We start from the raw sequence: 71,201 nt of genomic DNA on the forward strand, positions 1-71,201 counted from the left end.
GCTGATCAAAGGTTTGTGTTTCTCCTCTTTAGCCCAGAAGAAACAAATGATACAAACTCCATGTTTGGTTAAAACTGTGAAACTAAAGAACTTCCAGCAGAGTCATCAACAGTAATAATTAATAACATCAGCAGCACCAGCAGATCATTTCCCTACAAATACCCTCACATCCTAAAGAAATCAGTTTGATGATATTAAGCTGCATTAATCCAGACATTTACATTTAAACATGTGGACAGATGAGTCTGCTGTTTGGATTAAATCAGCATTTGAGCTGATTGTTGTTGTTGGTTTATATAAAATCTGTTTACTTGGGCTCACACAATTTAACAGAGCTCTCATAACCATAAACAGCTAATCCAGCATAGAGCGGCTCAGTGAATGTGGTCTGGACTCTGTGGAGGAGCCTCATGGTTTCACTGGTTTCAGAGACGCTGTAGAAGGACAGAATCCCTGCTCTGTGATCCAGATACACTCCGACTCTGGAAGACAGAGGACCTGAGATGGAAGTGCTGATATTGTTGTGAAGGAATTTAGTAGAGTTTATTACAGCCCAAGATCTGTTATTACATCCAAATACACTTTCAGGAAATTTTGTTCTGCTAATATCCTTGTATGTTACTGCTACTGTAAACGAAGTGAACCATGTTTCCTCCTCCTCCACCTCCACCTCCACCTCCACCTCCACCTCCCAGTAGCAGCGTCCAGTCAGACTCTCTCTGCTCAGAACCTGCTGTACTTGGATGAATCTGTCTGGATGATCAGGATATAACTGTTCTTCTCTCATCTCTGTAGCTTTTCTGTTTCCTTCAGATAATAACAGCTGTGTGTGTGCAGTGTTTGGATCCAGTGTGAGTCGGCGTGAATACTGTAAGAATTCAGCTCTGGTTGTGGGTTCAGGTTGTGGCAGTAGAACATCAGCCTCAGTCACTGTCAGTGAGATCTTGGTCCATCGTTCTTTAAGAATATCCTGTAGTTCCTCTCTGACCTCTGACAGAACCACTGTCACATCATCAAAGTACCTCAGAGTGTGAGTATCAGTGCTGAGTGTGTTTGTGGGTTCACTGACAGACGACAGCAGAGGGTAACTCTGCAGGAACTGGATGTGATCTGGTGTGTGTGAGAGCTGACCCAGCTCAGTGTGGTTCCTCCTCAGGTCATTGAGCTCCTGTTGCAGCTTCTCCTGAAGCTCTCTGACTCGACTCACCTCTTTATCCTGCTTAGATCTGATCTGCTGCTTCAAATCAGAGCTTCTCTTCACAATGAGCTGGATGAGATCGGTGACGATCTTCTCACTGTCCTTCACGGCTTCATCAGCAGACTGATTGATGGCCTCCGCCTCCTGCTGAAGCACCTTCATGTCTTTCTCCTTTTCTTTAATTCTCTGCTGGAGGTGTTGCTGACTCACCCCGAGCTCTCTCTGCTTCTCTTTCCTTTCTGCTGCAGCTGAAACTGTGTCGTGGCCTCGATGTTCATCCATGGAGCACAGATAACAGATACACTGCTGATCAGTGCGGCAGAAGATCTTCATCACCTCATCGTGATGAGAGCAGATATTTTCCTTCAGCCTTTTAGAAGAATCAACCAGCTTGTGTTTCTCAAAGGCTGAAGATTCATAGTGAGGCTGGAGGTGCTGCTCACAGTAAGAGACCAGACACTGCAGACAGGACTTGATGGCTTTCAGCTTCCTCCCAGTGCAGAAATCACAGCTCACATCTCCAGGTCCAGCATAGCAGTGATCAGCAGGAGCAGCGTGGAGTCCAGTCTTCTTCATCTCCTCCACCAACTCTGCTAACATGGTGTTTTTCCCCAGAGCAGGCCTCGGTATGAAGGTCTGTCTGCACTGAGGACAGCTGTGGGTGTGCTTCTGATCCTCTCCATCCCAGCAGCCTTTAATACAGTTCATACAGTAGTTGTGTCCACAGGGAAGAGTCACCGGATCCTTCAGCAGATCCAAACAGATCGAACAGCAGAGTTTGTCCTGGTTCATCTGAAATCCTCGCTGCGCCATTTCCCCTCTGAGAATGTGAAAGTTTCACTTTCTCATAGAAGAAACCAAGACTGAGCTCTCCTTCCTCTTTTCCACCTGCTGCTCTGGAATGTCCCGTTTACACCAGAACGAGAGAAAACGGTGTCGTTTTTCCGTTTTCGTAAAGTAACGTGTTCAGACGGAAAGGTTTTAAAAACGATCGCCGTTTACACCGAACTGCGAGAGGTTGAAAACCTTGTAGTTCCCGTCGTAAAGCCACAAGTGGGCGCTGTGGAGTTGCAACCGTAGTGCGCATGTGCGCAGCGAAAACGCTCCGTTCTGCGCTCCTCTTTCAAATAGTTTCGCTTTCAGGGAAACGCTGTTCTGATCTCTAGAAAACAGCATGAAAAAGAGGGAAGGACTCATTTCTGCTTTGTCCCACACAGATCAGTGGCTGTTTGAGCTTAAATAGTGAGTGAGGGTTTGAGAAGAAGAGCACAATAAGGTTAGCAGCTGATCTATGACTGCGATTTACCACCAAAGTTTAACATTACATGACACAATATAATTCTGTCACAGTTCATGATGAAAGTTGGTAAACTCATGAGCCATTAGGTCATTAGGAGAAAATCTGTTCACCAATCCAAATTTTAAATCCAGACACATTTTTCTAATAATGAATACAGAAGTGTGAAAAAATAAATCCCAGCAGTGTGTGTGTGTGTGTGTGTGTGTGTGTGTGTGGTGTGTGTGTGTGTTCATCTGTGTGTGGGGGGAGGGGGTTAACAACGTGCTACAGTTGGCTGAAGATGAAGAGAAGAAGGGGAAGTTGTGTTAGGAGGCGAGGAGAGAGGAGGAAAGGCAGGAGTGTGGATGTGAGAGTGGGGACTTTTATGGCTGGTAAAGGATGGATCTGCCAGGCAGGAGGAAAAGAGGATATCCATAAAGAAGGTTCATGGGTGCAGTGAAGGAGGACCTGCAGAGGGTACGAGTGACAGAGGAGGATGGAGGCAGATGATCCTCTGCAGCAAACCCTGAAAAGAAAGAAGAAAACTGTGCAAAATTCTTGAGCCACCCATCAGTTCTTTATATTTTGTTAAGAAAATGTAAAATAGATGCAATGATTTATTGAAAAATCTGCAAACATGCATGAAAATACATGAGGCAAAAACAGTTTGTAAGATTGTAATGAGCTGTAAAATCAATATTGGTATGACCACCTTTATTCTTCAGTACAGCTGTCCTGTACTTCCTTTAAGTAGTCTTTGGGAATACTTCTTCAGGATTCCTGAAGGACATTCAGAGCTCTTCTTTAGATGTTTCTGTTGTTTTTCTATGCAGATATGCTTTTACTGCATTGGTGGTGTGTTTGGGATCATGGTCATGCTGAAAGATGAAGCTGTCTCCAACAGGATCTCCAACACCACTGACTGAAATGTGGCCCCAGACCATGACAGAGACTCCACTGTGTTTTACAGACGCTCACTGCAAATATACAGACATAGTTCATTGTTACACAGTTGTCAGTCTCTGGGCTCATCCTAGGCGCACTGCTTTACAGTGAGTGGCCCGGCCCCTTTACCCCTGCTGGACTGGCTCCTGTTTGGAGATACTCCCCCTTGTGGTGTAACGGAGGAACAGCCGCTCTTCAACTGCTACGTCTAATCTAAGACTGGAGCTCAGCGTGTTTTGTGACAACTAAAGAAAATAACACATTTTAAACATCTGAACATATATTTTTGGGTGGGTGGCTTATTTTCATCCATGCCACAGTTCTCCCTCACACTTAGCTTAGTGCAATTTCTAATTGCCTGTTAGAAGCAACTTGAGTTACTGTGAATCTCCCTTTTTGCAACTGCTGCACATGTTAGTGAACATTTGTAAACAATATTTTTGTCTCAAAAATCTTTATTGAGAAGAGACATGTTTTGATACATTTTAGCAAAAAAAAAAAAACATTTTTTTCTCCTCCCTCTTTTTCAAACACAACAAAAACAGTGAGGGAGTCTCTTCATTGTTAAAGAAAGTAGTCCTCACTTCACACAACACTGACCCTACACAGAAAGGCAACAATAACTATGTCACACTCCACAAGACAGAAAAATAGCAGAAAACAAAAACACCACATTTATCACACTAGAAAGAATCTCTGAAAGCATTTCATGTAATTTTACCTTTGAGTACTGTAATGTGTGCAGTACCTTAAACTGTGATAAAGGATGTCACACATTAACTCAGCAGGTGTCTGCATATTTAAAGCTTTCTTCTCAGATTTCCTCTGACATGGTCACCTAGTTCAGTTTCCTACTCTGCTTTAATTCTGCCAGTTACAGTCAGTTATATTCTGGAGTGGGCTGGACATGAAGGAGATTATTAGTAGATTAGTAGAATATTTTAAACAGCCATCCACTTTGTCTGGCTCTGCACCCTCAAAGTCAGGGGGGTGTGATCTGACACAGCTCCTGACCTGCAGCTATTTAAAGAAGTCACACTGTGGGAGAGCACATCCACTCCCTCCAGGTACAGATCTCCTACAGTCTGGATTCCCATGGAAAAAAGAGCCTTCTAGGTTATGAAGGGAGAAGTGTCAATAAGCTGCACACTAGACATACCATAAATATAACAATTCAAATAGAAATATAGCATCAAGTAGCATATTGCAGAATTAATCCTCACAACAAGGTGAAGGTGTTGAAATAACTCTGTACAGCAGACAGAAATAAGACTGCATAGTAGAGAGACAACAAATCACATGCTGAAGATTTCCTGGAAAAGAATGTGTGTTTTGGTCTGATTGTTTGTGTCTACAGGACTCAGATGAGGCCGTTAACAGGCGACAGTGAAGGGCACAGAAGAAGGACCTGATAAGCTGCTGCATGCTTGCATATTTCAATAACTGTGTAACTGTGTCAAGTCTGTGTATAAAGGTTGAACTAAGATAGAGAGCGGTGTCAGACTTGTGTGAAGCTGCACTGACTGAATCAGACAGCTCCAACAATTCTGAACCAGATTAATCTGTAAACTGTTTGAAATGGTTTTATTAAATTTAATAATTGGACTCCTTATTCCTGTTGGTGTCATTGCTGTTCAATGAAACGAACATGCAGAAACCTGAAGGCTCAAACAGCAGCAAACACACTTATTATTTAAATTCCTTCAATTGGTGACGCCCGACATGATCGAACAGGAATGTTTTTGATTTTCAGATGTTTTTATTTGTGATTTTTGAGTTTCTTGGGAATAATGAATGAATTTGGCCACCGATAATCGCCGCTTCAAGGTTCCTCGTGACAGTGCTGACTTCCAGACTATCTGTGACCAGAATCTCACCTAAAGGTTGGCTGAGACCTTTTCTAAATCTGCATATTGAACTGTATCAAATTATAATGGTCACTGGTGGTAAGACAGGAGGAAGGTGCAATTTGAGCCATTTCACACAGGTGTAAGAGTTTAAGAGAAAAAAAGAGTTTAAGAGAAAAAGGTTTAAGAGAAAAAAGAGTTTAAGAGAAAAAAAAGAGTTTAAGAGAAAAAAAAAGTTTAAGAGAAAAAAAAGAGTTTAAGAGAAAAGCGTTTTCCGCGCCCCCCCCGCGTTTCCGCGCCCCCCGCGTTTCCGCGCCCCCCCCCGCGTTTCCGCGCCCCCCGCGTTTCCGCGCCCCCCCCCCGCGTTTCCGCGCCCCCGCGTTTCCGCGCCCCCCCCGCGTTTCCGCGCCCCCCGCGTTTCCGCGCCCCCCCCGCGTTCCGCGCCCCCCGCGTTTCCGCGCCCCCCCCGCGTTTCCGCGCCCCTTTCCGCGCCCCCCTCCCGTTCCGCGCCCCCCCCGTTTTCCCCGCCTCCCCGCCCCCTCGCCCCCCCCCCCTCGCCGGTGCTCCGTCTGGGTGGAAACTGGCCAACCCACTGAAAAACCTATTCATGGGGTTTTTTAGGTTTAGAGGGCCTTTGGTTTTTCTGAAGTGAACTGGCCATTTGTCTTTTACCAATGTCCTCCTGGTATAGAGAGGTTGGTCAAACGCACGTAAAGACACAGCACTCCTGGTAGAAGTTGATGAGAGTAATAACATATGGTTATATGGTTCTTTCATAAGAATCTTCACTTCAGGAATCCATAAAAGCAACTAAAGCCCTTTAAAAGCCTCAAGAGACAAAGATTTTTGTATTAAACATAAAAGACAAGAAAAAGAGAGAATACAGAGAAATGAAGAATTAAAGAGACAAAGAGATTTTTGTATTAAAACTTCCTCCAACACTAACTATTGTTCTCTTATAAATTCCCATGAGGCCTCAGGGGGACACGCCCTGATTTCAGTTTAGACGACCAAAGGTGACAAACCTGCAGTGAGCTGCATGTAAGGTCAACAAGCAATGGTGTTGTGACCTCTGACCCTCAGAGGTCCTCAGATTTTCATGCCACAGGAGTCAGAATTGAGCAGTAATTTTACAGGTACAGACAAACTGATCCAAGAGCTGTTTATAACTAGAGAACTTTAAAATGATTCTTTTTAGATATTTTGAGATTCACTTTGTTTTTTGTTTTCTTGTGTTCTTTTTGTTCCACTTTAGCTCACATAGAAGGTGTGTCAAATTTTAATTTAAGGACATAAATTTGTATTTTGAATTTTCTGATGAGTTTGAGACCAAAATGCAAAAGTTAACTTTACAGTTGGATGAAAAATGAGAAGCTGACACTGAGCTTGTTAAAAAAACACAAACACTTGCAATGAAGAAGCAGCTTACACACACACACACACACACACACACACACACACTCACTCATACACTCACACACACACACACACACACACACACACACCCACTCATACACTCACACACCACACACACACACACACACACACACACACACACACACACACACACACACACACACACACACACACACACACTCACTCATACACTCACACACACACACACACCCACTCATAGACAGACAGAAGCTCATATTAGTTTTTGCTTGATCTGATATTTAACTCTAGGTGCATTAAATCAGGTTCACTTTTGGTGGATTGAAATCCACTTACTTAGTAAATTAGTAAATTAGTGGTATATGAAAATTGTAAGCTCATTTTTCTCAGGCTGATTAACAAAATAAAAGATTTATAACTAAAAGCCATTGAATAAATACATCCTTAGAATATTTATGGGCATTTTGATGTCCTGTCTTAGTTTGTGCAAATTTAATCATTGACCCACAGACCTGCAGTTCATGGCATTTTGTTTAATTGACAGGGAAAAATTGGACCTTTCTTCACTGGACTTTTTCCACAGGTACCTGAGATCATACCTGAGACATTATGAGCCTTAACAGGAAACTAACCAGGATGACGGCCAGATGTGAACAGCTGTGTCTAAAGAGGTGCAGGAATGCATCTGAGGGACGAGTGCTGACTGCTGTGGTTTGAACATCATGGCTTTGGTGAATATGAGCAGCTGTGCTGAAGGCTGAAAGAAGGCTGCATATATAACTATTACCTGTGCACTGATCAGTGATCATTTCTTTATGTTTGCAGTAAGATTTTCATCATGGAACTGGATTTGATCCTGAAGGGATGCAATCCACATTTTTAATGAATTTGAGGAAAATTATTAGATAGTGACTGTTTCATGTTACTGTTTGTCATGTGGGCCAATTTATATGCAGGATTTACTTTGGACTGATTAAATTTAAAAGCTAATCCACTTCACTAAACAACACTGACATATGAAAGACTAATGCTGGTTTTCTTTTTGTTTTTCAGGCCATAAGAAAGTATAGAAAGCAGGTCCATCCATTATAAGTATGACATTATTAAACTCTGTCTAATTCTTTGCTAAATTCACAGTCACAATAGTATAAGATTAGAATAGAATAGAATAGAATGCCTTTATTGTCATTATACAGGATGTACAATGAGATTGGAGGGCCACTCCTGTTCAGTGCCATGTAACAGAAAATCAAACTCTCTAAAATGAAAATAAAAATATTATAAAAATATTATAATCTAGTATAATCAATATGATCAAGAGATATACAGAAAATAAACAATGTGTAAAATATACAAAAAATAGAATGTATAAAAATATATACATACATACATACATTGGTGCATCTGTACATTGTAAGAAAAGTAAATATGTGTATACATATAATAATGAAGATGATGAATATTGCACTTGGTGAATGAATATTGCACTTGGTGAATGAATACTGGATATTACACAATATAGGAATGTTAGATATTGTTCAGTATGAATAATATAATATTGCACAGAGATGTGGGTGTTGCACAGTTACAGTGGGTGAGTGTCTGAGTTCAGGGTGGTGATTGCTCTGGCGAAGAAACTGTTCTTGAGTCTGTTTGTTCTGGCTTTGATGCACCTGTAGCGCCTGCCAGAGGGCAGCAGGTCAAACAGGTCAAAGCCAGGGTGTGAGCTGTCCTTGATGATGTTCCTGGCTCTGCTGATGCAGCGGGAGGTGTAGATGTCCATCAGGGAGGGGAGAGGGCAGCCAACGATTCTTTGTGCTGTCTTGACTACCCTCTGAAGCCTGACCCTGTCTGCCTCAGTGCAGCTGCCGTACCATACTGTGATACAGTACGTCAGCAGGCTCTCAATGGATGAGCGGTAGAAGGTCAGCAGCAGGTTTGAGTCCAAGTTGTTCTTCTGAGGACCCTCAGGAAGTGAAGTCGCTGCTGAGCCTTCTTGATAACAGCTGTGATGTTATCTGACCAAGAGAGATCAGCAGAGATGAGGACACCGAGAAACCTGAAGGTGTGGACCCTCTCCACACTGCTCGCCGTTGATGTAGAGGGGAGCTGGGTCAGTCCTGTGCTTCCTGAAGTCGATGATGATCTCTTTGGTTTTCATGGTGTTCAGTACCAGGTTGTTCTCTGAACACCAGGCTGTCAACTTCAGGACCTCCTCTCTGTAAGCTGCCTCATCTCCCTTTGAGATGAGTCTGACCACTGTGGTGTCGTCAGCAAATTTGACGATGAGGTTGTTATTGTGGGCCGGACTGCAGTCATGGGTGTAGAGGCAGTACAGGAGGGGGCTCAGCACACAGCCCTGTGGGGAGCCAGTGCTCAGTGTGCGGGTGGAGGAGAGATGGGGGCCAAGTCTCACAGTCTGGGGCCGGTTGGTTAAGAAGTCCTTGATCCAGGAACATGTGAGAGGGGGGAGGCCCAGGGTGTGCAGTTTGGTGGTGAGAATGTCCGGGATGATTGTGTTGAACGCTAAGCTGTAATCCACAAAGAGCATGCGAGCGTAGCTCTGCTGCTGCTCCAAGTGGCTCAACACAGAGTGGAGAGCTACAGCGATGGCGTCCTCTGTGGATCTGTTTGCACAATATGCAAACTGATGGGTGTCGAAAGTGGGGGGCAGATGGTCTTTGATGTGCTGGAGAACCAGCCTCTCAAAGCACTTCATGATTACCGGTGTGAGGGCCACAGGGCGGTAATCATTTAGGCTGGTGACAGATGACCTTTTGGGCACGGGGATGATTGTGGCTGTTTTTAGGCAGGGGGGGATGACTGCTTGGGCCAGGGAGAGGTTGAAAATCCTGGTGAGAATCAGGGTGAGCTGGTGGGCACACGCTCTGATCACCTTGCCAGGTACTCCGTCTGGTCCGGCAGCCTTCCTGGGGTTCACTGCCAGGAGCACGCGCCGTACCTCATGCTCCTGGACAGTGAGTGGGGTGCAGCCTGGTGGGGGGGGCAGGACTGGAGCAGATGGGTGGTCCTGAGGCATCTCAAAGCGAGCAAAGAAACAGTTAAGTTCCTCTGCTAGTGACACACTCAGGTCTCGTGCAGTCACATCACAGCCTCTGAAGTTTGTGATGCTCTGAATGCCCTGCCACACCTCCCGTGTGTTATTGCTGGACAGATGGGACTCTATTCTCCTCCTGTAGTCCGTTTTGGCTAAGATTAGTTTTCACAAGAATCCTCTTCTGGCTCTTAACATCAATACAGTCCTGGCTGACCACCTGAGGTCAGGCTGGTTTAGTTGACCTCAGAAACTCTAAGGTCAAAAGGGGGAATTGAAGGAATATTCATGATATATGCCACATATATATATATCTTACATACATTTACTTCCCTGAGAAATTTGTTTGGAAAATAACTTAACTGATTAAAAATACAGAAGCTTATAATGTTTCGTGTCATCGTGACCTTTGTGAAGACTACACAATGATAGAAATGGAGACTTCGAGGTCACCCTGTTGTTGAATTTCTCTGTTTTCCACATTCTGTTTTGTAAATGATGTAACAAGACTGATATGCTGTGACTATATGAAACTGTAAGCTGAATTAGAAAGTGCCAGTACTTCATGCCATCTCACAGCATGCAGTCTGACCCAGATATCTGAACTGTTTGAAATGGCTTTATTAAATTTAATAATTGGACTCCTTATTCCTGTTGGTGTCATTCCTGTTTGATGAAACGAACACGCAGAAACCTAAAGGCTCAAACAGCAGCACACACACACTTATTATTTAAATTCCTTCACTACCATAAATTCAGCTGAATGTTTGCAATAAAATGCTGTACCAGATCATACAGTAATTACAGTCCTCAGTGGTAAACGGGCTCCTTCTTATAAAGCGCTTTTCTAGCTGAGCACTCAAAGTGCTTTATACACCATGTTTTTCATTCAGCCATTCATACAAGCTCTTCTTCTACAGCTCAGTGCTTCCTGTCTCACATCCACACATTCATACTCCGACGGCTGCATCAGAGCAACTTGGACTTCAGGATCTTGCACAAGGATAATTTGGCATGCAGACTGAAGCATCCAGGAATCAAACCACCAACCTTAAGATTAGTAGATGACCTGCTCTACCACCTGAGACACAGCCACCCCAACTTTTTTAGAGTTTAGGAATTTAATGATTTTTAATTTCCTCGTGTGCTTGCTGCATATCATTCGTTGTATTTAAAGCAAACAGGTCACTAATGTTTTGGTATATTGGCTTTCTGGGCCAAAGGTAACCACAAGTTTTATGCAACTTTCATATTTGTGTGCTAAACATTTAGGCTAATCTTGCACAGAGACTGTAAGCAAAAAGAAATAAGTGAACATCCACAAACAGAATTATTTTAGATGGCATATGATTGCCTTTTTTTATTATTTTCAAATTGAGAGTATCCAATTAAATCAAATTAAAGAAAATAAAAGGAGAGAGAAGAGAAAAAAAAGAAACCCCCAACAATCCCCTGTGAGCAAGCACTCAGCGACAGTGGGGAGGAAAAACTCCCTTTAAGCAGGAAGAAACCTCCGGCAGAACCAGGCTCAGGGAGGGGCAGCCATCTGCCGAGGCTGGTTGGGGGGGTGAAAGGAAAAGAATAAGGAAGGAGAGAGAAGAAAGGATGGATGGAGGAAAGAAAGGCACAGAGGAGAGGTCAAGGTCCAGGAGATGGATCGAAGGTGGTGGCGGACGAGGCGAGCTGTGTTTGAGCTGAAGCAGCAGAGGTCCTCCGGAGAAACTTGAAGCGCTTTGTCTTGTTGAGGCAGCGCTCGTGCAGCTCTTTGTGCTGCAGGATGATGGTGTGCAGATCACTGAGAGTTTCTGCATTCTCAGCTTCAAGTGTTGTGCACCTCACCTCCAGTTCTTTAATTCTGTCATGCTTTTCTGCATGCTTTGCTTCCAGATGGTTATATTTCTGCAGCTGTAGTTTTTGTGCTTCCTGAGCATGTTTATACAGCTCTTCCAGTTGAGCATTTGGCTTCAGTGTTTCAAAAAGAAGGATTAACCGGTTTCACACCTCATGCTCATTGGTTAAAGAACGGTCAATTACAAGTCAGTGAAAAGTGTCGTGGTTCCTTTTAGCCTTCCTACTATTTTAACATAAAAAATGATGACTGTTAGACTCGACTGTTTCCAGTCCAGCTGGTGAATATCTATTAACTAAGATATTATGCAGTTATTCTCCAGGATGCTGTGTTATCACAAACTATTCCACCATATAAACCATATAAAATTTGGGTGTAAGTTTTACCACACGTTGAGCACAAAACATTCTGGTCGTATCTCGAGTTGTGTGTTAATGAACTTAATGTGCTGTGTGTAGCTGCATCCAGGAGGCTGTGTGAGTTCAGACATTAACACAGATATTTTACTCTGATCAGTAACGGCTCAGAGACAACAAACAAAGGAGTCACTGTGTGTGTGTGTGTGTCTGTGAAGAAACGAGCAGCAGAGATGCTTTCACTGTGTCCTCTAGCACCTTTTGCACACTTGATTGATTCCTCATTTCCTCAATTGATCGACTGATTATTTGGTCAGCTGAAGAAAACTGAAGTCTGCACATTATTTATTTTTATATATGTATTAAAAAATCATTTTGAAGTTTATATTTCAGTTGATCGGGTCAGAAAAGACTCCTTATGTTGCACACTTGTATTAAAATGAACAAAGACCAGTGTGTTTTTGTGAGTCTGCCTTTACTCCACAGTCTGCTGTCCTGCAAATATACACACATGGTACATTGTTACACAGCTGTCAGTCTCTGGGCTCATCATCGCTTTACAGCGAGCGGCCCCTTTCTGCTAAAAAGAAAGTCAAAGCAGCTCTTTGGAGGACGTTTCTATCAGCTATTTTTGTGCAAAGCTAACTGAACCTCGTGCTATATTAATGTAATAAAACAATATTATTACATGAGAATACAAACTTTATTTCAATCTAATTCTAATGAATGCACTCAGCTTTGACACTGTTGTGTAGAACATGAGCAGAAAAAATAAAGAGCATTAATAAACGGCTCTCTTTGCTGTTACCTACATTGTAGAGGGCGACTCTGCCTCAGCTGAACAGGAAAATAAGTACAGTCAGGGGTCACAGTGGGACTCAGCAGATCGGGGAACCCTACGATCGGTTGTAGAGGCTCAGCGTGGGGTAAAGAATCACAGATTAATCATTTCTATTGTGACCTCCAGAAGATTTTTGCGTGCAGGCTGTGATCAGCTGCTGCTGCTCTGTGTGGATTTAAACAGCTGAATTCAATAAGCTGTAACCCAGAATCTGATGAACTATTTTGGCTCATTTCCATCAGTACGCTGACAGCATACAGACTGTATAAAGGTGGAATTCAAGTAATGAATCTAAGCATCATCAGCTTAAATTCAAACTAATCTCTGCTACACTTGATGTAACCATTGCTGAGCATGAACACCACAGCTGCTGAGCACCAGTCCAGCACTGAGCTTTACTCTAAACTCACCACAGTACAGCAAACTGACCTGTTTATCCTGCACTAACCAGTCTTTACCTTTCAGTCTAACCTCTCCTCTTCCTCTCCTGTCCTCTTTCTCCAGCTCTGAGTGAACTTCATCCTTTTCTCTCCCTGAAATACAGCAGCTCTTCTTTTAGCTAGCAGACACACTGCAGACACTTTGTGTGTTTGCTGATATTTGTTGAGCATTTAGAAACGTTGCATTTAAAATTACCTGCAACATGTTATTGCCTTTATTTTCACTCCTCTTCAGTAGCGTTAGCTCAGATGCTGAAGTACCGTGAGCAGAACTTACAGACATCTGTAACTCCTGATTGTAGCGCTATAAATGATACATGAATTATATGGTTTCATCTCTTTGTATGCGATAAGCCCCGGTGATGGAGGATACTCCAGAAGGACTGTCTCTTATGTCTTATTTTTGCTTCATTTAGGCTCAGATCGTTTGATGTTTGAAGGCGCAGTGACCAGAAATATAAACTTCTCTCAGACATTAAACCTAAAGTAACGAGTCTGTTTGAAAATGTAAGAAGTACAAAGTACAGATATTTGTGTAAAAATGTAGGGAGTAAAAGTAAAAAAGGAGTCAGAAAGATAAATACTCAAGTAAAGTACAGATACCTGAAAATTCTCCTTAAGTACAGTAATGAAGTATTTGTACTTTGTTACTTTCCACCCCGGTCACAGCAGGAGGTTCAGAGGTGCTGCTGAAAACATCAGATCAGTTTTCCCAGTATGACACACCAGTGTACACGACCCTCACATTAATTTACTTTATCATTGTGTTGATTTATTGTTTCCTCTCTCCTCTTAGCTTTATTTTCTGTGTCTCAGCCTCAGTCCATCTCTTCCTCTTTACATCCTCACAGCCTTTAATACAGTTCATACAGTAGTTGTGTCCACAGGGAAGAGTCACCGGATCTTCAGCAGATCCAAACAGATTGAACAGCAGAGTTTGTCCTGGTTCATCTGAAATCCTCGCTGCGCCATTTCCCCTCTGAGAATGTGAAAGTTTCACTTTCTCATAGAAGAAACCAAGACTGAGCTCTCCTTCCTCTTTTCCACCTACTGATGTGCACTGACTGGAGTTACAGAGCAGAGCGTGTTGGTCACACGCATCTGTAAACTTGTACATCTGTGAACTGAAGGGGAGTGTCTCCTACAGAACAGGAAGAAGAGGGAGGGGCTGATTTCTCAGTTGCCCCACAAAGATCAGTGTCTGAGCTGAAATAGAGTAAAAGCACAATAAGCTTAGCAGCTTAGCCGCTTATCTATACCATCTCAAGTGTACCATAAGGTAAAGATTATTAACAATTAACCTGAACAGGTGTAGCCGGTTTTGATCCTCTGATGTCTCGTGTTTTGTAAAACTGAAGCAAAAATAATTATCAGCAGCATCATGAGACTTTTCATATTACCTTCACAGGTGGGATAAAATGTTTACATGAGCAACAATACAGTTCAGGCTGAGCGCAAAGGGTAAAAAAAGTATTTTACACTGTCAAACTGTCATCTTTGGCATTTTTCATATTTTCAACTAAAGAAATGGGAACAAATGATGTGTTTTGTACATTTTTTTGTCACTAGTAACAAAGTGTGTAAAGATACAATTTTAAAAAGGTTCTTTGCTAAGTCGTCTCTCATGTGCAGACGCAACACTGGTTCATCCTTTGAGCTTAGTACTGGTTTTATGCTTGAACAGTCAGTGTTAAGTGGCTTGAAAAAGAAAAAAAAAAAAAAAAGCACCCTTCTGAAAATGTCTGATACAAGGACTGGACTAAAATGAGTGAACAGGAGCCAGTGGCTTAGGGGTGAAGCCGGCAACCACATGCATATGCCGCATTGCAGTGCAGGCGGCGTAGGTTTGAGTCCCAGCCTGTTGCCAGTTTTCCCGCATGCCTTTCCCGGTTTCCTGTCTCTCTACTGTGGATAAAAGCTGCTGTGGAAAAAAAAAAATGGAGGAAAAATAAACAAGTGAACAAGCAGCTGATGTCCAGAAAAAAAAAAAGACTTCCAGAAGACCTAGAGAACTGTTGCTTAAGACCACCTTAAGACATCCTTCAATTCATCATTTGAACACAATCAGTGGAAGATGAAGAACGTCTGGAAATGCTACAAAAATGCCAACATTTTGACAACCCAGAGGGAACAGGGAGCAAAACTCACATACTAGACAGGGAACTAAGACCATATTTATCTAAAACATGAGTAATGCCATTACTGTAACATTTAACAGAATTTAAAATAGTAATAAAAATAATTTCATAATTAACTCACACCAAATGGTTTACATGAAATATTTATTACATATTTTATAACTGTAGAAACCTGTAATTTCCCATGACAACATCTGACTGACAGCTATGAGTATGAAGGAGGGGAAACAAACCTCAGCCAAAATCCATTTACAAACCACCAGTTGTCTTTATATCACTTTTACTTGAGCTCACACAATTTAGGAGTTCCCATAACCGTAAGCACTAAGTCACATACATGAGTCTGCTGTTGTAACCCAAGCTGGTTCCTCCACCTGCCAGTAACAACATCCAGTCATACTCTCAGCGGAGGACCGGCTGCCCTTAAGAGAAAATCTCTGGATGTAGATTTTTTTCTTGTCATCACTGCAGTTTGGCTGTTTCCTTCAGATAATACCAGCTGCATGTTTTCAGTGTCTTAAGGCAAAGGCACAACTGTGCTTTAAGGTAACACCCCCCCACTCCCAGCAAGCACTTTGAACAGGAACACTTCCAGCAGAACCAGGTTGGGGTAGGGGGGGTAATCATCTGTTACCAGTTGGGGGATAGAGACTGCACAAAAGAGGAGCACTGAGAGAACAGGAGGCAGACGATACTAAAACTAAAGTAAAGACCCGTTTCAGATTGCTAAATGTGCTTTTATTAACAACCACATGATAAAATACCATCACATGACAAAGACCAAACTGCTGCTGGTGCTTAACAGCAGTCCTGGTCGACTGTTCCATTCACTCAGGAATAAAAAGACATCATCTGCAAACAGTAACACCAGCATGAGAAAGATACAGTAACAGGAACTATCATCAGTTTTGGCTCCTAAATATTCTAAACCTGATTACAGGAAAAAAGATTTCTTTGGGTTGATTGTAAACAATGAAACAAACACATTCACACACAATTCTTATGTTTGGACCTAAAGAACGTGTAACTTAGAATTTACAAAAACAGGAAGTAAAGAACCAACGAGTAAATCAAATGAAGATAAACTGGAACATCCTCGCTCCGTTTCTGTCCCTGTCAGACAGAAATACGTTCTGTATGAAACATGTTCTACAAAATATTGAAGGAAAAAAAAATCTACTAAGGCACAGAAAAGAGGTATTTAAAGAGTTCAAGGATGAAGTCCCTGAAACACCAAGTGCACTTAGTTTAATGCAGCAGAGGAGAAAAGATCACCATTCACAACTCATTTTAAATTAAGACACACTTTATAACATCTGACCACCCTGCACTGCCTAGCATGGTAACATCCCACTATTATGTAGAATAACATATTAAAAAGCTGATATCTTGACTTGTTTAGCTTCAGCCCACTGGCTTAATGTAGATCAACGGATGGAAATCAAACTAAACAGAAGCTGCAGCCTGATTTCATGCAGTACAGATTAATTAACTGGATTATCCTTAAACTTTAACGAAACACTAATATATCGAGAGTTCTGTGGATATCAAAATTACCATATTAATGTTACAGTACAGAAAGACTTAGCAGGGACAAAGTGACTAAAAATAAGGCTCTCATTTTAAAACTCCTGAGTTAAATAACATTATCAGTCACACAGATGCTGCATGACCTCTGACCCCGTAACGGCAGTCGTTTTCGGTGAGCTTTTGCATTTCAACAGTTTGTGCATAGAGATGGACCTGGAGGCGGTGAGTCTAGGTCACAGACTGGAGCAGAGCATCATTGATGAAACTTCAGGAGTGCCCATTTTCTTTTACCCTTCTGAGACGCTCAGAATACCCCAAAGGGAAAGATCTTCTTAAACTTGGACCAAAACTAAAAGAAGAACCAAGCGCTCCTCGCACCCTCAAATGTTTACAACTCCCTCAGCTGTAGCTCCGTCTCACGCTCCGACCCGACCCTTCAGATGTTTTCGGCCTCTCTCCGAGGATGCTCCCTGATGCTCTCCTGGGGTCCAGCACGTCCCGGTGGGCGCCGTCGTATGCTCCGCCCAGACGCAATAAGGTCAGCGTAGCCTTGGGAGTGAGAGAAGGCGTATGCGGATCGCCGGGAACGCCCGCCACGCTGGAAGGGTGACGGCTTTTTCTTAGCCTCCTCTTCCTTCAGCTCCATCTCGTACTTTTTCCTGTTTCTTTGGACCTGAAAGATGATTGAAATAAGCAGGTAATTTATCAGAAGCACAAAGGAACAAGACCACTATCATTTTATTTAAAAAAAATAATGCAGCACACAACTTATAGTGCAATTACAATCCATAATCTCTTAAATATTCTCTAATACAGCCTGCACCCTTAATAATACTGTGTAATTGCAATGTAAGAATAGCAGGTTAGGATGATGTATAATACAGCTCTCCCAATAATGTAAGATAACGCGTTGTGTTATAAAGCTCGATCGATAAAAACGATCAGGAAATGACCAGCAGGATTGTTCCTGCCTCAGGTCTCACCTTGTCTCCCACAGAGGGAGAGACTGTTTTACTGAGGAACTGGATGCAGATGACCGGCAGCAGGCTGATGCCCACAGTAAGGATGATGGTTAACCACAGATACGGCTGACGCAGAGCATTTGGTGCTACCCCTGCAAACACATTATATACATATACAGAGATGTTAACAGAAAAGTGAGGAGGGTGGGGTCTGATGTTTGCATCTTCAATACTTGGACACGATTCTCATTTGGTAAAATTACAGCTACAATAACACATTCACATTAAAATAACCAACTTTGTTACATTTAGTCCATGAACGTTTGAGTTGTGGCCCAAAAATAAATAAAAAAGCAGCACCCATCAGGCCTCTGCCATAAAGACAGTGACTTCCTGGAAACTTGAGGAGCATTTAGCAGCTCGAGAGGCCGTCACTTTCCTCGAGAGATGACAGGCAGAGCTTAAAGGAGTGTCTGTCACAAAACTTCAAATGAATGATAAGATAAAGTTAATGTGATCATTTTTTGATATATCAACAAGTGTTATTACCCGTTATTGCAGCTTCAACTGGCCACAAAAATCCTTCACTCAAGAGCAACTTCAGCCAAAGCAGACTTTTAATTAGAGCCGGCCCCATGCAGGGTTTTTAGAATAATACCAATAGTTTGGGATTTAAAAAGTCGATATATCGGCCGATATTTCTCCCCCCTTTCAGGTACACAGAAACAAATTTCTCCAAAATGTATTATGTGTAGTTATTTATGAGCACTAACAAAGATAATATGACAGTGCAGGTTAAGTCTTGGACTCCTTGTTTACACTGTGACCGACTCAGATCAGCTGGTGTGTTTGTGGAGCTGAGTGTTGCAGGCAGGGAAGTTGCAGAGAGCCCTCTGGTGGACAAACTATGCAATTTCAAAACTCATAACAGTTGAAGCATGTTTCTAATGTCTCATCTTTACTTTTCATTTTCATTTACTGTCTGAAAAATAAAAATTATAATTATTTACTGATGATGAAAATAGCTAATATTGCCCAGCCAACATACTGTATCAGGTGGGGTCTACTTTCAATATAGTACAGAGTCAGATGAAGCCCTTTACTGAGTGAAAAACTGCGGTGAGCTAACCAGTGAAGGTGAAAATGGAGGTGAAGATGACGTGGATCCCTGCACTGTGGATGTCAAACATGACTCCAAAGTAGATGGCTATGCTGCCCAGAACTGCAAAGCAGTTGACGAAGGTCCAGTAGGAGGTGTCCAAAGAGATCTGACAAACACGACAGGAAGGAGACGAGACGGAGCAGGTCATTTACATAAAAGCTACTGCAAAGGTCAAAAAGGGAAAATATCTGCATTTAATCAGAAATGTGTGACCAACCTGCAGGTTCACGATAAAAACCAGCGATGACGCGGTTACGACAGCAAAAGACTGGTAGTCTGAGGGGGCTTCTCCGTCCTGCCCCATGGTTTGCAGGAAGGCCCCGTAGGGGATGAAGAAGATGATGAGTGATACAAAGATGCCGTGGAACAAGCTGATGAAGAAGTTCTTGTAGTTGAACAGCGTCCCCTGCTGGCCGGGAAGGTAGAGTCGCGGGAATTTCAGGCTCAGTCTGTCGTTGACGTCCTATGAGAGAAGAGAAGGAAGCGGTTGACTCCAGGGTGGACTTCGTTTTGTTGTTTATGGAGAACAGAATAGAACTGGTTTTCATATTCAAGGCCGCCAAAAATTTAATATTCATTAGTCAGACTGACAAGTGACTCAACAGAAATCTTTTATTTTGAAATCAGTCTTTATGTCAGCTGTACTGTTTATTTCACCACAAAATTAGACAAAACTTAGAGGATAAAAAGCTGAAATATTGATATTTTTTTACATATTTATGCAGAATGCAATATCACACTCTTCTGTGGTCTATAGCAAAGTTTGCTTTTACCTGGTCGAGAAGTCCAACAAGTAGAACGGGCAAGCTGCTGTAAGCCAGGTTGTAGAGTGTGATAAACCAGTCTTCATAGGCAGTCTGCAGGCAGGAAAACAATCATTCAGCACCTCTGAGTTCAGCATTAACACAGAACCTGTCCGAGACGCTGTCGTCACCGTGAGAGCGTGTATGTTTGAAGCTCGTAAAAATCTGCATCCATTTAATTACAGAAAAGAAAGAAATCCCTGTAGGTCACCCAGCAGAGGTCGGCCCTTTTCTCAACTGGTCTGACAGCTTTTAACAGTAATGCCCCAAAAACCAAGAGTCTAAATTACTGTCTGCCATGGACATGAAGCTGTTCATATCTGTATTTTACATTCAGTGCAGCTCTTTGAAAGACCAATCAGAGAAGGCCGCAGTGGTCAGTTTGCTGAACTCCAGATCCAGTCACACAGCTTCCGTAAACACAGCATTCCCACACTGCAATGCCGAGTTTAACGCATCATCTGCCTGTACTTGAGCCTTCATCCAGACTTAAACTGCACTGTTATCTGAAAAATTTCCAATCTGAGCTGCTGAGTGTGCGTTCAGTAAGTAAAGCCCTTTCCAGCACCGGGATTCACAGCCTAATCCAAAGCCATGATCATTTAGTGAGTTCAGGAACTCAAGCTGCACCATCATAATCATATTGCCTATGGTGCGATGGGCCCATTGGTTGCCATCGTGCCCTGTAACAGGAAAGTGACGAGGTTCACATTTAGACCTTAAACCAAGACGTTCAGATGTTAAATAATGAAAAGGAGCACACGTGTAAAGGTGTAAAGATGGCAGGAGGGGGAAGAAGTAGAAACAACTTTGTCCTTATTGTAAACATATAAAACAAGGTCAGTTCATGGTTATTCACTTCTACACAACAACTACATCATACACATTATACACTCTTCACTGTGGTAATGCACACACAGTCCTGGTACATAACAGCAAAGAAGCTTCTTCTGGTGGTTGAAAAGATGAGCAACAAATTGCTATGAGGCCAAAATTTTAAGCAGTGCACAGAAAGTTAATCTAATGAGTGCCATGAAATTCCCAGCATTCAGTGCAGCTTAACAGGACGACCTTCACAGTGCTGCTGACCTGTGCGGAGTATCCGTTAAAGAAGGAGAACCAGAAGTGGACCAGAGTGAAGGCGAAGTTCTTGAAGAAGAAGAAACGCAGGAACTTGCACATCCGGATGTAAGACCAGCGCCCGTGCACCAGCAGGAGGCGCTGCAGGTAACGGAACTGAGCAAAGGCGTAGTCGCTGGACATGACGGCCTGCATCCCCTCCTGACCGCTGATCCCAACACCGATGTCTGCAGCTGGAGGGACAGGAGGAGGCGTTAAAGCAGATCCACAGACTCTCACAGACTCGGCGTGAGCAGAGGCGGCATGTGTCCTTACTTTTGATCATATTCACGTCGTTGGCTCCGTCTCCGATGGACAGCGTCACGGCCTTCTTGTACTTCTTCACCAAACTCACCACGTTGGCCTTTTGTTTCGGTGTCACGCGACAGCAGATGACCGCCTCGCACTCACAGGCCATATTCACAAAGTCAATCTGCGGGAAAACATTTCGGCGAGTTTAATATCATGAAGCCAATTTGTTTATTTAACTAAAAAAAGTTCTGTGATTGAATTTAAGGATCAAACTTTTTTTTTTTTTAATACCTGTCTCATCTCTTTCTCCCAGTCATCCATCGGCTGTCCATCCTGAGGGGTGCTGGGAGGAGGACGCTTTTTCAGACGCAGACGCCGCAGCCGGCGGCGTTTCTTCTTCTTTTCATAGAGAATCTCGTTCTGAGAAAACAGAATGAAAACCAAGCCGGCAAACTCTAAGTTTAGTTTTAGACTAAGGCATTGGCTGCATATTTAAAGTGTTATCAATTAATCCGTCATTTTAAAACAGTTCTGGTTGTTGAATGAAGCTCACCAGCCATCCTCCGGTGATGATGAGGGCGTTTTTGTTATTCCCGGTAAAGAACGGCTCCGAAGATTTCTTCTTAGCTTGACGGAAAGCTTGAGGGTCACCTCGTCTGCTGGCCTGACGTCTCGTTAGCTTCTCACTGCAGACACACAACACAGATGATAATGACCCCAAAGTCCAACAAAGTTGGGACCATTGTATGAAAAACTTTAAAATGTGAGTGGAACAGTTTCATTTAAAGCATAAAGTTCATTGAAACTAATGTAAAAAGGGGCAAACTACATTTATTTTTTTGAAAAATGTTAACACTTTGAATTTAATGTGAACATGTTTCAAAATGTTGGGAAGAGAACAACAAAAGAACAGGATGGAGATGTGGGGATGGCCATAAAGATTAATATCATTCATACTTTGGATGGTTTTTTGGAAAGTGATGGAAAATTTTGTTTTATGTCACAAAAAGCTGATGCTGAACCAGCAGGGACAGCTGTCGTTACCACCAAATGTTTCCAACTGTGGATGGAATATGATTGGGAATACGGGAACTAAGGAGTTTGTGTCTTTCCTCTATTTGGCTAAAAATCAGCCAGACAAAACCCAACCACATTCTGCACATATTCCAACAGCAGCAGTCCAGACCTGCCCCCCCCTCCAAAAAATCTGACCCCAGCACTTCTGTTCATATGGATGCAGGCACCAGGTTCTAGATTACATTTCATAAAGAGAAAGGAGCGCTCCTCAGTTAAGTATAGTAAACCAGAAAATCATTTTTAAAGCTCTTATTTATTACAGGCTTTTGCTGCTTTCTGATACGCGCTGTCCTATAATTTATTTCCATATTAAAAAGGATTTTTTTTTCTTTAACATTAGTGGTGTTAATCTGCAGGGTACGAGCTGCCTCAGGACCTTTTCCTGAGTTTCTAAGTGTTGTAGTGAACCTACTTGACGTTCTCTCCGTAGTGGATGTCCATGTCATCCGTCAGAAGGGAACAGGAATATCCGATATTCTCTGCCGTTTCTGGGAAAATTTAAGAGATTTTGATGCATTTTATTATGTAGAAACATCCAGCTCAGCATGTAGCTTTACTGATTCCCTGTGAGGTGATGGTACCTTTCTTGTCTCCGGTCAGGACCCAGATCTTGATGTCCGCCTTGGCCAGCTTGGCGATAGTTTCCGGAACTCCATCCTGCAGTTTATCCTCGATAGCCGTGGCTCCAATCAGCTAAACACAAGAAAACTGATCACTAAATGTAACCGGACTTTGTTGTTTTTAAAATTTTATAAGAGCTTTTTTCTGTTCATCATGTTTGTTATTAAAGATGTATAGCTGCATGTATGTGGAAGAGCAGTCATTTCCCACTCACCATCAGGTTGTTCTCGATCTGCTCGTACACGTGGTCGAGGGCAGCGTCTCGGTCACTAAGGGTCACCTGGGCCTCTTTGTGCTTCCTGGACCAGGCTTCATACTCCTCCGCACTGATGTCTTTGTAACACAAGCACAGCGTCCGCAGAGTCTCGTTGGCAAAGACCTGGAAAAAAAAAAAAAAAAAAAAGAAATGTAGACTTTGTTTCCTCCCAAGAGAAAAATGAGAATAAAAGAACGTGAGCTCACATCGAGAGCACTCTGGGTGGTCTCCTTATATCTGGAGTTGGGGGCGAGACGCTCGTAAATGACGGTGTCTGCTCCTTTACAGTAGAGACGAATACGGCCATCGGGAAACTTCACTGCAAGACACAGAGAAGGGTCAGAGGCGGCAAAAGATGAAGCCAGAGGAAGTAAAACTTCATGCAGCAGCTCCAATCTGTCTGAATGGCTGCTGTCATCCATTGCTCCAATTTGTTTGAGCCATTTCCACAGTGATGTCGCCATGTTTGAGTTTGCATTTCAGATTGGCCACCAAAAAAAAAAAAAAAAAAGGCAGATTTAAAGACACAGACTTCCCTTTTCAGGCCCAGAATAAACCTTTTTATACAGTCTATGGACCTTCCACTTTATAGTGTAGTAGTGACAGTTTTAGAAAGATGTGGGTCCGTGGCCGGGTCATGCAGCACGAGTGCCCACATCTTTAATCGAATATTTCTGTCCCTGCTTTGAGCTCTGGGCTGTGTAACCACCTTCAGTAAAAACAGTAAAATTATTCTGCTTAAAGGGATCAAACTCATTAAAACTCTGAATTTTCACATACAGAGGTTACCATATGACTAAAGTATTTATGCATGTTGTGTCGGGCTGTGAGCTCGTACAGATGATAGACATGCGCTTGCGGTCGGAGTTGAAGTCGAGCAGCGCCAGCATTTCGTAGGTCGCCTCCTGGTCCATCTCCCAGATGGTGATGGTGTCCTGCGTGCGAGACAGAAACACGTAGCCGAAGTTCCTGGCAGCCGTGACCAGGGCGCCTTCATCGGGGGACGCCGCCTGGTATATGAGCTCACCTGAGAGAACAGCACAAAGGCCCACGTCAGCACCTGCAGTCACCGAGCTCTAAAGGCCTGTAGCGCCTGACCGTGAGATTACCATCTTTGTCCTCCGCCATGACGGTGTGGCAGAGGGAGAGCAGTTTGAAGAACTCCGTGGCGTCTTTATCCTTCTTGGACCGAACATGAGCGACCAGGGAATGATCCATGAACGGGAACTTCTTATCAGCGTAGCGGTTCCAGCCCCAGTCCACCAGCTGACAGGAAATGGAAAATTTATTTATTTTCATATGTCTGAGATACAATTTTGACTGCTTTTACAACAGATCACTGAAATAAAAAAAAAGGTTCCAGTAAAGCTTTGTTATTTTATTTCTACTTGTGCAAAAGTCATGGTTCAGTCTGATATTCGACCTTTCCTCGTTCCAGTGAAACACCCTCAGCAGTGGTTGGATCACCTGTGGGGAGGAGGGGAAAAAAAAAAAAAAAAAGAAACCTTGTAGTGTCAAAACTGAAGATCTGTAAGACAAGTTTAACAACGCTGATACAGGATGCAGTCTTTTTTTTTTCCCACTTCCTGCTTCAAAGTGCATTTAACTTTACCTTTGAAAGCTCAGATATCCCACAGATCAGGGAGTAAAGTCATTTATACATTCATGCTCACAGTGGGGGAACCGAGGCTTTATCTTATGTTACTGTCAAACAAAAGCATGTTTGCGCTGCTTTTCTTTTCCCAGAATGATTTTCAAATGCAAACTGTGCACCTCAGTGGCTGCAGTCAGTAAAAACCCTTCAGTTCCTGCATACCGGACCGCCACTGCTATAGAAGAGCAGCAGGGGGCACTCTTCTCCCTTCACGCCACCTTTACGATTGCTGCAGCAGCTCGAGAGCTTCATCAGGTTAGACTTAAAAGCTTTAAGAGTCTTAATAATAAATAGTATAATAGGGCATATCAGTAATGCTCAGTAGTATAATGAAAATCCATTAGGAGCACAACATTGAAGTCCCAAGTGACTTCCTATTGTTTGTAATATTTCTATGGCTTCCCAGACACGGCAGTTCATGCTAACATCATTATAGTCCAAGCCATATTTTTAACAGCCTAACGTGGCGACGAACACACAGAATGTCTAAAGTCATGTCAGAGGCACAGCTCAGGTCCAGGAGACCAGATTAAGATGGACATGCAGAGAGGAGGGATAGTGGAAATATTGGACAAAGGATGATGAGGCTGCCAGGCAAAGTCCATATTTATAAGCCAGAAACCAACAGCGCAGCATCACATTTGGCTTCTTGTGCATGCGTGAAAACTGCTGTTCCTCGATATCGTTTTCTGCTGAAATAAAAACTCATCAGTACCGTAATTGCGTCCAGCGATGCTGCACTTCTTGAACTGCATGATGTTCTGCGTCAGCGTTCCCGTCTTGTCGGAGAAGATGTACTGGATCTGCCCGAGCTGCTCGTTCAGGGTGGTGGTCCGAGCCTGCACACATGCTCAGCTCAGTCACATGTTTGGAGGCTCATGTTGTTAATCACATGATCAGAAAAGCTTGGATTGGGGAGATAACTAAAGAGGCCGCTCTGATTTTATATGTTGTCAAAGCAACTTTAGTGCGACTGTGTCCAGGGGAAAAATAGATACATAAATAATAACTTTTGATAATCTTGGCCACTTAACAGGTCATTACATTTGGAATGCTGGAAAATTTAACTGAAAGGAAACATTCACAAAGTGCTTCAATAAAGTAGAGCATACAAATAAAGATGCTGAAAGGTGTGACTGAATCAAATAACATCTGTTCATTTTTCTGTTGCCTAAGAAAATAAAGAAATCCTGCAGTGTGCCGTGAATCACGCATGCACGCGGTAATGGTGCTAATGTACCTTAGCTGGTGTGTCTTTTTCTGGAAAATACATCTGCAGGTCCCAGTTGATGAACTTACTCTGGCCCAGGCGGATCACCTCCACGCTGCACACAAAGCACAGAAACAAGAGCAAAGAGAGAAGACTTTTATTTTGACAACTGCTAAATGTACTGAACACATACACCATCTGTTTCATATCCGACAGTGCATGCAAAACAAATTCACTTGATTTAATTAAGTTTTCATCTCGTTTTACTGACCTGACATAAAGTGAAATGGGCACCATGGTGTTGAGGACGATGATGTATCCCCAGAAGGTGAGAAAGCCCCTGTAGCCGGGGGTCTGATCTTTGCCATCATTCAGATACCCGGCGTTAGCACCGACGTACTGGTACCAGTAGGTGTGACCAATGGCCAGACCGGCCGCCACCAAGATGAGCAGCGCGAAGATCTACGGAAGAAGGAACACGGATACAAGTGCTTATTTAAAACACCTGATCATGTACTGCTTGTGTGGCTTGTTACTGGTGATCAGCAAGGATCCAATTAACATACATGAAAATATGCTCTATAATAAATATTGATTAAAGCTTACTGTGTAAACCATGTAGTTCATCAGCTCATCGATTTTGGTCCTCTTGAACCTCGTTTTGCCGCCATTCTTCATGATTTTAGTATCAGCCCCTACAAGATGTACTCAGTCATTAATATCAGTTTACACAATTTGATGTCATGTCAGATTAAAAAGAGGAAAAAAAAAGTATCCATCCATCCATGTTCTTCCACTGCAGCTGCAGTTTTACTTAAACACACCTGCGAAGATGACCAGCCCGTGGCACCAGTCAGTGTTTCTCATCTTGCAGCCTCGGAGAAGCATGTTGTCCAGTTCCAGAGGGTAGCGCTCCCGGTCCCACTGCATTATCCCTGTGAACTTGTCCAGACGGTTGTTTGGCTCTTCACACTCAATCAGGGCTACGAAAGGAGAGGAGGGCGGAAAGAGGGTTTTAATTACTTTATGGTCCACCCTGACTTCTAATAATGATTTAAATTCACACTGAACAGTTTTTTTTAAGCCTCAATTTTTTAAATTAAATCTAAGGCTTAAGAATTTAATTTTAAAGATATGGACAAATTTTACAGATTTTTAACAACAACAACAACAACAACAACAACAACAACAACAACAAAAGACCAGTTGCAAACCAAATATCCAGAACTCTAACGCTAATGATCTTCAATGTGGCAGCATCAGTTTGCAGGTTCTCTTTTCTTTTCGATATAAAATCATAGATATGTCACAGGAAGTTATGATTACTGTTGCTCTTAAAAATGTAGAATTGCCTAGAATCATGACGCCCCCCCCCCCCCCCCCCCCAAAAATAAAATAAAAAATAAATAAAATAAAACTTTGAGAGAATAAAGTGACATTTTATTTGTAGCTGTGAACCATGCTTACCGTTGAACTCAGCCAGCTGACGCTCCTCCTGAAGCCTCTCGTCAGTCACTCGAAGTCCCAACTTAAACTTGAGGTTAGTTTCTCTGCAAGGGAAACACAATATACACACAAACACCTGAGAAAAGGATTAAAACAAGTAAAACCCCACTGCAAAGAAAAACACAAAGTAATACCAAGAAAGATATTCATGTTTGTTTTTCATTTTATTTCATTTCTGTTGCCATTCACTGTGAACTGTTTCCACTGGAGGATCTCACTGATCCACGTCTGCATGAATGCTCTGTTTGATTTAAAGGTGTTCCCTCTTAAAGTGAAGTGAAGCAAAGACTGTGTGGCTCTTGAAAAGGTTCCTCAAATTTACTCTCCTCTTATCAGTGAGTAATTTGTTGACTGAACGCTTGAGCAAAAGATTGATTAAATAAAAACTTCCTCAAGAAGGAACTCTACTCCAGCGGGCCAATACATTGTTTGTACTCTTAATATACAGTGATTGGGGTGTGTGTGTGTGTGTGTGTGTGTGTGTGTGTGTGTGTGTGCTGTACTCTCTTTTTCTTACCCATCAAGCTCAGCTGTTTCAACATAACACAGGCTGTTTGGGTTGGAGCTGGATAACAGCAGGATGTCAGCCTACAAGGTAAAAAGAATAAAGTAAGTCAGTGCACACCTGACACATTTGCCATTTCTCAAAATGTTCCCCTTTTGTTCAGAATGCGCAACAAAATAGCAATAAATCAGCTAATATTTTAAATCATGGATTATGTGATGCTGAGTAATTTTATTCAACTGATTTTGTACTACCCAGCAGACGAGTCGATTTTAATCCAAATGTATTCGAGTGGAATGCCTCAGGGATTCATCTTTGGTTCTAGCTTGGCTTGATAATGAACATATTTTTACATTTCTATGCAGATGATACTGTAGTTTATCTGACAGTAAACCAAATCTTTTTTGAGCCCCAGCTGGCAGCTGGTCCAGGTGCTTGATCACGTAGCCAGAACGCTGCTGTGGGTGCTGCGGGTTGTCAAGTTCTCTCAGTGACACTTTTCCAGGTCTTTAGATTTGAGGCATTGGTTCTAGCTTGCTCGAGCCGCCAGCCCTTCAAGTCACCGCTGTTGGCCGTTGGTTCCACAGCAATCGATGCCTAAGTCAACTTCCACTCATTCTGCAGGCATTCCCAAACCACTGAAGTCAAAATTGCTGTATTTGATCACTGATGGTTGCTGCTGGCAACAGTCTCCAATGACTTTGTGACTCCAAGAACTTGTCACAAATGGTGCATTTGAAATACCTTGAACTTGTTCACGTCTTGTGTCAGCAAAGTCCAGGTTTTAGAGTTGTAAAGGACTAAATAATGACCTCAGCATGTCTCTCTAAAGTATCTGTGTTTTTTCTTCTATACTTTTTTGCTACAGTTAAATATAAACACCACACAAACTTACTTCTTTCACCCACAAACAGCATAAATGATGGGCTTAGCCACGGTGACTGGCCACTGGTTTGGGAAATCTCATGAAACTTAGAGAGCTGCCTTCATTGTCACTGGTGCTTTTAAACTGAGTATAATGAGCAGTGGGTGGATGCAACTCAAACTGCATGTTTGTCACATGGGTAACATCCCAAATAATCCTTTTTGACTCCAATGAAAACCACAACATAAAAATGCCATAACAGGAACTTCTTGTTGTTGACAGTTATCAAGTTTGTGCTGTTATGGGTGGTGGTGACATTTTCAAGTAGTGCTTACGTGTTAGTAAAAAAATTAACCTGGCTGAATTATCATACCGGGATAAAGTCGTTTTTCTTGATACGAACCACATCTCCAACCTGGATTTCCCTCCACTTGGCCTCTTGAAACCTGAAGAAGAGAACCCATTGGTTTAGATGTTCTCACATAAACAGGGACTGATGTTTCAAGTTGATGTTGCTTAACAAATAACTTTGTCCTGACCTGCCATTTAGCAGGACATCACACTTTCTGTTGTTGATCTCCCGGTCCATCCTGTGGCGTGCCTGAAGGGACAAAAAAAAAAATTAAGAATCAATCCATCAGAGAAAATATAATGCAATTTATATGTAATCACATGCCAAAGCAGCTGTCGCAGCAGCCAGTGAACTTGAACCAACATTTCCTCATACCTCTACAATGGAAACAGAAAATATGTCACAAGTTGATCTTTTTAACTGATAAGATTGATTAAAACTTTACTGCATGTTGCATTTCTAAGAAGAACGATGAGGTTATGTATGTTCATTTACTGCATCATCGCACCAACTCCTGATGTAAGCCAATGCCTTTGAGCCTGCGTGCAGTCACAGAAGAATTGAGCTCGTATGTTTTCCAAAAAAAGTAAGAATCTTACCAGATCATCCACCAGATCTTTGATGGCAGTGATTCCCAGTACGATGACCAGAGGAATCAGAGTGGTATACCAGGGCAGAGTAGAAATCTCTGGAATAATCTTTAATAAAAATAGGTGGTACTTACTGATCCCCATTCTTTGCAAGGCCGCAAGTCAGAAAACAGGCGATATACATGTTTTCTTTTTGTTTAAGACATACCTGTAAGATAAGCAGACCAAGGAAGTAGACATTGGCTGCTCTCTTAAACTGTTCGTACAGGTTCAGGGGAAGGAAGGTGAGGGCGTTGTACTTGTAGGTCTTAATGGCATTTTCCTGCAAAGAGAAACGACAAACAATGATGTGCTTTAGTGTTTTCTTTGCTTCACATTAACTACAGACAGGGGCGGATCTAGAAAAATATTTATGGGGTGGCGAAAGGGGGGCAGGAATTTTTGAGGGGTGGCAACATATGGCAGACGTATATATTCTGAATTATTCAGTTATCCCAGTTTGATGATATGCATTTGAGGTTTCATGTGAAACAGTTCATATTACTGATAAGTGACCATATAATGTGATCTCACTTAATAGGAGATAGAAGCATGGTAACACTACTGTAGGTGGGGCATTATCAAAGGAAAGGCATTAAGGTAAGACACAGGTGATGAGTGGCAGATGTGTGAGAGGGAAAGCAAACAGTTTATCCAAAGAAAAACTTACCCATGAAGCTCTATGGACAGAGATGTACTAAGGTGAGCATTAATACACTGTGTCCGTACTGAAATAAATGGGTCATGGCACTCAAATAAGGTACTGCACATCGCTTTTATTGTTTACTCACAACACATATTCTCACGATTTGTCCCTCAGTAGCTTGAACAGATTTATACTATACATACAAAAGAGACATTAAAAAACAACAACAATAAGAACAACACTATAACAGTTGAATGAGGTGATTTCCATGTTGCTCAGCAAAACGCTTCACAAATTCAGTTAGGCCTAATGCTATTGTGCGTTTTAAGTCAATCCTGAATACAGCCAAACTTGATAGTCTCTTTTCTGTCATATTAGACTGCAAATAAGTCTTTATGAGCCTGAGATGAAAAACTTCGTTCACAGGATGCACTGCTCACAGGTGAAACAACTGCTATTTTAACCAACCTGAACAACTCAAAAAATATCCTGGTATGGGTCCAAAAACTGAGTGAACCGGCATCTCTTTAAGTGCTTCAATAAGTTCAACAGCATTAGTTTAGTCAACAGTTTTAAACAAGAGCATGTCTGATAAAAATTTAGAGTCACTCAGAACCTTTATGAACAGAACAAGAGATCCAGCAAAATTAAAATAAATCTGAGCCAATATCCCTCTTGCTTCAACAGCTCTTTGTGGATGGTTCTCAGATGCGATCTCTTTAAGCACATGTACTATTGCAGGCAACCTATCCATAATATTGTGACATGCTATGTGCATACAGGCCCAACATGTATCACTTAGCTGTTGGAGTTCCCTTGGTACACCAACAAACATCTCCCGCTGCACTTGCAGCCATTTGTTATGTACATTAGACCCCGATGCTATCCAGGGATGAGATCTGTACCAGTCACTGTGGAAGCTTCTCCTGGCTCCTTCCTGGGGGTCTTAGGGAAACTCTCTGGCATTGGCTGCACTGGCACCATGCACCTGGACTTGGATACGTCTAGAAGAATGAGAGGAGGAACGATTCACACCGCATTACATCTAAACTAATTATACCATATAACAACTAGTAAAAACCTAATCAATTTGAAACTATCATTGATTAGTTATAACCATCAGACTGTGTTAACACAAACTAACATTTTAGCCTGGGAGAGTATTTTTTAGGTTCATTTGTTTAATTCTGGAATTTAACCTGAGCAATAAATGTAAAAAACTCTGTCCCACCTCATCACACTTTCACACTTAAGTTTCCCCAAATATTCATATTTAAGCAAACATGAATATTCATTTGAAGAAGTCTAAGCAATGTCTCTTAAATACACCTTATAGCAAAATATGAGTTTTTGTCATTTGCTGTTCTTATTAATATGTAACTTAATATACTAAGCAACAACAGAACTAACGTCAGACCTAGCTAACATTAGATGTATAGTTAGATGTATATAGCGAAATAATGCTCTTCAACCTGATTTTTATCATCTCATAATCAGCATCGCAACTCTACTACCACTGTGCTTTCATTATACTTTAATTTCTTGATAGATAATCAGTTTTTACCTCTTTCATCCTGTCTCCTTTCCTCCCGACTCCAGGCTCCCTGGCTTCGCGCCACTCAGTTTTCCAAACAAGTCAGTCTCTTGCCGCTATGACGCAATCTCGTGCTGCGTTCAATGCAGTAGGACATTGGAGATTCACGCTCGTAAATGTCAAATTGGCCGTAACTTTTAATTTGTTGCTGCTAACTGGGGTGGCAGGTGGGGTGGCAGGGCTTTCTTTTAGGGTGGCATTTGCCACCCTATGCCACCCCAGTAGATCCGCCCCTGACTACAGAAAATCTGCATCTTCAAAAGGAATAATTTTACACAAGATTAGTTTGGCAGCTCACAATGTCAGAGTTCTGCTACAAAAGTAAACTCAGACCAGGCTTGAAGACTAAAAGTTTATGACAAAGCATTAGTTAGAAAGTATGAATCTGGTTAGAAAGACAAAGATGCATGGCAGGAATGATGTGAGGCTGCATTATGGGCAATATAATTTGGGGGGGCTTGTGTTAATTGTGACCACTCATTCAAATTTATACAAATACAGACCTGCATCACTGTGTGATTTCAAGTTATTATTAGTAAATAAAGATATTATCGTCTTAAATATTCTACTTCTTTTTAAAGGCTGAAAAACTGTTTACAGACCATAAAGCTGAAACCATGACAATGCCTGAAATGACCATGAACTCCTCTGTTTACCAAAGTATTCTAGAGTCAAATGAGACCATCCACCATCTAAAGCTTGGCTGAAATTCTGTCATTCAACAGGACAATAACCTACAACAGCAGCAAATCTGCAAGAGAATGGGGGGAAGAAAACAAGACCTCAGGTTGAGCAACCAAAAGGAGTTCAGACTTTCATCAGGAGTAGCAGGATTTGGCATTGACAAACCTGCCAAAATCAGCTCGAGACCAAAAGTATACAGATACGCGTTGGTGTGCAACATTGTGTGTCTTTGAGAATTAAAGTAGCTGTCGGTATCCTGGTGTACCATCCAGGCAGAAGCAAAGTTTGTGAAGACATAATTAATGAGACATGTATAAATAAAAGTGCTCAGAAGACGGTTTGTAGATTTGAGTAATGAGCTTATGGTTTATAGATTTTAATGACATTTAGTTCCACCACAGCTACAGCAGGCATGCCTATATCTGGGCAACTAACACCAAAACAATCAGATGAACAGAGCAGAGGGAAAACAGTATTTCTAACCTTGGGCTGAACTCCCCCCCTTTAAGTTGTTCCTAACATCTCCTGGCATCCGCTCGACTGCCTCCGAGTCTAATGAGCCTGTTGGTGAAAGAAAGGCTAGCCCAGCTGGACGATCAGGTTTCCGCCTTCACAAAGGCCGGCAACACTAAGCTTCAGACATTAAAATCTCTAGTTTGAACCAGCTGTAGGGAGGAGGGTAACACTGCCCGATGAACTAAAACTGTACAAAATCAAAGAACTCGATCGTCTCGATCGATCACTGAGCTACAGTTCCATTCATAACCGAACAGCAGATAACAGCAAAGTGTCAGTTTGTTTTATAAACATGTTCACAGCGGGCTCCCTGATGGAAAATAAAGACCTGCCCTGATATTTCCGCTTACCGAGTATTTGCTCTTCTTGATGCACAGAAAGACTTTTTTCTTAAACTCTGGCAGCTTGTGATAGGCTCGGTCGTTGGCTTTCACCTTCCAGGTGACCTCTGGGGACAGAAAAAAAAGACACCATTAGAAAAATTAAATCAGTGAACCACAGAATAAATCAGACTGCTGTTAATAACTGGAATTTTTTTGGAACATTTCTGGAATAATTTGACATTTAGAATAAGCTAGGGTAAACCATGCTCTGTATATAAAAGATGGCCGACATGTTTTTTTTTGAAGACAGACGTGAGAGCGAAGCTAAGTTATCTGCTAATGCAGCAGTTAGCAGGAGGCACTCAAAAATAAAACTGATATTTGCTAACTGGTTCAAAGTAACATACAAATAAAATACTGGAACTGTACTCAGCAAATCTGCAGCACAGACCAGTAAGATGTGGTTTGTACAATGAACTGCACAGCAGCAAATATTTGCTTTATAAATGGCCTTTAAAAGGCTCCAAAAAGCAGTTCAGCCACTTGAATTAGTGGACGTGGGGCCTAGCAGACAGCTAATGGCTAAAAGTACCCGTTTCAGCACTCGCCTGTCAATCAAAGAGGCCACACCCCAAAATTTAAACCTTAATCAATTCTTATGGGTGAGATATATTTAAACCAGAATGTCACTAATATATATACACATCTTATACATTGACTGTAATGCAACCAATGGCACATCCAAGACAAATTAATCTCATTTCACTAAAATCTGATCAACACTCTTTAACAGCAATTATTATGAAACTGGAAAACTGCCTGTAAAATGACTAATAAATAAATAAATAAATCATTGTACACCTCGAGTGACTCACCCTGGGGTCTTGCCTCCTCTGGGGGTTGTGGGGGTCTTGGCTGAACTTCTTCTTCCTCTTCAGAGCTTTCTTCCGCTAATTCGTCATCCGTCTCGTCGTCACTGTATGGCATGACCTCATCGTTGGGCCCCAGGGAACCCTGGGAGTCAGCGTGCGGCCGACTCATCTCGGCGTGTCAGTTATTGCTGAGAAAGGAAGAAGAGATTAATACAGATTAATACAGACAAAATGTAAATAGCACTGAGTTCACATTGCAATCATTAGATTGTCTCTGAGAAGTCAATCCAACAACTACGATTTCTAAGATGCGCCTGGTGACTCTTTCCGTCTGATGCATCAACTCCAGATGTTTGTGACTTTTAGTGACAATTGTTCTCTTCATTGCCAAGAATGACTGATATCCCAGCTTTGGTGATCATCTGACTTTTGCTCCAAAGATTCAGTTTAACTCCATCAGCCTGTAATTTATTAGTACTAGTAATAACAACCACCTGCATACTCAACATATGTACTCAACACGCCTGATGGGCCTCGTAGATTTGCTCCTAATACTCTGTCTTACGCTCACTCATGCAAACATAAATTCTCTCACAATTTAAAGACAAAAATCTTGCTTTTCTTTATGATGTTTTCTAGCTCTCTTTCTGCTCTGCAGTGGTTGAGGAGATGAACAATGCAGCATCCATCTTTTCCGTGGACTCAATAAGGAGTTCAAAAACCCACAAAGGCAAACAGGGAGCTTAAACAGAGTGCGGCACAAAGACAGAACAGCGCCCAGTTCACCACAGGATGCAGTAACTCTACACAACCAGCAGGAAAATCACTTAAGTGATTAAAGAGTTTGTTTAGAGAAAAGAAAGGTCACATTTTATGAATAACTTTGAAAAAATTTTTTTTTTTGCATAGATGCTGGATAAAAGCTGGTGTAGCTGCCATGCCACGCCACCACTCATCTGTGAAGTTGCATTTTGAAGTGTGGAGCATTTGGAGCGTCGCCACCTTTGAGTTTTTTCAGATGTGACGTCAGGAAACATGAAAGCGCTCCTACGATGGCACAAGCATTATGTGGACTGTAAAAATTTATATAAACTCATCCACTGTAATGAAAACATCCAATTCATGGCTGCTATGATGGGTGGGGGGGTATCCCAGCTGCCACAGGGTATCCGGAGGTGAGCAGCTGAATCTTTAAATATACATCTGGCTCCAACTGGCAGAACAACACAAACTTGTTTCACAGCAGGAAAGCTGGACACCCCGTGTCATTAATACACAACAAAGTGACACAAATGAACAGCCGCACTTCAGGTTTACTTCTCGCTGTCACAAAACACGTAAACATGATGCAGTGTGATGACGCTGCAAGCGCTGTGTAACAAATGGACACGCACACACATCTAAGGAATGCAATCACGCCCTCCTCCTCCTCACCAACCTCTGCGTGCACAAAGCACCAGCTTTTTATAGCAGTGTTTTTTTAAAGCAGCAACCTGACACGACGCATGGGGTGAAAGGTGAATCCAGTGTCCCGTTTCAGATTCACAGATGAAGAGAAACCTGACTCACACACGGTACATTTATCAAGAGAAAAACCAAAACTCTAATCCTGTCATCCAGTTTCTCTGATTTCACAGATTTGGTGCGACTGGAACCTCGAACAGCAGATCTACAAATCTGAAACTAATGTTTTAAAAGCTTCTCTGAAGACCAGCTGTGATTGTGGGACACTTTACAAGAAGCCCAGCCCAGCTCCTCTCCAAGATCATCAGTGAGCCACCCCATTGTTCTGGGCCACATCACAACCCATCTATCCTGAGCTACTGCTGAAAATTACTCCATGGAGCACCAGCTACTGCTAAGAACAGTTCCTCACAAAAGATCTGTTTGTTTTTTTCTTCACAGGTTTCCTAAAAACTTCAGTTTCCGGCTGTTATGAGTTATTGAAGCACATCTTCAGTGATGGGCCAGTGGGCTACAACAACAGGCAGAATGGAAAACAGGATAGCCATAAAGACAAAAACATATTTCAGGAGAATTTTAGTTTCTCTCAGCAGAAAGAAATTTAAGAAGTTATATTAATTTATATCATTTTGCTCACTTTTCATGGTTTCTAATATGGCTCTGTGTGTCTCCTTCACACTGAACAGGACGAGCTACAGGATGAGCCGTCTCAGGAAAATATAGTTAGTTTGGATGAAGTAGCAACCTTCAGGGCTGAAATCATTCTTCAGAGCAGAAATAAACATGTTCACAGCCTGGTACAAAATGATTTCGGTTTCTATAGTGAGTTTACCCTTTGTGACCGCTGTTAACGGGGGATTTAAGAAACAAAACTCATCCATTTACATTACATTAAGAATTAAAATGCTAATATATGGTGGTGAGGGTTTAAAGCTAAAGTTGAGGCTTCAAAATATCCAAAATATTAATATTCTGCGTATCCAAAATATCTGACACGTGACATCCACAGACAGCCTGAAGATGGACTCGGCTGCTGTGACGTCTCCCACTGGTTTGTGAAGTCTCGTCCTGAAGCCTCGATTTCTGCTGTCGCCGGTCTGAACCTAAAACTGCACGCTCACTTGTGACTGATAAGTCATAAGCCAATGAGCTTGTGGTATCAAACCACAGATAACAGTCCATTTTGAAACACGGTTTAACCAAGATTTGCAAAATCTCAGTCCCCCAAAATGAGTGTAGACGCTTTCCTGCTGAGCTCCTGCGCTCAGAGGTCGTCGGAAAGCCGTTTTCCTTTAGACTTCCAGAGGACAGAAACTCTCGGCTCTCACAGCTATCGCCCTCTGGTGGCCCTCAGATAAGCTGTGTCCATGGCTGATATGCGTGACATCATGTGTCAACTTCCATCTTTTATTCATAGTCTATGATTTGCGTGGCCAAATTTTGTTTGATCAACAAACACGAATAATTAAAATCCTTTTTGAGGAAAAGCTTTGAGTTGACGCTCATGTTTCGCCCCTCTTTGTGGCTTTGTGCAACACCTCGTGTCATCTCCGCAGCAGAGGAAATGTGCAAAGTTAGCATGACCCATAGAGTCACAGTGTCCGAATAAACTGGTTAAGGTTATAAACCAGATTTATAATATTAATTCACATCTTTTGTGCCTTCTTGTCTCAGCTTTAAAGAGTTGTAGCCGTTTCGTGGGAACGCTCTCAGACAGCAGCAGTTCCTGGTTAACAAGCTCAGGTTGGCACTTTCTATCAGCTCGAGGTTTCATGGTGTGATGGAGTCCATTAGCACAGCTGATAAGGTTCATTAATCTGGTTTCCAAAACCAAACAAAAAGCACCAAACAATGCCAGCAGACACACACACACACACACAGTAAACAGAGCTGAGCAGCACCTTCGATACTGAAGGAGGTCAAAGTTCAGTCCACAGTCTGTGCTTTGAATTCATATTAATGATTTTTTCTCTACAAACAAAAGTCGCATTATAACAACCCCATGAATAAATCACTGACCGCTAGATTTCACCTAACATATTCAAAGCCTTGGCCACACCCTGATGCTGGGACCAATGAGGCCTTCGTTAATATGTTTTCTTTCTCCTGAGCTTTTTATGACACGTCAGCATGTCTGCCACAAAACTGCCCCACCGGAAAAATGACACCGCAAGCTTGTACCAGCTTTTCCTGCATTCCCGTTTTGAATGAGAGCCACACAGCGGCATTCCTGCCCACTTGTTGGGCATGAAAATCAAGTTCTGGCGTTACTGCAGTCACCGGATATTCTGTGATTATTTTTTCTCTTTAAAGTGTAGTAACACATCCATTAGTTTAAGGGTTTCTAAATCAGACTGGACGTTGCGTCTCAGTGTGTTTGTCACCTTTATTTCCACAGTAAGTGTTCAGGTAATAGGAAACGTTCACTTGCTCGCAACTGCTTGCCCAATTCTGTGTTTTTCCAGCTGACACTTTTATTTATTATCAGCCCAGGGCTAAAATTAAACCTTAATCACGCTTTCTTTGCCAGATCCTCGGCACCGTCTAAGACCTCTGTGCTTTACAAAGAGCAGGAACACATCTCAGCTCGCCGTATTTCACAACTTTAATTAACAGTTACAGGAAGGTTTCCACCAACAACTCATTAGTGCACACACACACACACACACACACACACACACACACACACACACGTTTAACACAGTATGATCTATTTTAGGCACCACCATGTACTGTGTATAAAAGGTGGTCTGTAAGCAACAATGCCGTCTCCTCCTGCTTTGGACCCACATTTTGAAGCTCACCGTTGGCCCTCTGGTAGCTGTATATATAAATATATGGACTTACAGGTGTGCATGTTTCAGACCCGATCTTCCTGTAAAGGTTCGTTTCTATTCAAGCTTTGAGTGAGGGAGCCATGTATGATAACAAGCCTGAACACGAACACTGGGAGAGAAGAACAATGGGCTTTGAACAGGACAATCAGACTCGACGTTCAAGCTGTACTCAAACACACCAGGACGAGAGTCACTGGTTGAAAATCTCTTTTACCAGAAAAGCTGCCAATATTCAAACACAACGCCACGCCAAAGGACACACAAAGCCAAACAAAGCCGTGTGTCACACCTGCATTCATGCAAATATTCTTAAAGACTCACTTGCAGGTATGCACGCTATCAAAACAACTTCAGATATAGAAATTTAAAGCTTCTGGAGTTCTTGTTGCAGCATCTGCTGCTGCTTTATAAAAGGTCATCCTCCTCCAGGCCATCACTGTGAAATAACTGGAGATTCAGGTTTTGGCAGGATATCCAGACCAAGACTTCCGACATGTCCACCGCAGCTGATGTTACAAGATGCCTCCAGCTACTCCTTGTATAGTAAATGAATATATATGTGGTTCTAAAGACATGCTCTAACAGACTATCTTCCCTCAAAGCCACCTCAGGGGTCACGGAACAAAAAGATCTCCAGCCGAGGCTCAAACTCCAGGAGAAATGAGATGTTTCTGTCAGATCATAACCAGGGGGCAAAACGCTCAATCGGATTCATGTGGAAACTTTAAACGAGAGCTCTCCAGCGCTGTGATGCCAAGATAAATTATTATATAAGATAATGAGATAAATTCAAAACAAATCATTCAGTCGATGCAAAAAAGATGCAAAGAAAAAAAATAAAAACATTGGTCATATGAAAAAAACCTCTCTGTAATTTTATAGAGTTGCAAATAAGCTGCTTTCCCTGAAGTTTCCCCTCCTCATCAGCCATTCACAATTCATGTCAAAATTACCATAAATATCCTGCTACTGCACTGAACTGGATCCTGTTACAGCGACAAGTTTTGGGAAATAATAATGTCCCGATTTTCTGATAAAAACGATCACTCAGATAAATTATATCAAAATCTGAGGATTCAGACCGCTCGAAATGCTTCATGTTCACTTCTTTTGATGGCGCTGGTGTCAGACTGTCTCATGTAACAGTTTCCTTAACACAGCATTTTATGTGTCTCATATCTACTGATTTACAGGGAAAAAAAAGGTCCACGTTTGAAGGCTGGAGGTCTTTTAGCTATAGATTCGTTCCATACTTCTCTGTTAGTGTTACAGGAAGATGAAGATGTGGGTTAAAGTTTTGTTTTTTTTTTTTCCAAAGCTCCACACTTTTGGCTCAACAACAAACCTGCTGCAGGGGAAATGAAACGCCTTCATAATCTTTGTGTGCATCACAATTTGTGTTTCCTGTTTCTGCTGTGACTCTGAGGTGGCTGTTCAGATCTTCTGTTTATGAGGAGCAGCCAATCAAGAAGAAAAAGGTTGTCTTAAAGAGGCAGTTTGGGCCGTGCCCAGGAACAGTATCAAACTACTCTGCTGCAGCCCGAGCCAACAACTCGTCTAATTGACCTAAAGGAAAAAAATGGGAAGTCATCCGAGCAAGAAAGCAGCTTCATTAAAAAAAAAAAAAACAAAAAAAAACCACATTCATCCGTTTTCCTTCCTGAGGGCTCAGCCCTGCCCTGCAGGTAAAGACCAATGGGAGGCTGAGAGGCAGCCGCACCACAAGGATCACCTGTCAGAAAGCAGATTTGGTGCCTGTCCCAGGACATCCCCATAGCAACCAGAAGGTGCAGGGAGGGAGGAGGTGGGGAGGGATTTGCAGAGTGGGACAGGGGAGAGCATACCTGAGTGACGACAGTGAAACCTGAGGAGGGAGGAGGAGCAGCGCTCGGTCAGACGGCTCAGGTGAGCGGGCAGCTTCAGGGAAGTAAAACAAGAAGCACGAGATTGTGCAGATCTGCATTTTCGGAGCCTCAAATATTAAATTTACATTTGAAATACTGTGTTTTGTATTCACTGTGACCTGTGCAGGAAGCCGTTCTCATACAGATCCATATTAATCTTAAAAAGATACAGAATTCAGTGTTTGTTTAATTCATCTTTTTTTTTTTTTTTAGCCTGTCATGTGTGGCATTTTTCGGAATGATGATCCGAATGCACTGATGTACCAAACATATTTGCTTTAACGAGAACAGCTCTAAAAGTTTCTATAGGCTGTTCTTGTTAATGTTTGTATTTTTATTTATTTATTTATCTTTTTATTTAGTTATTTATGTTTAATTCATCTTAAAAATTATTGATAATTTATTTGGGTGCCAATTTGTAAACAAACTAAGTGTTTAAAATCACAGTGTGATGACAGCTGGAAATGCATCTACATTTTGGAGCTTTGCAAACAGGCTTCACCAGAAGTAGTTATGCAGGGCCTGCAGCATTAAGCTTGAAAAACAACACAGTATCTTCACATCAGGGTCTGCATGCACGAGATGTTTGATGCACTTCTGCACGTGTGAATTAAAGTTAAAGTCGGCTGAGGGGGAAAGAAAAAAATCTCAGGATGTGGAGTTATAAAGACACCAGCCTGATGTTAAAGCCTCCAGGCTACATCAGGCTCTGCTACCATGATACACCACTAGCTCCATTGCATTTTGGGTAATGTAGGCCTCAGGCTTTGAAAAGGAAAAATGCACAACAGCTTCTGTTGTAACTGTCCAGGTCCGTGAGATTTGCAGTTCTGCTGAGCCCTGATCCACAAAACTGAGTCGCTTGATCCTTAAATTTTGACCTAAACCTAATTTAACTGCATGGAGGTCATTTCTGCCAGCAAAGAGACAAAGGGTCAGTGAGCTGATGTCTGCAATAAAGGTGGGAAACATGAACAATGGCTGCCTGTTCTCTGCAGATCATCCTGCAGAGTCACTCTGTGATCCAGCACTCGCCGTATTCCTGCTTCATTAACATCTCCTTTAGTACTCCAGCCTTTTTCCTTTTTTTAAAGCCTTTCAGGCATTGCATTACAAGATTCACAAGGTTACTTATTTAAACACACACACACACACACACACACACACACACACACACGTTCACCAATAATTAATTGTTTACATTCAGTCCCCACAGTGAGGCCAGTCACTTTATTTCTGCTGTGGACTGAAAACATTCGGTTTGACATTAAATCAGCTTTTACTTCCAGGTATTTACATCTGGATCTGACCCACAGTTCAGAAGGTCGCACCCTTTGTCTGAAGCAATGTGACTGACAGGTGTGTTTTGCTGCCCAGGTGTGTCCTGTTGCATCGATTATTCAAACAATAAATAGTGCTGAATGTCTACGCTCAAGTTCAGATTTGCCTGTGCAAACTGTGCAGAGGAGTAACCAATATGAAAAGCAGGGAGTCGTCTGTGGGTGAGAAACAAGCAGCTGTGAAGCTGAGAGAAGATCGAAAAATCAACCAGAGCCATGAACAAACATCGGCCACAGCCAGTAACGCTTAGAAGGTCCTGAAGAAGAAAGTCGTCTCTGGCGTGCTAACAGATATCGAACCGAGGAAACATTGTAAGTGCTGCATCAGCAACAACCTCCAGAGGGCAGGGGTGCTGTTCACAGGAGACTTCATGAACTTCACCAGAACATGTGAACCACTAAAGAGCCAGAAGAACAGGAAGCTCAGAGAGAAGCCTCAGAAACTATGGGACAGTTTTATGGACTGATGAGACAAAGATGAACCTTTAAGGTTTGGAGAAAGAAAGGATCTGCTCATGATCCCAAACATCTTCACTGATGGTGTCTGAACTCAGAAGTCTATAAAAGTCTTTTATTTTTATTTATTTATTTATTTATTTTTCCCCACACAATCTTTAATTTTGCAGATATTGTCAATATCTTAAGTTTAACAAGTGGCTAACTATTTGGTTTACTTACTTGCACTCTTTCCTGTTTCTTTTTTCTATTTTCTCTCCTTTTTTTCCCCCCCCTTTCTTCTTCTTCCTCTTTCCCTTTCTCTTTTCTTTCTCTTCTCTTTTCTATTTCTTAAGCCTGTCATTTCTGGCACAATTTGATAAATAGCATGTTAAAAATAATTCAAATAAAATAAAGGATTACACAGTAACAAGAGGAGCCTATAGAGAACCTATAGAGCTCATCTTGAAATAGCAAATATGTTTGGCACAACAATGCATTCAGATCACAGTTCTGCTTGCAAGATCTGCCAGACATGACATGCAAAAAAAAAAAAAAAAAAAAAAAAAAAAAACAAGTCTATAAAAAAAAAAAAAAAAACCTGGGAGATCCTTCATTAAATTAAATTTTGAAACAGTTTTTTTTAATATCTTCTCATTAATAAATAGTAAAAATTATTTGTGAAGCATTTTTTTTTTTTAGAAACATGCAATCACATGCACTTCATTCCTTAAAATTAAATAAAAATTAAAGCCGCAAGCGGCGATGATCGAGCCCTCGCACCCAAAGCATGTCGACCCACGGCGCGCTCGAGCTGTGCCGCGCTCGGAGGTTTTTTGAGCGTGATGGTGTACAGAATGTCTGTAACCGATTTCATCCATTTACGGGAAACTATACATTTTTCTCTCCACGGCCACGCCCTCTGGTGAAAACTCACCATTTTTAAAATTTAGATTCCTCCTGGTGTGCAGATAAGACAAAACAAATATGAAGTTGATAACTTCCAAAACCTCTGAGTTACTAAAGGAAGTATAAGGGCAGAAAATAGCTAAAATCAGCCATTTAATTCAAACTGGCGGACTTCCTGTTGGGTTTAGGGCATTGGACATGTTACATAGGTGTACCAAATTTCATATATGTATGTGAAACACAGCAGTGGGAATTGAACTAAAGGTGGCGCTGTAGAGCCATTTTGAAAGGGCCGTGCCTGAAACCATTAAAATACTTAAATTTTCACCAGACCTGAGTTTTTGAGCATGTTTAGGCCCTCAAAAAAGAAATTCATTTGCCTAAACGTCCAAAGCCATTACAATAGGGCCTTCAAACAGGTTGTGCTCGGGCCCTGATGATGCTGGTTGCTCTGCTGTTTGTTTCACGATGCTCTAAAAAGTTTAAATGAGTAACAGCTGACATGTCTGCACCTCCACACTGCTGGAATTAAACCAGCAACTCAGATCCGATATTCCCCCTCTGAGCATCTTCAGCTTTTCTGTTCTTTTGTTGGACAGTTTGCAAACACGGGCGAAATTCATCAATCTAGAAATGTTAGAAATCAGCCTGCATGGGTGTCAGGTTGTGTCTGTGAGGGCTGGCTCTTTACGGAGGTGAGATTCTCTGCCAGAGCCCCTGGGCAAAACACCGCACCACCACAGGTTCATTACTTCTGGGGATTAAGACACTGTTCCAAGTCTGCAGCAGGAATCACAGCAACAGGCGACCTCTCCAGCGTGCACCCCGCATCTCACCCTGTGACTGCTGGGATAGGCTCCACCCCCCCAAACCCTGAAAAAGGATACATGGCTCTTTTTCTTTAAATAACAAATGCACGCACCATGTTCATAACCTATGCAGTCAAATTATATTTGACTCGTGGTTTGCATCTGTTTTTCTTTCTGCACATGTGAGGAACCTCGAGATGACTCGAGGTCTGGGAAAAAACGTTTGACAGAAGTTGTTTTGGTTGGAGCGAGCGATGAGGAGGCCTCGGGGCATCGATCAATATTCTGCCACTATACGACCATATTCACCAATACACAGTCATAAATCTGCGCTCTTCATGACTGAGTAGGCCACACAGGAAAAATGAAAAATCATACACGTGTGTGTGTGTCACCAAAGTCGATGCTCGTGATGGAGCGATTAGTCTGTCATCAGCCATCTGTAGCAGAATTATGGTTTTATTTAAATTCTGCCTCAGAGGCTTTACAGATGTGTTTTTTTGTTCTTTTATTTGGTTGAAAATGTTTCATTTTAGTCCTGTTTCAGTCATTTTTGTGACTTTTGGTCTTTCTAAATCTTATAAATATGAGTGGTACTCATGAGGAGCATAAGTGAATAAACATGTAGAGTTAACAGAAGGACTCACAGTCACAGGAAAATCAATAAATGTCTGTGTTATTAAAGCCTCAGTCTGGTTTTAATGTTTGATGTGATCAAAGTAACAAAGATGCAAATTAAAGTGTTAAAAAGAAAAACTATTTTAGCTTTTTAAGTATAAAATATTTGTTTAGTTAGTTTAAATTTGCTTTGGAAAGTCTTATTTTTATTCCAGGGTGCAGATATCTAAACATAGAGTGTGCAAAGATAAAAAGCAGGTGGATTCACTTCCATGGTGACAAGAACACAAAGATGTGAGCCTCCCCATCACCCTATCTGTAAAAACGTTAAATGAGGAAACTCGATATCCCTGAATAAAGCAGCATCCCAAAGCACAGATAAACTCATCTCCTGGGCAGTCCAGACAAAAACCCTCAGACCCGTCTGGGTGTCTTCATGGAAAACAAAGAAAATTTAAAGCAGCCTTTGTGACGTCTTCGCCTCACATTGTCCTTCAGTCCATTTGCCTGTCAAGTCACAATTCAAATTTCTCCATCTCTGCTTTCAAGGTCAGAAATTTCCATAAGAAAAAAAAGAATATTTCCCTAATCAAAGAAACTCAAACTTGCTCGGTCTGCCGTGGAAGAGCTTCTCTGCGTGTTTATGGAAAAACATCCAAGATCCACTCTCACTCTCTCACACACACACACACACACACACACACACACACACACACACACACACACACACACACACACACACCTGAGGCTATCCAGGTGTGAACTGCAGCCAGGAGGTGTTTATGTAATGGGTGTATGTAAAGGGCTCCACTTGAAACCTCTTTTTTTTTTTTTTACTATCAAATGTTAAACTCCAGTGGACCGGGGGGGGGGGGGGGGGGGGGGGGGTGCTGTGAATGAGAATGAGCCCTAAAACAAACAAAAAGGCCGCTGGGTCGTTTCACCTTCCTACCTGTTGAGCCAGTTTCCTGTAAACTCAGGAGCTCGATATAAAAAAAAAAAAAAAAAAAAAAAAAGGTGAGTGGACTTCTTCAGAGAGAAATCCAGTCGCCTTTTTTTAAAGACTACTATGACTGAGAATCTACACAGACATATTTTCCTGTTATCTGTATGCGTCACCCAGCTGCTGGTTTAGTGCCTCTCTGCCTGCTCACAGCTGATGCGCATCTATCCCCAGCCTTATACGAGCACACAGCTACTGCATCAACATTTGCACCTATGGAACTGTCATATGAGCAAAATCTGTAACAGCTAAATAGGCATTTTGCCAAATGGCTGCTGGTGCTGCGTGGCTAGTTTATTGCAACAATTGTTTCCTTTATCCTGACTTTACTTGATGAAAACATCAAATTAAATGCAGTTTATTAATAGAACTGCACTAAATGTTTGTACTAAATGTCAACATACTTTGCTGTGTTAAACTGAAGAATCCACCCTGTTGATTTAAACCCAGTTTTCAGTTGTTGCGCACACCAGTGTGCTTCCAAATCATTGAATCTGACGTCTGAGGCACGCCGGACATGTTGAAGTCTTCTCCTGAGCGACGGCCATCACCAATATGAAGAAACTGCCGTAAAGCAAAACCATCACGGAGACTTTTTTTCTTTGTTAATGATTTGGACCAGAACTCCAGAAGCTACATATTTCACTGAAAACATAAAGGCTGTGTGTAACAGGTTTTTAAGAAGCAACGCACTTTTTTTCCCCTCTTGCTCCAAAATATTTTTACACAACGTCCTCACATTTATTATTAATACAGAAAAATATGCTCATTTTTAACAGCTGTAATTTCCCTTAGTCATCCTGGCATTTGATTGTGTAACAGATTTATTTCACCAGACTGGGAATCACAAATGTAACCTGAAATACAAGCAGCACATTTTTAAAAAATCATAATAAAGACAGGTCACCTATCCAAACATCCCAGCATTCGGGCCTGATCTGGGCTTTTTCCAACCTACAGCTCAATTACAGCGGAGGGGGGGTGCTGTGTTGTGCAGATGGGACCAATATAAGGTGGACAAGCGGCAAAGCTGAGGCCAACACACTCACCCTCCCTTAAAGCCATCAGTTAAGGCCAAAGTTGATCAGAAGAGAAACACAGAGATATATATATTATCTATCTAGCTGCTACCTGCAAATTTGTCAGATTTCAATGAGGAAAAGAAGAGTGTGACTGAAGAGGGAGCCGCTGCTGCTTTTTCACACAAGGTTTCCTTTTTGTTTGGTCAAAATCAGGTAACAAAAATAGTGAAATTAGCGACCCTGCTCCACTCAGACTGAAAAATCCTACTGATGCATCATCATGTGATCGTTTGTGAGGCTGCAGATTTATACTGAGTTTCCCTCAGCAAAAATTAATTACATTTTACAACCCAGAAATTCGGAAACAATCCAGACACATTTCAAATAAAACCAGCATTTAAAAAAAATATTTTTTAAGTAACCCAGAGCGATGCGTTTCCTATGATATGCAAATATATAACATCATATTTAACCGTCTCTTGGACAGGACAAAAAGCCAAGTATTTGAAAACGTCTCCCAGATCTGATTTTGCTTTTGCTTCCAGTCCTGCGGGACTTCTCGGCTGCGGATGAAATCAGTCCAGCACAGGCCCCGAGTCTTAATAAAAATGAGTAGCGTCTCTGTTCTGAGCCAGATTAAATCAATGAGGGTTTAAAACGAGGTCTCAGCGGAAACTTTCCACCGAGAGAGAGAAAAGGTGAGCTCTGCTGCAGCCGTCCAGGTGAAACTCAGGTCCTGCCCAATTATACACTTATAAAAAGCTCCATTTATACGAGTATATTTGTACTCAACTTACCTTTTTCCTCTTCAGATGAATATTAAAAAGGTGAATCCTGTTCTCAGTCGGTGTCCGGAGCGCTCCGCCGCCGCACCATGTTGTCAGCTTCTTCCTGATTATACCGTCTCTGGCAGCGGATCCCCGCCCTTCTTCCCCGGCTGCCTCACCTGCGTTGGCCCGCACAAACCTGCCGAACCGGTCTGATCTCCTCCAGCCCTGAAAACAACAGCAGGCAGCCCGTTAAAAACAACGCGTGGCATTCAGGATGTGTGGGGGGGTGGCTGCAGCTACGGAAGTGGGCGCGGAGGTGTTTTCTGGTCACGTGATCGGCAGGTATAGCGGCGTTTAATTGAATTCTTAATTAGACCAGGTGGCGGCGGCTGTATGCCAAAATAAATAAAAAAAAAACATTTTTAAGTCACTTTTATTGACTTTTCACTAGTTTGAGAAAAGTATGTAGAACAGCACACCTGAAAACATATTTAAAGTGATGGGCAAAGCGAGGCTTTCTGAAACACTGAACCGTTCGAAGCGAATTGTGTCGAGGGTTCGAAACAATCTGAAACACATCTCTGTAGTGACACCCAGTGGCTACTTTAGCTCAGTCCACATCTGTATAATGACGTTCACAGCAAATTTGGAAGTGTTAATTCAACTCCTAGGGAGTTGAATTAACACTTTCAAAGTGTCTATATTGGTCCACTCTAGATCGAGTTAAAATAACACTTTTGAAAGTGTTAAAGAGTTAACACTGTGATAGAGTTAAAACAACACTCTCAATAGTTGAAATCAGAATCAGAATCAGAATCAGAAGGTTTTTATTGCCATATGGGTGAACAGGTTCACAGCATTAGGAAACTGCTGCGGTACTTCGTGCTTACAGAAAAAAAAACAAATAAGTATAAAAACTATAAGACAATATACAAGTATACAAATTGCAAATATACAGAGATATTAGAGCTATAACTATAACACAATATTACAAAATTACAAAATATACAGTGCAGAGACTAATTAAAAGATAAAAGAATGTTAAATATATTCCACTAATATGTACATCAGTGCAGTCAGACAGGTGCATAGACATAGGGTCATCAGCGTTTGTGGAGGGTGGTGGTAACAGTCTTAGGGTTATTGTTCATGAGTCCAACAGCAGAGGGGAAGAAACTGTTCTTATGGCGGGAGGTTCTGGTCCGTAAATCTAACACACATCAGTGTTGAATTTACCTAACACCAGTGTGTAGTGTCAAAAGTTAACACCATATATCTGTTAATTTAACACTGAATAAGGTTTAAAATATATTAACTCAATGGAAAGTGTTAAATCAAAATCTGGATTTTCAAAATACTACTGGTAGTCAATTAATAATCCCAAATTCACTTCCAAAAACAAAAGATGCCACTTGAATTTACAAAGAAAACCACACAAGTTGCAGTTTGAATCCACCTGTATTTTAAACAAGCACACCACATAAAACACTGGCTTTGCAATAGCTACAACAGAACTCATAGAATATGGCAGTGTGGCACAATGTATGTTTTTTCACACATTTCATTAGAAAACTGCTTGTCATAGGGTCTGTAATAAACCATGTCCTTAACTGGAAACACAGAAAATGAATCTGCTCTCTCACTGATACAGTATGCATTGAAATGATCATCAAAATAAAGAGTGTCCACTCTGCAAGACAAAATGAAAGCTTGCTCATCATGTACAATGATGTTGGTGACTTTTCTGAAAATAGGAATTTCTGTTTTTGTTCCAGTACAAACAAACATACCAATCTGATATTCGGTTCCAAAGTTTTTCACCCAATTAGTGGTTGACACTTCACAGTATGTGCTTACATTAAAAGCAGAACTTAAAATCTCACCTCCGTCCAAGCTTTTAATAATTTTTGTCTTCACTGGACCACACTCGAATCTCTGAAAATCAAAATTCTCCCAGTGGTAAGCTAGCTGTCTCTGGTGTTGCTTAACCAATGCTTTTGTGATATTTTTGAAATTTTTCACTGATCTTTTAAAAAAATTATGTTTGGCCTCAAATCTCATGCACCATACACGAAGGAGTGGACCTATTTTTCTAATACAACGTGGATAATGTAGTATAAAATGACGCTTTGGAAGCAATCTTTTCTGTGGAAACAAAGATCTAAATAGCTTGTGGTGGTCCTTAATTAAGTGCTTCAAATAGTAAGTCATACCATTAGTTACAATGGGTGAAAACACAATATTCACAATCTGTATCAAGAGGAGCAGCAGATTCCAGTAACAGTTATTTCTTTCCAATACATCACCAAAAATAAGAGGAGCATTTCTCACAAGACACCAAGACTGAATTGCATTTAGTCCAAGATCCTTGCTAACCTCATCCATTTTCAACCCACTTGGCCTATTTTTTCTCTCAATATAACCATAGTTGAAACTTTGAATCCTCTGTGACAACGATTCCAAAGAAAGATACTTCTGGTTGACAAGGTACTAAAAGACAAGTTTGAGTTCGTACTGTACTACACCTTCAAGTAAATCGTGCATTATGTCAACTGCATAGTTGTCAGAGGTGTGGAAAAAATGCAATGTATTGAGTAAGCATGTCTTTTTGACACCAAATGTTGAATCCAACATAGGATTTTCTTGTAGAGCTGCACAATGTTCTACATGGATTTCTTTTGTACGAAAAATCATACCAGGGTCATCTTCAGTAAAGACAGACTGTGACTCATCCTTACTTGTCAAACAAAATCTACAGAAATACGTAGCACTGAAGGACTCAACAAAACCACACAGTCCGTGTAAACCAAGGTTGTCACCTGTTACTTGTATAACAGAACCAAGCAATGGTGAGTCTGAGAAAGGCACCTCAATTCCTTGAGTTTCAAGAATTTTAAGATCATCAACAAGAGGCTTTAGGATGTCATCAAAGCCATAAGTTTTCAGGTATTGTGAGTGAAAAAGAGTCACAACATGTATATTCATCAACACAGAATTATATTTTGGGGGAAGGTTTCTCAAAATAAAGTAAATACAACCAAGTTTGTGAATTCCTTTCTTTGAACCTAAAGGGTTTGCTGTCTCAAACTCATCAAAATAGAGTTGAATCTGTAGAACATGTTTTTTCTGGGAAAACAAAATGTTACTTTTGAAGTATGAACCATCACATATGTCTTTATAAATGCCTTCTTCGTGAAGATTGGCTTTCAAAAAACTTTCACATAATTCAGCATTCCTGAACATAGACTTAAGAGTTCCTAGAATGGGCGTATACACAAATTTATCTGTTACAGGGACCTGACTGTAAAGTCCTGTTGTTTGATCTCTGCGAACATCAAACCGCACCCCAAGAACATACTCAACAGGTTCAACAATTTCCCACTTTTCCTCAAAGAACTTCTGTCTTTTGACTCGAGTATTTAAGGTTGAAAAGGGATTTTTTTAGTCGATCAAAACATTTTTCAATTTTCTTTTCCAAATCTGTGCCTTGAATTTCTGAAGTGCAGCCAAGAACTGCCTCTCTTACATCCCTATGAATGTCATTAACAAGTTCCTCCATAGAACCCACCATTGCTTGGACTGTGCTCTCAGCAACACCACATGCTTGCAACTGTGCAACAACAGAGGAACACATATTTAACATATGATTGTTGTCAGTAGAGGGCTGAGTAGTTACAGGAGAGTTTGTACTGACTGCCTGTGAAGTTGAGGGCTCACCAACTTCATTCAGAGTGTCCACATTGTCAGCAGTATAAGTCAAAGCAGCATCTCTATGGAAATGAACAAGATGCTTTTTAAAACCTGAATATGTGCAAAACGATAAACAACATCCCAACTGTCCACATTTTAAACGTAACGTCTTTCCAGGATATAGACCATGGTGGAGTCTTAAATGCTGACAAAGCAATGCAGAACTTTTGTGGTGTGCTTTACAGACATAACAAAGAAACATATTTGCATCCAAGGATATTTATCACCTCAAGCGTCGTGCAAAAATCTTGCTCTTAGTTCCCTGACTCTGGGACTTTCCTTGGCATGTCCCACATCAATGTTAAAAACTGTGGTTTGGATGAACGTATAGAAGTTATAGAGGGATTCATGGTAGTTGACGCTGAAGATGAAGTGTGCCTTGAAGAGCTCATCGAAAGCTGCCAAGGAGGTCTGTGCCTTGCAAGGGACGGCCTTGTGATCAATGATGATGTAGTATCTTTGGATGCTGCTCTTGTTTTCACCAACACACAGGAGGAAGGGCTGTCCCGGTTCCACACCAGCAAGGAAGGTTTCGACACTGGCTCCCATCTTTGACAAAATGTATAGAAGTGGAATGATAAAAATCCATGAAATATGGCACAGCTACATTCAAATAGCTAACAAAGCCAATAAGAAAGTGCTTCAACACAAGAAGTAGGATCATCAGAATAACCACATAAATACAGTATGATTTGCATACCTGCAGATTTCTCACAACATGGTCCACAGCTTGACATGAGCTGATTTTGGCACTCTTCTTGTGGCCTTTGGAGGTAGGTGGAAGCAAGTGAAGCAACAGTAGAATGCTTGACAGGTCACTGTCCCAGCCTAGGGGAAACACAGGTAAAAGACACATTCAAATGATACATAACTGATATTTTAAAGAGTGAGCCAAACTAACCAGACCCACCTGTGTCGTGCTGCGAATACAAGAGCTCTTCAATGTGCTCATTAGAAGTCAGTTTTCTGCACTCTGTCAGGATCCTAGGTTTGAAAAAAGTAGGCCATTTTGCCAAAAATCTGCCCGACACCTCCTCTCCAAACATCATGGTGAAGTCCTGGTCAATCTACAGAAGAATGTGCATCTTTATACTATTTCATGTTGAAAGTGTATACTTTGAGTGATGATTCACTTAATAATAATAATAATAATATTAATAATAAGTTGTTTGTCTTACCAAGCCAGTGATGTTAAGGAATCGTGGGAAGACATCCAAGACTGTTGAAGAGCACTGTTGATCTTGAATCAGTGTTTGACGATACTGAAATGTGGCCCTCATCTTCTCTTTGACTGCTGATTCATCAGTTGAATGTTTCAAAAAGGATATCGCTTCACGACACTCCTCACCAAGCAGCTGCTTATCAGTGCAGGAAACCTCTCTCTTTCTCTTTGGACTATCTTCATAGGCTGTGCTGGTGGAGGATCTCCGGGACTGAGCTGCCGAGTTGCGCTGAACAGTTTTTATTCTCCAAGCCAAGTAGCCAGATCCACTCTGTTGGTCATAGAAGTGTTCCTGTGATAGTAAAAATACAAAATTGTAGAGCAAATTCAGAATATATTACTACTGCATAAACTGACATAAAAGACTTTCATTTAAAAACTTACATATCCATTGTCTGAATATGGATCTTTGAGGCTGGGAAATAGAGAGATGATGCCCAAAGCATATTTAGTTCTCACAGAGACTGGTGGGATCATCCTGAAAGATAAACATGACATAACTACAACAATTCTATCAGGGTTTAAAGGGGACAAATTCTACTGTTATTTGCTTCAATGAGTTTTAGTCTCTCTCAAATTGTCAGTTTTTATGTCATGCTTTAGCCATTTGATGTTTATTTCCATTATAGGATATATTAAAGAAATTGCTTTACTGATATGCAATGTCCTAAACTGAATGTGCTCTTTTAAACATTTTTAAAGTATAAATATGAATATTGATGTCTTACCCATGAATTTCAACCATGTTGGCCACAAGGAGGTTTACCAAACGTCTTCTTGTGCCATCCGTCAGTGATCGCAGTTTATCGTATTCATCCAAAATAACCTGTCCACCTGGTTTAACCTGGAGAGCATTTCTCACCATCTACAAGATTAAGCATCACATAGTCAGAAATTTCATCAATCTTTATCAACATCAAATTCAACAAACAACCCACAGTTTAACAGCAAAATTCTTTGTGCCTGATGTTTTACATCATTTGTTACAAAAGCTGCACAGTGCACACCTCTTTTGCTGCTTCCCGTTCAGCATGTGTTCTCGTCCCTCCGTTTGTGTGAACAATCACTGTGGCATCAGATGAGTCAGAAGATGCTAGCAAGGAGTCTCCAGAAACTGACACAGATGAATTGTCTGACATGGTTGACTCCAGCGAAGTAGATGATAAATCATGTTGAAGCACAACTGGAAACAGTGGAAAAAAAATGTATACAGCAAATGGATAACATTTGTTCTAAATACTTTATTTTTCTAAATTCATGATCTACTCCTTCCTCAACAAGGCTGAGCCTCACCTGTTGACTTCTCAGTTGTCACCCTAACAGTAAGGTTCCCTGCTTGCAAAAGATCCTCAAACACATCTGCATCAACTTCTGTCCCTGATTCATCTGTCAAGTGTAGCTCAGTCTCAAGAGGAAGACCTAGCTTCACAATGACTGATAAAAATATTATATTTAGAGCAATGGAAAAACTTTTTATAGCACGGTTTTATAGCAAATAGTCCATTTACACAAACATTCTGTACTACATGAAAACTGATGCCAACCTTTCTGAAGAAATGTGCTGAAGTCATCATAACCATCTTCAGTCTCAGCTACTTTGACATACTTCTGCGTTTCTCCAAATCTCACCTTCACCAACATGATGTACTAATGAAGAAAAAAGAAAAGGCAACCACAATGTGCCATTATTTACAGTATATTCACCGTGAATGTGTAGAGACAGAAACATTTTTGTTTGCTTTACTCGCATGAAATCGACTGTGGAAATGCTTCTTTGATTCTCATATGCACAAGTCATGCCAACCAGTCCCCACCTAAATAATGGGAGCCAGCACCAGGGTTATAATAGTTTTGGATTTTACATTATAGTTAGGTTTTAGTTAGTTTTTACTTTTTGTTCTCCAATTCAGTTAGTTTTAATTAGTTTTCAGAGTGGTTTTGATCGTTTTTATTAGTTTTTATTTTTGGTTTAATGCTTAGTTTTAATTAGTTTTAGTATTTTCATACTTAAACAGGTGCAAGATTCAAGGCGTACAAGTGAGGCACTGTTACTGAATTGTCCTCGCTGCTTTTTAAAAACATCCTTGCAATGCCATTACGCCATGTAAAAGAAACTGCATTGTAAAAATGTTTAAATGAACAGCAAGTGTGTAACCCTGCAATGTAAACAACAGTGCAAGCGGAAGTAAACTACTGGATTCCGCTACGAATTATGGGTAATGGCGCGAGGTCAGGAATGCCGTCATGACGACTAACAGCACCAACACCCATAAATAAAGAGTTTGACAATATAACATCACTTGAAGGTATAAACATGACAGTGACGTTATTTTTTTATATGCATGGAGAGCTGCAGCATTGAGTAAAGTTATAAAAACTCACCAGCATTTCAGACCTTTATTACCCATGGCAGCAGGTGATGGCGGGAGGGTATGCGACCCTGTTGCCAGCTCCGCTAACAAGCTAAAGTTAAAACTTTTTTTTTTTAATTTAGCCCAAAACTTAGAAAATGATAAATAAATAAACTACTCCTGCCGATTAAAAGCTCCGGGTTTAGTGCAGGACTTGGTGTGGCGGCCCGGTGTGTTTTTTCTCTCTCCAGCTATTCGTCCAGCAGAAACATACCACCGGCCTCTCATAGCTTTTCTGATTTTAGCACCTGTCCATCGACAAGCAGGAGCTCAAGCCCCGGGTCCAGCACAGGCACTCTACCCCCTCGATACATTATGCCATATTAAAGCCAAGACCGTCAAGAAAACGACACCACAGCTAAATATGTTAACTCAGATGGCCTTCAGATTTTCTAAGTTTTAATGTTCAGCTAACCCGACACCTCATGCTACACCAGTTTGGCTAGCTTTAACCTCTCACAAAAAATTGCAGTTGTACATATATACCGTGATATCCAAACGCATATACTTACGTTAAGCAAACTATGTATTAATCAATAAACTTGCGCAAAGGGAAAATGAATGCAGCCATAAAAAATATCATGCAAAAACTTACCTTGTCACGATGTAAGCTCCAGACTGCATGAGACTTTTTTTTTTTTTAATTCGGACTGTTTACTGATACAAACAGAAAGAAATAGCATACAGTAAGTATCAGAAAAAACAATTCTACACACAATAGTCATACTGCACAGTCCAAGGAGATAATTAACAAAAAAGAAAAGAGAATGCTAGGGGGGTTCAGGATCATAAGAAAACATTCAAAGCAGTACATTCCTCAATGGTTCGAAGTGCCTTTTGTTTGTCTGAGTCTTTGATTGTCCGAATGTATTGCTTGACCTCATTGTGAAAAGCAATAAAAAGTGGTTTCCTTCCAGAGTATTTGCAACAATGAATATGATATTTTGACATTAACAACAGAAGGTTTATCAAGTAGCCAGAGTTATTTCTCTGTGTACAGTTTTTAACAAGACCAAACAGTACTGCCTTCCACGATAAGACAAAGTTTTTTTCTATGCTACTGTGAATAAAGTCACACAGTTCTTGCCAAAATGCATTAACAAATGGGCAATACCAAAACAGGTGAACAACAGTTTCAGGACATGTATCACAAAAGCTACAGTTAGTATCTATATCTTTCTTGAATCTGCTTTTTACATAAGATTTAGCAGGATATATCTTATGGATAATTTTAAAAGAGACTTCTTTAACTTTATTTGTAATCAGATATGTATTTGGGAGAAGCCACACCTTTCTCCATGGTATCCCATCCACAAACCCATTCCAGTATGGAATAACATCCGGTCGTGTTGTGCGGTTATCTAGAAATAATGTTCTTATAGCTCTGTTATTTCTTCGCTGATCAGATAGACAAATTTTCCCTACAGGCGTGTCTGCTGGAGACAGACAGGTGAGGTCATAAACGTCAAGTCTCTTTTGGCCCTTAAAAAGCATACATACACCAGAGGGGATGGCTCCAAATACCCTGGCATAGTCTCCAGGAGTTACAGGGATATTAAATTTTCTAAGAAATTCTTCATAGGTGAGCAAAAGGCCTTTGCTATTGAATAGCTGGTCAACCCATATGATGTTGTTCTGAAACCAGTGTTCCAAAAACAGAGATTTCTGTTTATATAAGATGTCTTTGTTATTCCAAATCAGAAAGTTGTGGGGAGAGAAATTATGCTTGTAGATGAGGGACCATGAGAGAAAGGCCTGGCGATAAAAAGCAGATATCTTAACAGGGATTTTATCAATGTCATAGTTACAAACAAGAAAAAACTCAATACCACCCAGCTTAGACAATATATGGAGAGGAATAATATTCCAAATTGAAGTTGGGTTTCTAAAGATTTGCTTTAAAGTATTAACTTTGAATGTATTGTTTAAAGTGTAAAAATCCAGGATATAGAGACCACCATTTTCACATGCATTCATGACAACTGACTTCTTCAAATAGTGATTCCTATTTTTCCAGACAAAGTTAAAGAGCATTTTATCAATAACTTTTAGGGTCTCATCAGAGAGATGCAGAGCCAAGGCTGCATATATTAGCCGAGATATTCCTTCTGCTTTGCTGAGCAAAACTCTTCCTCTCAGTGATAAGTCTCGTAAGAGCCACTGATTTAATTTACTTTGGATTTTCTGTATAATTGGGTTGAAATTTGCGGTGCTTCTTTTGTTTTGATCTTTTATTATTGAGATTCCTAAGTATTGCACTCCCTCCTTTATGGGAATGCGATACAGTTCAGGTTTTGTACAGCTCTTGATAGCCATAAGTTCACATTTATTAAGATTGAGGCACAAACCAGATGCCTTTGAAAATTCCTGAATTACATTAATGGCTACAGGGATCTGGCCTTCATTTCTCAAAAAGAGTGTTGTGTCATCTGCAAGTTGTGTTAAAATTAGTTCTCTGCCAAGGAGGGAGATGCCTTCCACAGTACTATTTTTGATATGATATGCCATAAGCTGTGCCACCAACAGAAAGAGGTAGGGGGAGGCAGGACAGCCCTGTCTTATTCCTCTAGAAAGATTGAATCTGGGGGATGTGCCACTTGGTAATTTAATAGAGCTGCTGCTGTTCTTATAAAGTGTCTTTATAGCAGAAGAAAAATAAGTACCAAAGCCAAATTTATGCAAAGACTGTAGGATAAACTGGTGCTCCACTGTGTCAAAGGCCTTATAGAAATCTAGGAACAGAATAAATCCATCATCATCTAGAATATCAGAGTAATCTATAATGTCCATAACTAGCCTAATATTGTTTGTTATGTGTCTTTTAGACATAAAACCTGACTGTGTTTCTTCAATTACTGAGCCCAGTACCATTTTCAATCTTCTTGCAAAAATTAAAGCAAATATTTTATAGTCATTATTAAGTAATGATATTGGGCGCCAATTATCAATCAGGGAAGTGTCTTTATTGGATTTGGGAATTAGTGTTGTTAGTCCTTGCGTCATGGTTGGAGGAAGTTGTTCATTTTCTATACTTTCCAAATAAACCTCAAAGAGAAAGGGAGCCAGATCTTCCGTGAAAGATTTGTAAAATTCTGAGACCAGACCATCAGTGCCAGGTGACTTATTATTTTTTAGTTGATTGATTGCATCTATAACCTCCTCAAGTCTAATAGGATCATCACACAGCTCCATCTCATCTTCGGAGATGTTTTTAGCTGTTACGGAGTTCAGAAAGGCATCAGCCGACCTCTGGCAAAATTTGGAACTGTATAATTCTGCATAAAATTGACTACAGTATATGGATATTATCTTATGATCATCTGTAAGCACCCCATTCACATTTAGCTTATTGAGACTGTTAATCTTGGAGTGGTGTTTCTCTAAATTGAAAAAGTAGTGAGAATTTTGTTCTCCCTCCTCCAGCCATCTTGCTCTAGATCTGACAAAGGCACCTTTAGCTTTCAGATTATACAGTGTGTCTAATTTAGTTTGCAGAATTGAGAGTTCTAGTCTTTCACCCTCTGACAATGTATCTGGGGTTTTACTAGACAAACAAGTGATCCTTGACACCACATTTAACTCCTCAATTTTTCTAGATTTGGCTAAATCACTGCTGAATTTTCTTAAAAAAGTACCAAGCTCGAACTTCAGAAGCTCCCAGTTGACGCCAAATTGTTCCTCTTTTCTGGCTTTAGACCAAAAGTGTGAAATCATACGCATCACCTCTCTCTTTACCACCTCATTCGTTAGTACTGAGCTGTTAAGTTTCCAGTATCCTGAATGGAGAGCACCTAATTGAGAGACGGATAATTTTATTTTAACATATATAGCCTTATGATCTGTGAGGGGAGTGGGGTGTATGCCCACCTCAATGTCATTTTTGTTAAAACCCTGGGAAATTAACCAAAAATCAATTCTAGATTGCTTGGACCCTGTTTTATTGCTCCATGTAAAAGCATTTTTATTAGGATATTTTACTCTCCATATGTCTTCAAGATTAAATTTATCCATGAATGCAGTGAAATTTGTATTTGTTCTATTTGTTGACCTTGGAGGCCATTTATCAATGGCACTATCAAGTACAATATTAAAGTCACCTCCTAACAGTAACTTAGCATTTGGAAATTTGGATAAACAGCTTAGCAGTATATCCTCTATAGATGCAATGAGATTGTTATTTTCCTGTCTTGAATTGTACCCATACATGTTGCATATTATGTATATCTGGTCGTTACATTGTATGGTTTGGCAAATGAAATGACCAGCAGGGTCACACTTAGTACATAAAACATCCCCATTAAACCTGTTCTTTAATGTAGTGACCCCCGCTGAATGCTCTGTGCCATGAGAGAGCCAAATGGAGTTACCCCACTGCGATTTCCAGTAGTTGGTATCATTTGGCACAGAGTGAGATTCTTGTAGATAGACAAGGTCTGTTCTGAACTGCTTGGCAAAAAGAAATAACGCTTTGCGCTTAACATTGTTACGCAAACCCCTAGCATTAAGAGATATTAGAGATAGACTTAACAGAATTAAGCAATAGTAAACAAAGAAAAAACTTCGAGTAAACTTTAAGTAGTTTTAGTGTGCAACGTTGAGATCAGCACCAATATGCTATATTACACTAAACAGGAAAAGTGATTGAACAGTAACTCAGTAAAACCTTCATTTTCCTTTTGAGTTCCTTAAATTTATAATAAAGCCTTAAACAGTTAAATATGTATATAGAGCCCCTCTTTTTAGAAAACACAGCTCTATTAGGGATAGAATAAACAGTGTTAACGACTTCTAATCCCCCCTCGTTATTATTTCTTAATTTTTTTTTAAAGAAAATGGTGGCTAACTATACTCCAGGCAGACGAACCTAAGAACAAAATGAGCCTGACAAAATTGGTTAAACAGCTGCCGTACTTCTTTAGGATAAATAGATTCTCTTCACCACTATGGCCGTATCTCTGCGCCATTGATAAAACCTCTCCCCCCAACGAAGTAGGCCGTCTTCCCTTCCTCTCTTGCTTTCTTAATCTCGGGCCACAGTTTTTGTCTGTGCTCCCTTTCTTCCATGGTCAGGTCCTCCGTGAAGCGCAGACCTCTTGACTGTAGAAAGGCACTGTTCTTCGCTGCTTTCCACAGCTCCTCCCTGTGCCGCCGGGACACAAACCTGAAGATAACACAACGAGGCCTCGGGTTGTCATGGCGCCTTTTCCCCAGCCGATGAGCTACATCTATGGCGTCGAGAAGTTTCTCTTTCTCAGATGGAAGCACCTGTTGACATATACTGATGACTTCCGCACGTACATTTTCCTTTTCGTCCTCTGGAAGTCCCTGCAGCCTCAGGTTCCACCGCCTGCCATAGCTTTCCAGGTCAGCGATGCGTATAAAGCATTTCAAAGCTGACGCCTCATTCTTCTCCACTCGTTTTTCAATTAGAGTCATTTTTTCATTCATCACTTTTAACTCAGTGCGAATGGTGTCTACCAAGCTTTCGAGCGCGTCGCTTCTGGAGTTGATCAGGTTTGATAATGTGCGGACAGCATTGTCCGAGCCAAAGACGTCTGTGTCATGGGATTTGAGTAGAGTGGGTTTCTTGGCAGGAGGAGGCTTACTTGGGGTGATCGGCAGCGGCGGGAAGTCCTCTTCATTCGGCGGAAGCACCGTGCAGTCCATGCTGCCATTATAGTTGTGGTCGTTAGCTGCGATGCTAGCTTGGTTTTGTTTCTCACCGCAGGCATCACTTTTTCTGGCTGACTTGGGCATTTTTAAGGCTCCAAAGGTTGTCAGACTTAGTTCAAGCAGGAGTATATTCAGAATAAACTTTGCTTACAAATGTGGAAAGTTTATATTAAAGTTTATATTAAATTCTCCCTGGAATAACACCAACTCTTTTGGGAAACTAACACTTATATCGTTGACTAGACTAAACAAGTGTTGAATTAACACTGTATTTTTAACAGACAACACTTGAAATCTAACACTTCTGATTTTGCTGTGTTCTCTGAAACAATGAAACGCACAAGTGCTGAACAATTGTAAGCGAGGGTACTTATTACACCACACTATCAATAATTATGATCCACACATGTTTTGGGAGAAACCAGCATCCAACAAAGCAAGAAAAACTCTCTTGTCAAAGACCGCAAGCTGTGACTGTAAAGAACTGTGTTTTAATATGTGTTTCAGTTACTTATTAATTCAGTGTAATGCACAACAAATAAATGTATGAAATAAAATATCTTGTAACAAGGCTGCCTTCACTTTCTCCTTGGTGATCTTGTACTTCTCCACCATTTCAGTGCTTTCCTTGATGGCAGGTTGTAGCTGGGGTCAAGCTTTTGGACAAAGGCCCTAAAACCTTCATCCTCCACAACAGTGAAGCGCTGCAAGTCCTTCACCACCAAGTTCACCAGAGCCTCATCCAACTCTTTCTGCCTGCCTTTTAAAAGAGAACATAAAATCAATCCCAAAAGAGTAAAAGTAGAGTAAAAGTAAATGTATCTTCAAAAACCACTTTGGGTATGAGGCTGTTACTTGGCCATACAACAGCATTGCCAAAATACGCTAAACAACCAAAGTGTGTTATAGGGAGTTTCTGTTCAGTGTTCACATTTCCATCTGAACATAATAAAGTCTTTGGGAATTACAGTTAATATTATGTCAAATACACACAGACACAAATATATTGTGCCTTTGGTGGTTTTTGCATAAATACAGACAGGCAGGAAACGTATTGATTCAATACAATTCTCATTTTTCAGCATTTGTTTGCTATTTCAGTGTTGACAATGTAATGAGATTTATCATTGTTTGGGCATTACTGAGTCCCATTTCAAACTGTGGCCATTCTCAGTGAGTTTTAATGCATTAAGGCTCAATCTGAATAATCTTTCAAACAATGCATACTTGATTAGATGGCCCAGGAGCAGGCCTACGTACAGAGGGAACATTACCTCCCTCTGAACCCTCTAAAATGGCAGGATGGGCACTCCTTAAATGGGGCATCATAGAAGATGTATTATTGTAGTAGGCCAGCTGCTTAGCACAAATCATACACCTGACTTTATTTGGTGTTTCCAAATGGAAATGCTCCCACACTACAGATCGGGATCTCTTACAGGGATGTTCCGTCTTAATCTATCTGGTCTATGTGACTCGTACCTATCTTTATCTCGCTGCTACTATCACTGACTATATTTTAAACTGAATTAATTTAATGTAATCCTACCTGTCTGCTTTTAAGTAACCTATGAATAAATATTCTAACTTGACTAATCTATCACTCACTAAATCACGCTCTCAATTGCAATGTCACTATATCAGATTCTTCCTCCTCTCTCAAAACCCTCGAAGTTTCGATGAGTTTGGGTTGACTTTTATGCTTTCTGGCAGTGTCAGCAGGTACGCCACCTGTCGCAGCTACGGTGAAATGCACCAAAGCCTCGCTTTGCCACGGTCACGTGACATGGGTGTTTTGAACCAGGTTTCGGAGCAGTGTTTCGAAACATCTGCGCTTCGGAAGCTCGACACAGTGTCGAAGCGTCTGTTTCGAGCGTCCCATCCCTACATATAAGCCTGGAGTGACCCGTTTTTATCCGTCAAAGTGACCCAGCACAGCTTAACGCAGGTCCGGGACACAAAGGCAGCTCATGCGGTGGAAAACTGATTCTAACCAATCATTTGTATCAATAGTAGTTCCAGCTAAAAGCTCCGCAACACTAACATCAGGTAACATTATCCTTTAATGATCGTGAGCTAAGCAGGGAGGAAGCCGCTGTGCTTCAGGCTAAAAATATTTTAATCTGTTTGTAGGCAGTTGCTTACGGCGATGGTTCCCAGAGTTATAATGATTAAATAAAACTACACTGAAAATTCAAATTAGATGTGAAAAACATTTTAGTTACTGAAATAAAAAATAAAAAGTTAAATTCCAGAAGAACTCATTATTTTTAGTATTTGTTAGTTTGGGGAAAATGTGATGGACGTGTTCACTAAGACTTTGCATGTCTTAGTGAGTCAACTGCTCTCAAAAAGTTTTTTTATTATTATTATTATTTTAACACCTTTGCTGAGTTTCCCAAATCTTGCGTCTGGCACCTTCCGTACACACCACAATAATTAAAAATATTAAAACTAATTAAAACCAAATTACAACTTAAAAGCTTTAATATTTAAAATATTTTCAAACTACAAAAACTAAACCGAATTTAATCTAAAAAGTCAAAACCAAATCATATAAAAACTAACTGAAAATGCAAAACTATGACACCTCTATGAATGTCTTTATTTCACTTTTTCTAATGAAACTTTGTCATACCAATAAACCAGTGACGTTTGAGGTGTGACGGTGAGGCAGACTCAACCCAAAATGTAACCAAAATAGAAGCTTTTATTTCAATTCTAATCATGCTAATTATTAATTATGCTTTAATCAACTCCATACTGTTCAACAATGATGGCAAGAAAAAAAATATTTAATGTAAGGTCAAACTATTTTTTTTGGGGGGGGGGGGGGGGGGGGGGGGGGGGGGCATGCGCTAACCCCCTGGTTCATTGGGACACAGCGCCACCAGAGGTGAGCCACAGCACTGCACTGCCTCACCCCGCATTTCTCCCATGTGTTTGAACAGGCGATGCGTAAATTCCGCTATTTTGACCATTAAAGTGTTGAAATAATTCGGTTTTATTTAACAGTTTAATAGAACAGTCAAGTGGTCAAATGTATTTTCTCTTTTCATTGTTAGTATTTTACTTGTCATGATGACAGGGGAGGCACTGCCTCACCTGCCTCCCCTGACTCCACGTCACTGCAACATACCTGTGCACACCTGTATACACTCCTGAACATTTTCCTGTGTTACTAATATCTGCCAGACCATCAGACTGCATCATAACCATTGAGTTTGATAACATCAAAGGAACTCGAACAGGTAATGGCTGCTACAGGAGTCTGGAAAGGGGGTGATTCAAGACTTTTGCACAGTATGTATTGTAATGTTATGAGAACAGTTGAAAAGAGAATGAAAAATGTATTTAAAATATTCCAGTTTACAGTCTCTGTGACATGTGAGAAAGTTGTTACCGTTCAGTCACCCTTCAGGCAGAGACGATATAAGAGCGAGACTCCCGGGATCAAACTCAGCAAACATTGGCTGATTTTATCAGATTTGGCTGCTGATTCTGGACATGATTTTTTTTTTCTTTACATCTCATTTTTTACATAAAGTTAAAGTTAAAGCATCTCGTGAAGGCTTTGAATAATTTTACAAAAAATAAAAGTTTCTCTGTCAGCACGTCACAATAACTCTGTTATAGCTCACCATTTTTCGTGTGTATGGGTGCTTACTGGAAATTAGTCATTATAATGATGTGATCTTTGCAGTGTGTATTTATCTTTCATTTAAAGCCAGATTCACAGGTGACTCTTAAACCACTGAGCCAGAGAAGTTCACTCACCAGGTTTGATCAGGTGATTATAAATTACTAACTGGGAAAACAGAGCTGAGTTGGTAGTGAGGTTTTGATTATTTATTTATATCCAGCAGGGTTTGTTTTGTTTTGTTTGGGTGGAAATAAGAATAATTTGAAATGTGAGTAAATCTGAACTAAAATATGCTTACAAATGTTTACATTCTTAATTTTTCAATTGATAATAAAGGAGGTTAGGTTAATTGGTCACTCTAAATTGCCCATAGGTGTGAATGTGAGTATGAACGGTTGTCTGTCTCTCTGTCTTGCCCCTGCCACACTCTGGTGACCTGTACAGGTGTACCCTATGACGCCCTATGACAGCTGGGATAGGCTCCAGCCCCACACACCCCCACCCCCATTAATTAACCATGGTTAATTAATGGTTACATTACCAAAACGTGTAAATATAAAATAGGAAGTATGAAAGACATTTTTGAAAAGTGAAAACATAAAAAAGCAGATAAAATGTTTATAATATGTCAGTGAAGGAGGTCTAAGTAGTTATTTTTAATTAGATTTTGTGTTAATACCTGGACTAAAAGGACAGTCCATCAAATTGGATTCATTCCTGCCTAAACTATTTATTTATCTATTTTAATGAATGATATATATATATATATAAAACCTATGCTTATCGACATCTTAACATTATTTTTTACGAGTTTGCATGCTGCCGGCGCTTCTGGTGTCCTCCATTTGTTGTGCAGCAGCGCCACCTAAAGAGAGCCCACAGATGAGCAGCCATTCAGCAGCGTGCACTTCATCTTAGTCAATCCAAAATGTGTTTGTATCGTTTGATATGAGACTCAGCTCTTGTAGAAGAAATCTTTATAATGATGTTTTTAACTTGTAGATTTACTACTTATGAGCTACTAAATATATGGAGGTACAAAAGTGCCAAAATAAACAAAGACATAAAAGTACTCAAAAATGGTTAATTAAATGCACCAAATCTAAAATAATAATAATAATAATAATAATTTTGGCATTCATAATTCTGAAAAATGTGATCTGATTAATTTTTAAAATTTCAAATTTTAAAAACTTTCTTTTCATTTACTTTACCTTTAAATGCCCTCCAATAATTTATTTTACATTGCTGTTCTTTTAAATCCTCTTTAATTTTCAATTTTATTAATGTATTTAATGCCTTAATTGTTTATTTTGTTTTATTTTTAGTTTCTGTGTTAATGTTTATGTAATTTTACCTTTGCACTTCCTCCTATTTAGCCTTAACCACATTTTTATAGTACTTCATCTTTTCTTTACAAAATTCAGTGTCAAATTGAAGGAAAGGTGCAACATAACCAACTCTGCACTCATAAAAAACTTTTTTTTTCTATTTTTACTTTTCTGAATTTGCAATCATCTGGCAGATTTATTTTATTTTATTTCCTTACACCCAGTTCCTAACTTTTTAAAAAAATATATATATATTTATTTATTTATTTTGAAAGTTGTGGTTGTTTGGTTGTTCTTTCTTTATCCGGTTGATGGCAGTATAACGTCTGGAAGCATGACTATAGAGGCAGAAGAAGAAAGCTCCGCCTTTCCTGCTGTGTCGTAGCCAATCAGGAGCCACATCCTGGAGCAGCGCACTGTAACTGTAGTGTGGCTCCGGACTGGATAGCTAGTCAGCTAACGCACCGATAGAAAGCTAAAAACAAAACGCTGAGTTTTCTTTTGGTTCCCCTGTTTGCTCGCCCTGAGCACCACCCGGGTAACCGCCTTACGTCGCAGCAGTAAACTGCACCATGGTGGGCGTTAAAGTGATCGGGAGTGACCCGGACTTCCAGCCGGAGCTAGCCGCCGCCGGCTCCAGGCTCGCCGTGGTGAAGTTCACAATGGCCGGGTAAGCCCAGGCCGCTCGAGGCTTAGTCTTTACTTTCGGGATAGGACCTCGACACATTCAGGGATAGCTGCTTAACTGCCTTGAAGAGGTGACACGAGGGGAATACTTATTTCGCCGGCAGCTTTTATTGCATAGTAAACACGACCAGGGTGCTCCCGTTAGCAGGCGTTAGCTCACTAGCACTGCTGCTTACAATGACACGGCAATATTACAGCAACTCGGCTGCTGAGGTGTCGCCGGATTTAATGAGTGTGCTGGCTGATTAATCAGAAGGAGCTCTAGTGTAGCCTTGTTCCCGTGAAAAGCAGAACTACTACCTCTAACATAATGCTTAACAAATATCTGTTACTCGTTGGGATTCAGGTCTTTGTGACATTAATTTACACTGTGATTGTAAGAGGCTTCGATATGAAGGCCTGTTAAACTGATGAAGAGACAGCAGACCAATGGTGATGATAAGCAGTTTAAAGGTTTTTAAATTTAAGGGTATCTTTCTCTGGAGGATGAGAGTAGTAGCTGTGTATCACATGACACCCACAGCAGCACCAAAGAAGTGTAAACTATAAGTTTAGGCCAACATTAAAGCTTTTTATTTTGTGTAGTTTAAAGTCTACTACAGTTTTTCAATGATATTAAAATACATAAAGAAGAAAGGCAAATTAAACTTGTGCATGTGAGCCACCCAGGTTGTGTCCAGCCCAAACTGAACAGCGTTTTCCCGTATCACAGATTTTCATCACATCCTGCAGGACTGTTCCTGCTTCCGTTGATACACTGGCCCATTGATTTCTGCGTGCGAGTCTAGAATTGACCACTAACATATGCTCTGTCCTCCCTCCTCAGGTGTCGGCCATGCATCAGAATAGCTCCGGCTTTCAACATGTTGAGTAACAAATACCCACAGGTTGTCTTCCTTGAAGTAGATGTCCATGTCTGTCAGGTGAGTCTGATTCATTGCATCTCCAAAATCCCCTGGAGTCCTGACACCGCTGGAAAAAGATAAATACAGTGCTGTGAAACAGTATTTACCACATTCCTTAAACGCATATTTGTCACACTTCAGTGTTTCAGATCATCCAACACGTTTTAATATTAGACAGCGATAACCCCAGTAAATACATATGCAGTTTTTAAATTGTGATGTAGTTTATTAATTTAAATAACCTGTCCAAACCTACCTGGCCCTGTGTGAAAATGTAACTGCCTTTTCTCCCCGTTAAATCATGAATTAACTGTATCCAGAGTTTTTGGAAAGCTGAGTTCATTTTCTTAAACGACACTCGGGCCTGATCACTGCCAGACCTGTCGAGTCAAGAAATCTCTAAACTAGAACCTGTCTGAGAACGTGAAGCAGGTTAAAGGATCTCAAAAAGTAACACATCATGCTACAATCTAAAGAAAGCTGAGAAATAAAGTAACTGACATCTAACATGTGAGGCTAGAAGGGGTTACAAAGCCATTTCTAAGGCTTTGGGAACCACAGTGATTGATGATTCAGCAATAAGGAAGAGACTCAATCCAAAGAGAATCCAAGGAGAAAACCACTGCTGACCAACAAGAACACAAAGGCTCGCCTCACATTTGCCAACAAACATCTTGATGATCTCTGAGACTTTGGGGAAAATATTCTGCGTTCTGATGATACAAAAATGTAACTTTTTGGAAGGTTTGAGTCCCTTTACATCTGCATAAACTAACACAGCATGTCATAAAAAGAACATCATTCCAACTGGCAAATATGGTGGCGGTAGCGTCAGAAAATCCTGAAGGAGAACGTCCGACCATCAGTTTGTGCCTCCTAAAGCGCCTTGAGGGGACTGTTTGTTGTGATTTGGTGCTATATAAATAAAATTGAATTGAATTGCCCTGAAGCTCACTCGGTTTATGCACTGATCCAAAAGACACCAGCAAGTCCACCTCTGAATGGCTCAAAACAAAATGAAGGTTTTGGAGCGGCCTAGTCAAAGTCCAGCCTTAAATCTGATTGAGATGCTTTGACCTGCAGCAGCTCGTTCAGCCTCTCAGACCATCCAATATGGCTGAACTCAAACAATTCTGCAAAGAAGAGTCGGCCAAAATTCCCCCACAGTGATGTGAGAGACTCATTACCAGTTATCACCATGCATGATTGGTTGTACCACCCTTGGCAGCAAGAACTACAGTCATTAGGTTTAGGGTCAATCACTTTTTCACAACACTGTAAATAATACGAGCAGTCCCAGCTGCACGTTATTGGACGTGGATGATGCCGTGTGTCAGCTGAATGCTGATTGGGGCCAGAAAAAGGAGGGGAGTAACAGCGGAGTACATACAGGAGTTTATTTCTTACTTCCAGCATAAAGAGAGAGGACCCAGGCTAAACCAGCAGGACAGCCAATTAGTGACCATAAGTGGAAACATTTCTGCCGAGTAGCTACCATCAGGCTGTTGTTCTGCTGACTCTAAGCTGCCTTTAAATGTGTGCACTGGCTCCACTTTTCTCTCATCCCCTCACAGTCAAGTCTTTCAAACACAAACACAGTGAAGAAACTTGAAACTGCAAACACGCAGTCACATTAACCTCTAATTTAAATCAGCCTAACAGAGAGGAGCACCTTCCTTTGCAGTTAAACCGTTTTGGTCTGAAATTTCGTTTAGATCTCTCTTGGACTTGTGAAGTTATGAGGGCTCAAAGATGCTGGAAAAAACAATTTTGAAAGTGACTCGTTTCAGTCCCGTCTGCTTTGAATGCCTTTTTGTATGGTTTCATTAAGTAATCACAAAAAAATCATCTGATTCTAAGGGGGTCAGGTTAATCTATAGTGAGCCAGGTTAAATTTGATATAAATATTGATTTTTAATCCAATCGGTATTGATCCCTGAGGTCACCATAGTGAGTCAGAGCAGCAGAACTTCATACTTCAGTCTAAAATGACGGACATGGTGATGCACTTTAATTCCGATTATGTTTTGAAGCTTATTTTTGGGGAAATGTTCCTGTTTTCCTCAGGGAACGGCCGCAGCCAACAACATCTCAGCCACACCAACGTTCCTGTTCTTCAGGAACCGGGTTCGAGTGGATCAGTATCAGGGGGCGGACGCTGCAGGTTTGGAGGAGAAGATCAAACAGCACACAGAGAACGATCCCGGAAACAGCGAGGACTCCGACATTCCTAAGGGATATGTGAGTGGACAGTGTTCCTGGTACCTTTAAATTGCTACAGGGCAGAGATGGAATATCAGCTGGAAATCAGCAGTGTTTAAATAAGGGGCACCATCAGCTCACATTAACCAGAACTATGGTATCATACATAAAGTTTGAACTGAGTAAACGTTAAAGAGAAACTTCCTCTGCTGTGTTTTTCAGATGGACCTCATGCCTTTTGTGAACAAAGCCGGCTGCGAGTGCCTCAACGAGAGCGACGACTGCGGCTTCGACAACTGCTTAATCAAAGACTCGTCCTACCTGGAGTCCGACTGTGACGAACAGGTGCGAGCGCACGCTTCATGTAGGATGTGTAAAAGTTTAAACTTTATTTATCTGAGCAACAAATGAGCAGATTTTAAGTTTTCATCAAAGGCACATAAGACCGAATCAGCACAGCGCACAGGTTTTATTTCCCCAAAGAAGCTGGTCTCAGGTTGAGAACACCTAGCGTACAGTTTTAGCATACAGTTTGAATTAGAGGTGCTTGGAGGCTTATTTTTTTGTAGGTGTGGGGTAGAAAGTCTCTTTATATTCATTATATCTGACTTGGTGTTGCCTTTTATAAAGTCAAATATTTCCAGAGATTACACTTATAAACACAAGGTGGAGCCCATAAACTTGGTGTTAGAGGTTATATGACAGGCTCCAGGTTACACATTGGTGCAGACAGCAAAATATCACATCTGAGGAGCTTGAAAAAAGGCGGCTGAACTTCTTTTGTTTCTTGAAGACGTCTCACTTCTCATCCCAAAGGCTTCTTCAGTTCTCAAACCAACGGTGGAGAGACCCAGGTATTAAAACCGCAGTGGGCGTAGCCTCCTGGAGGTGGTTATGATCCTCTATTGTTCATCTATATAATTACATTCACCAAGGTGTGACAGGAGGCGTGGGTCATTACTATCAGTTTCAGGTGAAACCAATTTGGGACTTTGTATATATGTGAGCTATTGAGGTCACTGGAACAAAGGTGTGAATGGGGGGGTTGAGGCGCCTGGGGAGGGAGCTCAGGGTCAGACTGTAACCAGGGGAAAGTTGGTGGACAAAGAAGCCATCTGTCTTCGCGGTCCAAAATGTGAACTTTGGCATCCTCGAAAGAGTGACCTTTGACCTTTAGGTGCAGATTTACAGCTGAGTCTTGTCCTGTCGAGGTGTTTCTTCTGTGTTGTGTGTTTATGAAGAGACTGCTTGATTTCTCCAGTGTTGAGTCTTTATGAATGTGGACATCATAACCAGCATGAGGACACTTTGCTGATTATATTTACTGAAACTGGGACATGTCTATGACAGGGTGTCATCTGTTACATTGTTTTTACTGTGTTCTTATATTGTTCTGAACTTCATTTTTAATAAACTGACTTTGTTACATTTCTGAATCTTGCACAGTTGTTGATAACGATCGCCTTCAACCAGCCTGTGAAGCTCTTCTCTATGAAGCTGCAGTCCTCAGACTTCGGTGAGTTTTTCTCCTGCTGGCATCAATCACAGCCTCATCTGGAGGCGATGCTGTCAAGCTTCTCAGTTCCCTAATAAAAAGCATCGTCTCCTTCCTCCTCTCTCTCTATTTTTCATTCTCTGCATCAGCCCAAGCCCCTAAGGTGTTGAAGGTGTTCATCAATCTCCCGCGGTCGATGGGGTTTGACGACGCAGAGCGGAGCGAAGCCACTCAGACCCTCGAGCTGTCTGAGGAAGACTACAAAGAAGACGGTTTGATTCCTCTGCGCT

General features: G+C 41.1%; 4 protein-coding genes across 6 annotated transcripts in view; 1 reads left to right on the forward strand and 3 right to left on the reverse strand.

Annotated features, from left to right (window-relative positions):
* LOC115789826 (E3 ubiquitin/ISG15 ligase TRIM25-like) overlaps positions 1-2,251 on the reverse strand; it is a 2,613-nt gene extending 362 nt beyond the window's left edge. The window contains exons 1-2 of the mRNA XM_030743375.1: positions 1,208-2,251; positions 1-482 (exon numbers count right to left, since the gene is read on the reverse strand). The exon at positions 1-482 is cut by the window's left edge and continues 362 nt beyond it. Of these exons, the coding sequence (XP_030599235.1) occupies positions 426-482; positions 1,208-2,011 (861 nt within the window). The 5' untranslated portion in view covers positions 2,012-2,251 and the 3' untranslated portion in view covers positions 1-425. The remainder of the gene's footprint in view (positions 483-1,207) is intronic.
* A 13,808-nt stretch (positions 2,252-16,059) lies between these two features.
* On the reverse strand, positions 16,060-47,873 carry atp8b1 (ATPase phospholipid transporting 8B1). 3 transcript variants are annotated; one of them, XM_030743255.1, is made up of 30 exons: positions 47,620-47,873; positions 34,485-34,669; positions 33,637-33,734; positions 30,016-30,129; positions 29,817-29,915; positions 29,405-29,466; positions 29,239-29,311; positions 28,013-28,083; positions 27,457-27,539; positions 26,814-26,972; positions 26,596-26,684; positions 26,261-26,451; positions 26,020-26,104; positions 25,495-25,618; positions 24,549-24,592; positions 24,235-24,391; positions 23,964-24,152; positions 23,332-23,444; positions 23,084-23,248; positions 22,830-22,941; positions 22,661-22,736; positions 21,725-21,857; positions 21,463-21,591; positions 21,196-21,352; positions 20,890-21,113; positions 19,771-19,854; positions 19,215-19,460; positions 18,965-19,103; positions 17,857-17,987; positions 16,060-17,546 (listed from the first exon to the last, which is right to left on the reverse strand). In XM_030743255.1, the coding sequence occupies exons 2-30, from the start codon at positions 34,648-34,650 to the stop codon at positions 17,310-17,312; spliced, it is 3,750 nt and encodes a 1,249-aa protein (XP_030599115.1). In that variant the 5' UTR covers positions 34,651-34,669; positions 47,620-47,873; the 3' UTR covers positions 16,060-17,309. The 3 variants fall into 3 exon arrangements, with proteins under 3 accessions (XP_030599115.1, XP_030599116.1, XP_030599117.1); XM_030743256.1 differs by lacking the exon at positions 47,620-47,873 and adding an exon at positions 35,438-35,609; XM_030743257.1 differs by lacking the exons at positions 33,637-33,734; positions 34,485-34,669; positions 47,620-47,873 and adding exons at positions 31,398-31,496; positions 32,057-32,162.
* A 2,680-nt stretch (positions 47,874-50,553) lies between these two features.
* Positions 50,554-55,608, reverse strand: LOC115789763 (uncharacterized). Its single transcript, XM_030743274.1, has 10 exons — positions 55,571-55,608; positions 54,109-54,211; positions 53,858-53,998; positions 53,572-53,747; positions 53,293-53,429; positions 52,949-53,042; positions 52,521-52,856; positions 52,253-52,409; positions 52,043-52,170; positions 50,554-51,891 (listed from the first exon to the last, which is right to left on the reverse strand). The coding sequence occupies exons 2-10, from the start codon at positions 54,203-54,205 to the stop codon at positions 51,571-51,573; spliced, it is 1,587 nt and encodes a 528-aa protein (XP_030599134.1). The 5' UTR covers positions 54,206-54,211; positions 55,571-55,608; the 3' UTR covers positions 50,554-51,570.
* Positions 55,609-66,013: 10,405 nt separating this feature from the next.
* Positions 66,014-71,201, forward strand: part of txnl1 (thioredoxin-like 1) — a 6,619-nt gene continuing 1,431 nt past the window's right edge. The window contains exons 1-6 of the mRNA XM_030742565.1: positions 66,014-66,292; positions 67,136-67,232; positions 69,282-69,455; positions 69,639-69,761; positions 70,863-70,932; positions 71,061-71,201. The exon at positions 71,061-71,201 is cut by the window's right edge and continues 32 nt beyond it. Coding sequence (XP_030598425.1) covers positions 66,195-66,292; positions 67,136-67,232; positions 69,282-69,455; positions 69,639-69,761; positions 70,863-70,932; positions 71,061-71,201 — 703 coding nt within the window. The 5' untranslated portion in view covers positions 66,014-66,194. The remainder of the gene's footprint in view (positions 66,293-67,135; positions 67,233-69,281; positions 69,456-69,638; positions 69,762-70,862; positions 70,933-71,060) is intronic.

The sequence above is a fragment of the Archocentrus centrarchus genome, chromosome 12 (genome assembly GCF_007364275.1).
Source record: "Archocentrus centrarchus isolate MPI-CPG fArcCen1 chromosome 12, fArcCen1, whole genome shotgun sequence".
NCBI lineage: Eukaryota > Metazoa > Chordata > Actinopteri > Cichliformes > Cichlidae > Archocentrus > Archocentrus centrarchus.

Bases quoted from the DNA above. Each gene is read 5' to 3' on its own strand.
- atp8b1 (XM_030743255.1), bottom strand. From the start codon at position 34,650: ATGAGTCGGCCGCACGCTGACTCCCAGGGTTCCCTGGGGCCCAACGAT. The intron at 24,593-25,494 runs GTACTGATGAGT...TCCTCCCCACAG, and splicing joins CATCGCTGGACGCAATTACG to GTGATCCAACCACTGCTGAG. The intron at 23,445-23,963 runs GTACGAGCTCAC...TGTGTCTTGCAG, and splicing joins CAAGCGCATGTCTATCATCT to TGAAGTTTCCCGATGGCCGT.
- LOC115789763 (XM_030743274.1), bottom strand. From the start codon at position 54,205: ATGTTGGTGAAGGTGAGATTTGGAGAAACGCAGAAGTATGTCAAAGTA. The intron at 53,043-53,292 runs GTAAGACATCAA...TTTATCTTTCAG, and splicing joins AACATGGTTGAAATTCATGG to GATGATCCCACCAGTCTCTG. The intron at 51,892-52,042 runs GTATGCAAATCA...ATTTTGTCAAAG, and splicing joins ATGTTGTGAGAAATCTGCAG to ATGGGAGCCAGTGTCGAAAC.